We start from the raw sequence: 72,089 nt of genomic DNA on the forward strand, positions 1-72,089 counted from the left end.
TAAAACTTTGGTGTAAGTATCTATTAGCATAAAGTGTTTCACAGGGTCAACAGTGAACTCTAAATTTGGGGGGTGGACTAACGATAGGATGGCAAACGTAAAGTCCTCTTCCACGCTCAGTGCCTTTACTTCATCTATTCTATGAAGGCCAACGTTCAAATGGTTACTGGGGTCCGGTCAGGGTGATGAGAATGCTGAGGAACTTTGTCCCCCTGCTCTCAGTCCCCTACAGGAAAACAGTGCTCCAGGCCCAGGTGGTGTCTAGACTGGATTATGTTAATTCCCTCTCTGAGAACCTACTGGACCGTTTGCAGGTGATTCAGAATGTGGCGGTGAGGGCCAACTTTCTGACTGGTCCCAAGACTCATACAACTCAGCTTCTGTCCTCCCTATACTGGCTTCCAGTGTGGAAAACAATTCATTTTAAAGCCTTACAGCCTGATTCATCAATCTCCCGTTTTGTGAGGCCCTAATAGCGAATCATAGCGAATCGCTATTAAGGACTCGCAAAACGGGATTCATGTAGGATTAGCAAAATTTTTTGCGATTCCTACTGATTCCTTATTTGCGATTAGCAAATTGCTAATCGCAAATAAGGAAAAACTCCCCATTCATTCCTATGGGCCAAAAGGCCCATAGGAATGAATGGGGAGTATTCCTTATTTGCGATTAGCAATTTGCTAATCGCAAATAAGATTGCGATTTGAAGGGTGCCAGGGGTGTCCAAAGGACACCCTGTAGCACCCCTCAAATGACATTTGACACAGGTGTTGCACACACACATGTCCTAAGGACATGTGTGTGTGTAACATGCAACTCAGAAAAATGCATTTAAATGCATTTTTCTGAGTTTTCGCAATTTACAGCGAGGTTTGACCTCGCGGTAAATTGCGGCCAGAAATTGCGAATTCGCAAAAGAAATGTGGATGATGAATTACATTTAAGGAATCTCAAATAGAGATTCCTTAAATGTAATTCCTCGCAAAATTGCGAGATCGCAATCAGCGATTTTTGCATTTGGGATGATGAATCCCAAATGCAAAAATCGCACTCGCAAAGGGCCAGACTCTCAGAATCTGGCCCTTTGCGAGCCGATTTGGCCTTGATGAATAAGGCTGTTAGTCTTGGTTTTTAAAGCATTTCATAAGATTGGAGCCCCCTACCTCAGGGAAAGATTTCAACCTTATACACCACAGCGTACCTTGAAATCTTCTTCTCAGCGTTTGATCTCAACTCCGAAGGTCCTGCTCTACCGGGTAGGAAGTAGAACTTTCCAAGCAGTGGCTTCTTGGCCTACCCCTCTCTCTTAGACAGATTTCGGACATACTTACTTCCAGGAGGAGTCTGAAAACATGACTCTTTCAGCTTTGAGTTCTATTGTGGGGGAAAGTTCAGTATGATGTTATGTGGTCTCTGTTCCCCACACTGGGACTCTCCTGGGAGTAGCCACGCGCTCTATAAATATTTGATAACATAACATAACATATGACAGGAGAGATATGCCCCCCCATTGTCCTTGAGTTCAATAGACAGCTTTTGGCTAATATATAATCTGCATTTAAATATTGACTGAAAGGCTAAATGTTTGGTGAATTTTCACCTCATGTTACTTTTGCCACGAATGATTTTATGCTCAATGGGGTGCAGTTTTTCAACATCTTCGATTCTTACCTAACTTTCCTGCCATTACTTAAATTCATGGTTTCGAGTCTTGTTAACATCAAATCTGGTCCAGAACCTCAACATTTGAATGGTTAAAATAAGTGTATCAAGATTACTTGCATTTGAGAATCTGGAAGCTTACAAATAGATGCCAGAGGCTGCAATATAAAAATACATAAGATATGTGGCTATGCGTCATAGTAAGTATACACATAAATCAATGTCGAAAATTACATTATCTTAAATAATGTCCCACACTTGGTTAAACATTGTTTTATTATCTCTTTTGGATGAAGAGACACACACTGTGTCCAAATATTCCAGATATCTTTTCTCCCCAGGAAATTCAACCAAACGCTGTTGAAGTATCAACCTTAAATCACTTTCACTATCAGAGTCTATTATTGCTCACACTCCATCTGCAAATTAGTAGGCCTGGGTGGAATTTCAATTAAGCTGGAGTAATCAGAGTACATTTTGTAACTTCATGACACTCTTTGATGCAGAATTACCGATAGTTGTATTACTCTTTGACGTAGAATTACTAATATATATATATTTTTTCATATATATTTTTATTGGTATTTTCACGATACAGAAATATACAAGAAACATTGTGACACGTAACAAATAGACAGTTATACGGGCAGGCCAGTGACGATACAAGATTTATATTTGTGTCTGCCTCGCATTTCTACGAGTGGTCTAAAACAATTAACATTGAACATATAGGTGATTGCGTGCGTTCGTGCGTTGTGTCGTAAGGACAAAACATAGATGGGTGTGGCAGCTGTTTGGTGTTAGCTTACACTTCCTGCGATGGATTACTAGCAGTTGGTCATGCGTGGGTGGTTGCTCTACGGTGGCTTGTATGAGTCGAGGTATTTGTCAAGTGATGATCACATAGCTCGGGCGGGGTTTTTCCAGGGTGTTTGCCTTAATGCAGTGATGTCCGCCCCTCCTAGGAATGTGACCCAATTCAGCCAACCCTTGAAGGTGACTTTGGTGGTGTCTTTCCACTTGGGTACTACGTTTTTGACTGCTGTCGTCAGGAGGACGTCTAGTGGGTACCTGTCTTGTATGGCCAGATCTGTAGTGATGTGTGCGGTGGTGGTTGTGGCAAATGTATGCTGTAGGGTGCATTCTAGAGCTTCGCTGATGAATCTCAGCACTCTCTTCCAGAATTTGATGACTTTACTACAATGGCAGATGAGGTGAGCGAGGTCCCCCCCTACGGCACCGCAGTTCCAGCAGTTGTCGTTATCTTTGAGACCTAAGGATGCAAGGCAAGCAGGTGTCCAGAGTGCTTGGTGTAGAAGCCAGAATTTTGTTTGTGCTAGCACTGGGAAAATCATGTTTCTTGCTGGGGCCTCCCAGAATGTCTGTAGTTCTTGTTCTGTGAGATTGGAGCCGAGATGTGTTTCCCAGTAGGTATTGTTTTTGTGTTTAGTTTGGATGTACCCGGTCGGAGCAGCTTGTATAAGTGTGAGACCTGGTGTCCTATCTTGTTTATGTGCTCTATGTATCTGAAGATTGAGGGCTTGTGTTTGGAAAGCTTCGCTTTTGTTAGGGCTGTCTTGATGGCATGCACAAAACAGTCACAAAAAGCATTTTTGCACATCAAACCCAATTTGCTAAAAAAGAATAAATCAATGCAAACATTGATCTGATATGTACATTTATGGTATTTAAACAAGATTGTTTTGTCTCCATAATCACCACACTACTTGGAATGAGGCCCTCTAATTACTTAATTATCATTTTGTGAAGTAGTACCACAATAGTATTACACCTAATTTTGATGTGCATAAAGGCAAAGAAAATATTATTTTTTTGCAACCATTCTTGTGCACAGTATTATTGTAAAAGCACGGTTTGAATGTGCAATTTTCTGAAGTTATGATCTGGAGGAAACTGCAAGCACAACAATGACGAATTAATGTATTTAAACTGATCTAGTAATGGGCGGGCATTGGAAAGAAAAAGACTCTAAAAGTAGTGCCTGAAATGTTTCTCTTTGCCCTCACCTTAAAATAAAAGCATATGTCATGATACTTTTCATGCCTCAATACAGCATTGGTAGCACTCATGACATCATGCCACGAATGAAAAGTCATAAATAATAAGTCGTACAGAAACAGGGGGGTTGGGATTAGATCCCATCAGCCATTCGCCCTGATGTGTTTTAAATGGCTTGCTATTGCTTGGATGAAATGTTCAGCAAACCCAGGGCATTCTGTGGAGAGCTGCTGTCACTCTGTTTGGTGATAAAACATCAAGAAGTGGTCCTACCCACTTATGCTGATTACCCAATCATGGCTCTCATTTTCCATCATTCCTCACTAGCCTGTGTTGAGCTGTATTATAGATTCCTTTTTCTAGACTCTCCTGCTACTTATCACCACTTTCAAAATTAAATCTGTAAGAAATATTTAATTACATAAGTTCAGACTGGCACCCGCTTTCTACATGCAAGTCCTTGGTATTAGTTTATTATATCATATTAACCTCTTCCAGACCATACAGGAAAACACTTAAGGCCCCATTATGATGTCGGGCGGATAACCCCCGCCAGGCTGGCGGTAGCCACTAGCAGCCTGTCGGGGGCAATCCGCCCGACATCCACGCTTGTTTCCCCCCCCCACCATATTAGTATGGTGGGGAGGACCTCGGCGGACGGCAAGACCGTCTGCCGCTTTTCTGCCCCGGTCGCCTTGCGGCCGGGGCGGGAAAGGAATAATATGGTGGCGGTGTCTATTAGACACCGCCAGCCATATTACGATGGGCCTGGGCAGGTGCCTTTCCGTGGCGGCGACGCCACCACGGAAAGGCATGCAGTCTTTACTTTGGGGGCCCGCTGCAGGCCCCCAAAGTGAGGGAGGGGTGGGGGTGCACAGAGGGGGTACCTGTGGTACCCCCCTGCATTTGCATATACAATGTGGTAGGCACCGCGCGGTGCCTGCCGCATTGTGTATGCAAATGCATACATGCATTTATGGCATTGTGGCGGGCGGAGAGCACCGCCCGCCACAATGTTATAAATGCAGGATGCAGCCGCCACTGTGGTGGCCGCATCCTTATTCCACCCACGGAACACCCGCCATTATTTATTTATTTTATTTATCGATTTATTAAGCGCAGTTGCTGCCCCGGGGCGTCCAAGCGCTGAGTTTAGACAGAGACGTGACGGAACACAGGAGGAGCTAGAAGGGCTTCCTGAATAGTATGGTTTTCAGTTTTCTGCGGAATGGGAGTAGGTCGGGTGTGGATCGAAGATCAAGGGGGAGTGCATTCCACAGCCTGGCGGCGTTCAGTGAGAACATCCTGCCCCCGGACCTAGCTCTCTTTACTCTGGGTACCGCTGCCAGAAAAGCACCGGTAGACCGGAGGTTCCTATTAGGGTGGTAAGGGGTGACAAGGCTGGTGTTGATTGCTGATCCAGTCTTCCAAAAAGCCCGATGTGTGATGCACAGAGCCTTGAATGCCACTCTCTGTCTCACAGGCAGCCAATGTAGGCTTTTCAGTCCCTGTCTAACGGACTGAGACCGTGGAAGTTGGAGTATGGTACGTGCTGCGCAGTTTTGTACCACCTGCAGCTTTCGGAGAGTCATCTCAGGCCCCCCCAGGTATAGGGCGTTGTTTGAGTCTAAACGGGACTGGATGAGGCCTTGTACCGCCACCTTCTTGGCATCTAGAGGTAAAAGTGGAAGGACCTTCCTCAGCGTTCTTAATAGGCCAAAACAGGTGGCAGACAATTTGGTGGCCTGAGTGGAGAAGGAGAGTTTGTGGTCTAACCAAACTCCCAAGCTCTTAACACTGTCCTTGGTGGGCGGTCCCTAGTCCCGATAGGATGGCGGGCGGATTAAGTCCGCCCGTCATCCTAATGACCCCCTTAGAGCTTTGGTAATGTCTTATCATCACAAGCCAGTGTTAGCATATTCATTTAGGCTGCATGAAACAAACAAAAGCAAAAAATGTTATACGTGTGAAAGTGAATATTCAAATATATATTAAAACGACACTCACTCTGTGATCTGACTTGCTGAAAACAAAAACACCTGCAAATTTTATATATTGTTTATTTCCATTTTCAACAAAAGACATTCATTGGCATCTGCTCGAAAAATAATTCCCTGATATGCTGAGATTGAAGTAGCAGTGGTAGACCCAATTGGCTCTTCAGTAACTGAACAAAGCGCTGCAGCCTATCTTGAGCAAGGATATATGTCCATCTCAAGGGACCTCTAGTAGCAGCAAAAAAAGTACTTGTGGAACTTTGCCCTCCCTGCTGGGTCATTCTCAAACTTTTTGCCTTCACGCCCCTTTTCCTAGCCTGTTTTTGTTGACCTTTAGGACTGTCCACTTCACCACTCCAAACCAATGCTAAAGTGCTTGTGATCTCTCCTTTAAACATGGTAACATTGGACCTTTTAGAAGCATGCAATCATGGGGAAATTTACGCGGAGGACAGCAATCCAAAAATGGGTGTCCAGCAGAAAGCACTCAGAGAAAGACATAGGGGCACATTTATCAAGACTTAGCTAGAGGAATGTCAAGCAAAGCAGAACGACGTGTTGATATGTACTTTCTTATCTTTCGTTCTCACTGCTGAGCTCCAATAGATAGATCGAACTGCTTCTTGCTACTCCGTTAACTTTGATGACTTTTCTTCAGATCCAAGTGAACCTGAGCAAATGCCACCTCTTTCCAAAAAAGAGAAAATCGGACAATTATATCTCTGGCTGAAAAAGACGTACTTTGTGTCCCCTTGGTTACCTCTTTGGTTTGCATTAGGGATCCTGTTCCTGTTAATTTGTATTGGTATTGTAAATGTATTTTACCTACTACTGAATCAATCTGTGAACCTGGTCCTGAAACCACATACGTCATCACACTGTGAACAAAGAGACTTGTCCCTAGTGAACATTACAGCAGTTCCAGTTCTGGATGGTATAGTTTGGAATGGGGTTTTGTATGATGTATTTGGTCCTAATGAACATTTTAAAATTCCACATGTATTTAAAATTTCATTAAATGATTTCATCACAATGAGTACATTCTCTGATGATTGGGACATTGAGACTGTAAATAGTAAGCTCTCAGATTCACCACTATCTGCTGCATTTTCTTACAGGGAGTTGTATGAAGACACCTGACTTCGACAGTATGTATTATTACCAGCAATATGGTCATCACCTTTTTGCACAAATAATGCTTTCCACACACTTTTAACACTTACCTTCAATGGGAACATTGCCAAACGGTAAGTAGACATAATATCGAATTTTTTATATCGATGTGACAAAATATTGATGTTTTAATATCGATGGCAATATATATCGAATTATCTAATATCGACTACAAAAATATAGTTTCTTGTATGTGTAATTTTATATCGAAGTTAAAAATATCGAATGTGAAAATATTGTTGTGTAAAAATATCGATAAAGTGTATTTTTTAGTAATATTTGTTTATTTATGTGATTTTGTTGTTTGTATTGTAATTTTCTCATTTTAATGTGTTTATAAAATCTAAATTCTTATGTTTGTTTAAAATGTATATATAAGTTTTGGAGCGGGATGTTGGGTTTATAGGGGATAAGGGTGGGGAGTGTTTTAAAAATGTAGATATTATAGGTTACATTTTTAGAATGTTCAATTAAAAAATTGTATTTAAAAAAAATTAAAATTTTGAAAAAAAATATAGGATTGAGTTGAAGTGTTTATAGTGGATAAGGGTGGGGATTGTTTTTAAAAAGTAGATATTATAGGTAATTTTTTAATATTGTAAAATTAAATATATATATATATATATAATAAAACATTTTAAATTTGGAAACTGATTTTAAAATAATTTGGATTGATTTTTATTGTTTATAGGGGAGATGGGTGGGGAGTGTTTTAAAAATGCACATATTTTTTGCCAATTTTTAATTAAAATTTTTTATTACATTTTTATAAAAATGTAAATATAAAAATATATATATATAATTATTTAGGAGTGAGTTGTGGTAGTTATAGGGGATAATGGTGGGTAGTGTTTTGGAAAAAATTATTATTTATTTAAATTTATTTTTAAATTAAAATTAAAAATGCATAGGTGTTTTTATTTTAATCGTTTAAAACATTAAATGTATAAAATTTTGAATTTAAAAAATGTTTTATATATTATTTTAGTATTTTATTACATTTTATTGTAGAGATTGGATTGGGATTTATTATTATCCAGCACCTACCCCAAATTAATGTAGACTGGAGTGGGAATAGTAAATTACATTTAATTAGTGTCCCGCACCTACCCCAAATTAATGTAGATTGGAATGGGAATAGTAAATTAATTTTAATTAGTGTCCAGCACCTACCCCAAATTAATGTAGACTGGAGTGAGAATAGTAAATTATATTTAATTAGTGTCCTGCACCTACTCCAAATTAATGTAGACTGGAGTGGGAATAGTAAATTAATTTTAATTAGTGTCCAGCACCTACCCCGAAATAATGTAGACTGGAGTGGGAATAGTAAATTACTTTTAATTAGTGCCCAGCACCTACCCCAAATTAATAAAGACTGGAGTGGCAATAGTAAATTATATTTAATTAGTGTCCATCACCGACCCCAAATAAATGGAGACTGGAGTGGGGACAGTAAATTATATTTAATTAGTGTCCAGCACCTACCACAAATTAATGTAGACTGGAGTGGGAATAATAAATTATATTTAATTAGTGTCCAGCACCTACCCCAAATTAATGTAGACTGGAGTGGGAATAGTAAATTAATTTTAATTAGTGTCCAGCACCTACCCCAAATTAATGTAGACTGGAGTAGGAATAGTAAATTATATTTAATTAATGTCCAGCACCTACCCCAAATTAATGTAGACTGGAGTGGGAATAGTAAATTATATTTTATTAGTGTCCAGCACCTACCCCAAATAATGTAGACTGGAGTGGGAATAGTATTATATTTAATTAGTGTCCAGCACCTACCCCAAATTAATGTAGACTGAAGTGGGAATAGTAAATTAATTTTAATTACTGTCCAGCACCTACCCCAAATTAATGTAGACTGGAGTGGGAATAGTAAATTATAATTTAATTAGTGTCCATACCATTTTTGTAGTGTTGTAATATTTTATTTTTTAATTAACATGACAAAAATGAAACAAAAATATTAGTATTACATTTTTATTTCATACAAATATACTGAGTCATATATTTGGCAATATATTTTATGGTCATTTTAATTTTTTTTTCATTGAAATTGTACATTTCATTACAAAAATATATTTATTACAGTTGTAAGTATTGTTTGAAATTGTAAAAAAACAAGTACAATTTTTTCACATATTATATACAATTTTTATATTGTTATACATGTTGGTTGTACATAGTATTTTTAAACTAATAATATTAAAACTATTTATATTAATTTTTTAAACAATATATTTAAATGAAGAAAACATTTTAACACAGGTTTATTTATATAAATTTAGAAAAACATGTGTACAGATTTTTGTACATTTTTCCAGATTTTATGAATTATAATAATAAATATTATATATTTTATAATATTTATTTTTATAATTTTACAAAATATATAGATTTTGTTAAGTTTTTTTATAGCAGTAAAAAAAAAATTGACATAGTACTGATTTTTTCTTCTGTAAAGGAATATTTTAATAGATTAAATAATATGTTTGTAATGTTAATCTTTTTGTTTAGTTTTGGGTCATTTATTTTGTAACCGCTTTAGGTCGTTTTGTGTCATTTGGATGAAGACCAGCTCGTGGTTGGGAGACACTTCACGTCGCTGAAAGTGAGGTTTGTTTTATATGTTTTAAGTGTGTTTTATATTAATTTTGATAGTAGTTTGGTACTATTTAGTGTAGGTAGAAGTAAGTTAGTTGTATTAGGCGTTTTGATATGTTGTATTTACGTGTGGTGGATGTACGTATTTTTAGCGTTGTTTAGGCTTGTTTGTAGAGTTAGTGTTTCAATGTTTAAAGTATATTTAGGTGAAATCTAATGTTAGTATTACTGTTAGTAGGTGTTTATGTGTTGTTTTATGTGGGTGGGAATGTATGTTTTCTGTATTTTTATTTCAGGAGTTCGTGATAGCTGAAGGAGTCGTTTTCTTTTTTTTTAAAGAAGTGCTTGTTAGTTTTATTAACTAATGGATTTTTACCACTTCTTTAAATTTTTTCGGTTTTCCTGGAGTGTTTGTTCTATATGTTATAATTTTTCGGGTTTTTTATGGCTTTTCGAAGGACTTTGCTTAATGGATTATTCAGTTTTGGGACAGTTGTCTTTTTTCTTTTTTGGGGGGGAGCAAAACTTCTTTCTAAAATGGAATGTTTTGGTGAAAATTGATTCTACAGCCTTTGGGATATGCTTGGTAAGTTTTTTCAATTTTATTTATTGTGGGTGGGTAATATTAGTATTATTGTTATGTTTTATTTATTTCAAATATTATTAATGTCTGTATATATATTTGATAAAATATTACATATATTGCACACATTAAATATTTTTTAGATAAAATATATTATTGTTATTTACAATGTATTGTTTGTATTTTTTTAGTACTGCTTTGTTTTTTAGAGTAATTTAGAGTAGTGTTTTGGCTATTATGTTGAGGTATTGAATGCCTTTTGTGCTAGGGTACAACTTTACTTGTTGTTCTAGGTATTTGTGCATTTGTTTGGCTTGTTTAGATGTTTTAGGAGTTAGTTCAGTAATGGATTGTTCCATTCGGAATTCTTGATAACTTTGTTCCTTTTGTGGGCATTTAATACATTTTTCTAAACGTGGTTTAGTTCTGCCTGTTGATTGGAGGAAGGCATTGTGCCAGCCTTCGACAGCGTTGTTGGTTTTTGATTCTCCATTTAGGGTGCTTCGGTAAACGTTCCACCAGGGTATTAAGAATTTAGGATTTCTCCTTTGGCCAGATCTATGGAGTCTACCTTCCCATGTGTCCTCAAAGTAGTCTAAGAGTGGACTTAATTTAGCTTAATTTTGTTTGTAAAAGGTGCTATCAATTAAAATGCTGTAGTGTTCTGCCACGTCTGTTTCTAGGATGTAAGCTAGTGCTGTTAGTTTTTTTATTTGATATGCAAAAGATGAATTTGTTGCATATTCTATGCTTAGGGTTGTCTTTTGTAAATGTCTCCATAGGCACTGGTTAGAGTGATAATAGCAGCCTTGGATACAGGTATGGGGATGTATTTTTGAAATACTTGAAAGCATTGCTTGTTCAAAATCAAGTATTATTTTTTCAGGGGAATAGTCATTAGTTTTTTTGTTTGATTGTGTTTATTAATTCCATATATGTGGAATTAGTTTTATGTGGTAGCAGTGCATAAAGTAGAGGTATGTTGCAGTTTTTATATAGGCCATGTATCCTGTATAATTGGAAAAAAAGGTTTGGGACAGATGTTAAAAGTCCCATCCATCATCCAATATTGGCTTTGCTGGAGTTTTATGAGGTTAATAGCTGTGCCAAAAATGATCAGTCTTTTGTCATTGTTTTCGTTGTTGTAAATGACAAATGGTCGTTTGTTTAAAGTTATAATTTGGTCAGGATTTAAAATGATTTCGCTATATGTTCTAGGAGGTGGAGTGGTAGTGGTAGTTGTTCTTTTGGTACGTGATATTGTTCTTTTTAGGGAAACTATATTTGGCATTTGGGTGGTGGCTGTTTTAGGTATTTGGGGAATCTTTTCTTTTAAAATGAAGCTTGTTGGTTTTTGGGAACCTGTACTCGCTTCTTTTATGTTTTCTAATGCTGTTCTAACTTCGATTTCTGTTACGTTTGGTGGTTGGCTGTGTTCCCTAGTATAAAGTACTGTTGCTCCCCAGTTGTTGCCCTTCCGTAACATTTGTTGGAGTAATATTTACAACATTTCCAATTAACTTTCCTCCCAAATTGTTTTTCTTGCGTATAAGTGTAACCCATGTAGCAGAGTAATAGTTTTCCTTTCTGGCTGGTAACAAATTCAGCTCCTTCTGTCATTTTACTGTTTGTTATTCTATAAGAAATATATTTTATAGTTATTTAAAATGTAGATGTATGTATTTTAAGTTACATTTAAAAACATTTCTATAGTATATACTTACATTGTTGAAAATTCTGTATTTGATTTTGATGTCCTTTACTGTTCAGTTCTGGCCTGTATTTTCTGTGTTTTCTTTATCTGAAAAAAAAATGCATTTATTTGTGTTAATTGTTCTGATATATTTTTTAGGTTACAGTTACAGTTTTTGCCATAGGTTTGAGCCTAGACTTATTAAATGTTTTTATAAAATTCTTTGGAGATACTTTTTTTGTTAGTTGTATATTGGTTTTCTGAGTTCTGTTCTCTGTTTTTTTTCAGTAGAGTATTCTGTAGTGGTAGGAGAAGATAGAAAGTAGATATGCATTAGTAATTGAATCATGTTTGTTATTTTTTAGATTTTAGCAGTTAGTTTTATTTATTTCAGTTTAGTTACTTACTTTTAATCCACTGAATTTTAGGTTGAATCTTGATGTTCTTGTAGGTGTAGTTGAAGTTATCCACAGTATTTTCTCCTGTCCTTTTTCTTTCTTGTGGTTTGTGTTTAGTGTTTAATTGTTTATATAGTGGTTTAGAGTTAGTAATTAGTTTGCTATTGGTCAATTTTTATTTGCAGTGTTTTATTGGTTAGTTTGTATTTTCAAAAACATGCTTGGGTACTTACTTTCCATATAAGGCAAATGCTAATTAATATTTTGGCTAGTTAATTTTATATTATTTTTTTAAATAGTTTTAGTAACATTTCTATCGTTTTTAATGTTCTGCAATTGTGAAATGCAATTGTTTTTATTGTATGTTATGAGAGATGTGTTTTTTTGTTTTAATCTGATTTGTAAATGTTTAAAAGTATTATTATCCATTTCTAATATTTTCCGATATTTATAAATTAACTATGTTATTGTTGTCGATAATTTTACTCTCAATATTTTTTACTTTGTGTGTATATTTTTGAGTAGTCGATATTTAAACATTTCGATATGTATGTTGTCCATTTTAGTGAGATCTATGTTTATGTAGATCGATATTGTGTATCCGATATTTTTGTATGTTTTTAGATATGTATAGGATGTCGATATTATTGTTGTCGATATTTTTGTGTCGATATTTTTGTAGGACGATATTGTGTCCTTCGATATTATCTCAGTGATTCTTTCCAAACACCATCAAAAGGTAGTTCTGCCACATTCACACTGAAATGTGCATACTTTTCAGGGTTCAATACGTCAGACCCAACATCATACTATTATAAGCTAGTACAGGCGAAAGCAACTGCGAAGAAAACGATTCTGACAAATACCATGCTTATATATTTAGCACCCTTGATCTCCCAACTGTCTATACAAGGTTGGACTATTGGAGGGACACAATAGACACAAAAGTTTTCTGGGGAACGAAAGATTGGCAGGTTCAGGGATCTGAGGCTTTATTTACAGCTTGCTTCATACCATTACCAATAACGTTCCTGAACAGAACAGTGCAACATAATGCCTGCTACGGGTTTGCAAAAATAAAAGACGTGAAAACATCACGCATCCCCTTGCCAACACCAATTGAATATATTTCAAATGACACAAAGATAAGTGAGGAGATGCCAGGTGCAATGATCCAGAATGGTACAAACAATTCATCAGATCCAAACTGGAAGAAATGGTTGGTTTGGCTGATAGACACTAATAGGTGTCAATCGAGATTCAGGGGTGCCACCGAAGGGTTTAGTATCCATAGGCCTGACCCATGCAATGTACACACAGATGACACAGGGGTAGTGACTTCTTATAATGTTGGGAAGGTATACCTAGAATGGCTAAAAACCTCAACACTTTTACAGGTGAAACAACACTTGCCCTTCTATCAGACAGCATGGATCTTAGGTATTTCTTGCTAGGTCCCAGAAACCATGTAAAAAACGCTTCTTCTCTGCCATCTACAATGAACTACAGAAAGTCTCCCAACAGGATGCTGCTGAGAGATTATGTGAGATTGATACAATTAACCTAGAAAAATCTTAGCTGTGGTAGACAATGGAATGACTACACTTTCCTCACGTACCTATTAACTGAGCAATATTGTATCCTCAGCAATTGACATAATGGCACAAGAGTTGTTTATTTTACAACACAGGCAATCTCAATTGTGCTCCACTATGCTTTTGAGCTGGACGCAACAATCATTGCATTCTGGCCATGTGCCATGGTGGTACATTAACGGCACAAACCTGTTTTCAGCTTATAACCTGACCAACTGACAAATGACAAAGGCAATTAGAGATGAAAAGTACACTATGATGCTCATTGAAATATTAGAGCAGTTACATTTTACAGTAGCAGCATCACCATCTACGGAATGGTTAATTCATGGTTATATCACACTGCCTTTCACAACATTCCAGTTTCAATACTGTACAAAATACCTCCAAGTAGAAGCATTGGGTGAAGGGGAAATACAGGAAACCTGGGAGTTACCATACAGATATAGGTGTAGCAATTAGGACACTGATGTTTACTTAAGTGGTACATACTGTGAGAAGACTTTAAGTGGGTCTTTAGTGTTTAAGGAGGTCTCGCTTCACTGAGCATGTAATGCTTCAATATGGGAATTATTTAATGATGAATGATCATTGATCTTGCGGGATGGCATGAGGCATTGTATATCTTGTCACAGTAAACTCCAGGGTTATTTGTTGTAAGTAAGTATTGTTTACCCAGGTCGCCTAGTTAGGGAGGCACCCACTTTGGACTTCGTTGAATGTTTCCAGTTTAAGGTTTGATTCGCAGAGCAGACTGAAAGCCATGTTGTCTGAACAAAATGTGTCCTTAACTTAAGCCCAAGAGACTTTTGATCTCCAGGTTGCAAGGTCTTCAGCAGAGATACAGGCCTGCTCTGTACAAACTTCCCTATCTATTTCGGAGAAATAGTTCATCGTATCTTTAACATGTCTGATATGAGTGGGATCATACACTTATTTAACCGTCTTGGATTAGGTCTCTTAACCTCCTTTCAGACAATCTTCATAGTAATTTCAGCTTTCATACACTCCGCACTTGGAAGCTTTTTGGAGGGCTTCCTTTGGTCCTGCCATCAGCGGCTGGCCTCCTGATTTTAATCCTATTGATTCGCAATGAACGTCTCAAACCTCTAAACATGGAGGACATATTGCTGGAAAGACGTTGTCGTGAGCGTATATTGTTCTACCTGACTACGCCACGGCTTCGAGAGCTAAGTGAGCATTGGTTCCTGTCTTTTAGACTGGTCTGGCTAGACTATGTCCTGCCTGTGTTCCACTGCCACTTCAGTGAACTCGGATGCGTGCTGGACCTTTGACTTACACTTCCTTCGGTTGTGCCTCCAGACATAGGCGTGCTCCTGGAGCCCTTGCAGGCCCACGTGTACCGTTGTCCACAGCGTATTCCCATGTTGATGACGGAATGTCTAGAGCTTCCAAGGGATGATTCCCCTCCTCTTGGAAGGAAAATCCTCTCTGCTCCAGAGGTACAGGCATCGGTTCCAGGTATGCAGGCATCCAATTCTTCCTCAGCGGCTGCTGTGGGAAACGGAGATTACCATCTTTGCCTACTCATCATTATATTGGAAATACTGGAGGGATTCCTACCTGCGGACGCAATGTTCAGCTATGTTGAGTCTTCAGCAGAGGATTCATAAACAATCTGGCCTTTCCTGTGCTGGGAACTATTCAGCATTTTATAAATATTTACAAAATTGAAGGTTGTAACTGACTTTGTTTTTCTCGTTCTCTAACTGAGCGTACTGGCTTTTAAGGTGCTCAGTGTAATACTAACCACATATACAAGTTTAGAGGACCATTTGATCGCTTTTAGGAAATTTTTTTTTCTTTTATGGACATATTTTCAGGCTTTTAAAGTGCTTTTAGTATTTTTATTGCGAATGTTTTTTATGCTTTTTAATAGCCTTACCTTGATCATTATCTAGCTGACCCTGTTGACATTTTCATGAGGAGTGGGTGTCATGTCTTTTAGGAAAGTCCTGTCATGTATGCCCCATTTTTTCATACATTGTCCCATCCACATGACAATAACGGTTGTAAACAGGTGACCTTTTACCTAGTAGCTTGCTCCTGTCTCTTCGAAACCAGGATCTTATTATTCTATCATACTCCCCATACATGACATACATAAACATGTTCTCAGGCACTGCATACATCTTTAGTATAAGGGTCACCACTTTTTTCATCCTTGGCCAACAGCCTGCTGTGCAGGATTGCATATGTTTGGAAGAACATTTATGATTGTTTTCAAAACATTTAAAATTGTTTTCAAAACATATCAATTCTAGAAGAAACCTTGGAGTGATCACTTTATTATATAAGACCCTCATTCTCACTACAAATCAGAGGAGAATTCCTTTCAAGCTGTCCTGCATGCTGAATCTTCGACACAAAGTGGGCTGACATCCCTTGGGGGGTGTCATCCTCGAAGCAGAGATGGGCTCCTACGTTCTGTACCAACAGGTGAGAGGGTTGGAGCTTCTCTAGGGGTTTCTTGGCTATATACACATTTACATGCTACACCTACATATTTAGGCTAGGTACAATTAGGCAAGTTACTTAGGGCACTCAATTTAGGAATATGCACGTGCTCCTGTTTTGTATCTGAACTGCTATGTTCATCTTATTAGCAGTATGGTAGGAATGTATCTACTATTTACTATATCGGTACATGCAATCTCTTTTGTATGCTTCTGTCTCCTGATTGTCGCAGCAAATATGTTTTACACAAGACTGACGCTGGACCAATAAATAATTATTGAAATGTCCTAATCGCCATCCTGTGTATTTTCTGAGAATAAGGGAGCACGAGTGACTGAGCGAAAAGTACTGTACTTTTTTCCATGATCCCTGAGGAATCTGGGTTGTAATGTTCAGTCGTTGCTAGCTAGTCTAACTGCTGACATATCCTCTGGGGGTGTCCGGAAGCAGTCGGGACACCAAGCCCTCAGTTAAGTCCTCCAAAACATGCAGGTCCTGGGGATTCCTAGGAACTACATGACAAAGTGACGGCTCATAAACATTGGTAACTGTCTATTGAATTGACTGGAGTTCCAGCCCACTTGTTGTGAATAACAAAGAGAGGAGATCTGTGAAATAAACTTGCCAAACTAGTGTTCAATCACTGGAGTCTAACAGGAAAAGAGAGAGCTAATCAACTACCTAACTGGATTTGCCTTGACAATATTCTGCCTTGATTGTGAGGTTACTCTTGGGGCACAAATTCTAGAGGTCCAGGAACAGGGAGAATATTACTTTCCACCTTTTCCGTCCAGACTGTTCATGTAACATACCACTGAAATTCCATACATTCAGAAAAGGCTATAGCAATTAGTTGTGTTAGAGGCAGCTCTCTATAGGGAAGGTTCCTGCAAAAAGGTCTGAGTATAGGAGTTTGTTCTGAAGAAGATGGCCAACTTCTCTCTTGAAGTGACGATAGAGGACAATGAAGTTGAGGGACTACATGTTTATCACTTGTCCTTTAAGCTTATTGCTAACTAAGCAGAAGGACCAAGCAAACTAGAACTAAACAAAACCTTCCTGTGGTGGGGTGGGGTGGAAATAGAACTTTTTGATAACTGCTCCTCTGCTTCCTGATCATTGAATAAATCCTCTTTTGACGGTTATCAATGAGAAGATAGATGATGCAGATACAATGGGGGTTCTAAAAAGTCAATAACACAATCCTGGGTGGTTTGTAAAACCTACAGGTCTGTCATAGCACTTCTTCATTTGGGCAGGAAGGAATGACTGCATTTACACATTGGCAGCAAATTGATGGATGGCAGAGAGAAAGAAAAGGGAGTGCTTAAATGAAGGGGAACTGGTGGTTGTTCGAAAGGTATGGAAGGTACCTCTTCCATGGCAGCTGCTGTGAACTCACATTAATACTCCAACATAGAATTGGAGGCTTCGGCTGGCACAGTTGGGAAGGAAGAAGTGTCAAATATTCTGCCATCGTTGATTTATGTGGTGCCTGCACTTATCACTGGCCGGACGTAAAACAGTTTTGGAGAAGATTGTTTTAGTAGTACATTGGGCATGGCCCATAGAGCTCAAGGAATTACCAAACTTTGAGATGTCTTTTCAAGTCACTGAAGAAGATTCCTCCTTGTTTTAACCTTCTTGATTGGATTTTGTAATAGTATCATACAGTTGTATGTCAAATGTGAGGATCAGTGTCACAGATCAATCCTTACTAACACCACCATGGTCCCTTTGCGTACATTGTGTTACATTGGGTCTAACAGGAGTGATTAGTTCAATATATAACAACAAGAACATATCTAACAATAAGCCATGGCAGTTGCAATTTTGAGCAAAGGGAATTGAAGATGAGGTGGTAATAGCCCCCATCATATGTCTACCTTCCGTGTGTACCCATCCCAGTTCGAGAAAACATTTCCATACTTCGGCGATATGGCCCTGCAACTCAGAGCCTCTGTGCAGCTAATCTCTCATCATTTATGTGATCTAGCTCAAAGTAAGGGGGAGCGAGGTGACAGTCTATCAGAGCTGGGTATCTGTTATGAGCTGGGTAAGTGTCTCATTCTCACTCAGGGAGGACCTCCTTGAATGCCTATACCTCGCCCTATAGTTTGCCCCAGTCTGCTGCTATGGGGGTTTTGACAGTCCTTGGGTCTCCTCTTGGCTGGGCGATACAGATTTGGGGAATGCTCCACTTAAGTGTCACTGTGCAGCAAGAGTCTAAACCCCAGTAGTGTGGTGGCTTAACAGTGCACAGTGATTGACCTGCAAACTATGAGCAAAGCTAGGCCTAAGAAATGGTTTGTGTCACTCCCTGCTTTCTTATGCCTAAACAGTCCCAAGACTCCACCCACCATGGTGTAGAGGCCCTAGGGCCCTATGATGTCTGTCAGTGTTTCCGTGGCCTCAGGCTACAAATCAGCTACCACTGGGAAATTCCATTTTTTATGTCCTATGTTAGCACCTGGTTCTTGGCACCATGGCAAATTAAGGCGGATCCAAATATTTTGTGTAACCTTGATGGGGTAAGATTGGCCCTGTGCAGGATGGTATGTTGAAAGTATTAACACTTGGCTTTGTGGAAAATGTGTGCAGGTATTGCAGTACCCTATCCCATTCCTTCCAGGTCAAGTACTGGCCTTTATTCCGCTCCCAGAACTGGCGGTTCAACAGTAGTGGGTCCTGTATAGTGTTATGTTATGTTATGTTATATGGTTTTTGTATAGCGCACGGATGCCGCAGCAAAGTGGTGTCCCGGCGCTTTGGAGAATAATAACACAACACGACAGAAAAGAAGTGGGGAAGAACAGTGAAAAGAAATGGGCCTAAATTGTGGCAAAAAGGAAGGTTTTACGTGCCTTCCTAAATGGAAGCAGCTCAGGAATGGAGCGCAAGGAAGCAGGCAGGGAGTTCCAAAGGGATGCTGCCAACACTGAAAAGGAGCGACCGCCTATCCTAGAATTTTTAAAACGTGGCACAATAGCCAAATTAGATCCGGCAGAGCGAAGAGCTCTGGCAGGGACATAGTGCTGGATAGTATGTGCAAGGATAGGAGGGGAGGCTGCTTTAAGAATTTTAAAAGTTAAGCACAAAGCTTTAAATTTAATTCTCTGCCCCACTGGCAGCCAATGGAGATCCTGAATGGTCCGACGGGCCGAGACAAACTTTGGAAGGCCAACAAGCATCCTGGCCGCCGCATTCTGAACCCTTTGAAGGCAAGATAGCTCAGCCTGGTTTAGGCCCAAAAACAGGGAGCTAGCATAGTCCAGTCTGGTAAGAACCAGGGCTTGAACAATAATCTGTCTGGTCTCCGCATCGAAGAACTTAAAGATTGGTCGGAGACATTGCAGAGTGCCAAAACAAGTGCCAGTCACACGTTTTGTGTGGGAGGTGAAAGAAAGCTTATTGTCAAACCACACCCCGAGGTTTCTGACCTCCGTCACAGGGGAGGGGACAGGGCCAAGATCAGAGGGCCACCACTGATCTCCCCATAATTCACTTTCCCTACCGAAAATAATGACCTCGGTCTTAGAGGCATTAAGTTGGAGCCGATTGTTCGCCATCCAGCCTGCCACAGCTTTTAGAGCTGACTGAAAAGTGGGGGCATCCATATTGGAGTCGCCATTGAGTGCCACCGCCAACTGCGTGTCGTCGGCGTATGACACTAAGGAGAGACCAAAACTGTGGGCTACCTCCGCTAATGGCTGAACATATAAATTAAACAAGGTAGGGCTTAGGGCCGACCCTTGGGGGACACCCTGGAGTATGGGGCGAGAAGCAGAAACAAAAGGGGGCGTGGAAACCTTAAAGGCACGATCCTTAAGAAAGGAGCGAAACCACTCGAGTGCCACCTCTCCGACTCCCGCTTCCATCAAGCGGTGTAGCAGAATCTGGTGAGACACAGTATCGAATGCGGCACTAAGATCCAGAAGGATCAGTGCCGCCGTCTGACCCAGATCTAACAAATGCCTGATGTGTTCCACCACAGCCAGAAGGGCAGTTTCTGTGCTGTGGCCTGCACGAAACCCGTTTTGGGAGATATCCAATATATTTGCTTCCTGCAAATGAGAAGATAAAATAGCATTAGCATGAGCTTCTGCCAGTTTAGCTGGCCAAGGAAGAAGAGATATAGGTCGGTAGTGTTCAGGTTTGGTAGGGTCGAGGGCGGGTTTTTTGAGAATTGGAATGACCGTCGCCTGTTTCCAAGCTTTAGGAACACTGCCCGAGCTGAAGGACAGATTAATAAGGCCATGCAGAGCAGGATAGCAGCCTTCAGCGAATTCCCGAAATTGATTGGGTCTCATGGGGTCGTCTGGGGAACCGGATTTAACTTTAGTCGTCAGGGCAATAAATTCATCCAAGGTCGGACTGGGAATAGTCAATAATGGTTTATGGACCAGTGACGTAGGGCTAGTCTCCGCAATAGGAATCTGAGCGAATGACTTGTAGATAGCCTCCACCTTTTCGACAAAAAATGAGGCTAAGTCCTCACAGTGTGTCCTGGAAGGTTGAAGAGCAGCAGTATCAGTCCTTTTACTAGTAAGGTCCTTACACACCCTGAAGATGACCTTGGTGGGGTTGGTGCTGTTCTTTATCTCCAGAGAGTAAAACGCAGCCCTGGCCGTGCATATAGCCCGATGATACACTCTAGTGCAGGCCCTATAGGCTGCCTTGAGGTCAGTATCATAAGTTTTGCGCCACGCGCGTTCTGCCTTTTTACAGGAGATTTTGAGTGTTTTAAGAGAATCGTTGTACCAGGGGTTAGAAGGACTAGATCTAGTCTTGCTCCACTTAGCCGGAATAAGTAAGTCTAATGAGTGATTTAGCCACTCACAGAAACTGTCGTAGCCGCTGGAAACTTCAGTAGGGGGTGAGGGATGAAATTTCAACAGGAGCTGATGAAAATGCTCTAAATTTAAGTTTCTCCGGGGGCGTCTGAGACTAGCAGAAGAATTATTCTTAGGAAGGGAAAAAGAGGTTGTGATGCGAAATTCAATGAGATGGTGGTCAGTCCATGCCATAGGTCTGCATATAGCCAGGTTCTGAGCTGGGATGGGGCAGTGAGATAAATAACGGTGATGGATCAAGCCCTGATCTTTGGACTGGGTAAGAGTGGTCTGCTCAATTCAGACACTCTGTTCATCACCACCCCCTTTTTGTAAATCGATTTTGGCCACTATAGGTGTGGCAGGGTATACTCAGACATGAGTCCCTTTCTCACTGCTCCATCAGGATTCAAGCAAGCCGGGCCGAAGAGGCTGAAATGCCAGAAACCGGTCCCCGGTAGCTTGTCTCCTTTCTGGTAAAGAATTGGCTTGGTAGTTTAGTCTGCCCTGTTCCCATGATGCACTGGGCCAGGGACAGACTGATTTGCATATAGCCAGGTTCTGAGCTGGGATGGGGCAGTGAGATAAATAACGGTGATGGATCAAGCCCTGATCTTTGGACTGGGTAAGAGTGGTCTGCTCAATTCAGACACTCTGTTCATCACCACCCCCTTTTTGTAAATCGATTTTGGCCACTATAGGTGTGGCAGGGTATACTCAGACATGAGTCCCTTTCTCACTGCTCCATCAGGATTCAAGCAAGCCGGGCCGAAGAGGCTGAAATGCCAGAAACCGGTCCCCGGTAGCTTGTCTCCTTTCTGGTAAAGAATTGGCTTGGTAGTTTAGTCTGCCCTGTTCCCATGATGCACTGGGCCAGGGACAGACTGATTTGCATATAGCCAGGTTCTGAGCTGGGATGGGGCAGTGAGATAAATAACGGTGATGGATCAAGCCCTGATCTTTGGACTGGGTAAGAGTGGTCTGCTCAATTCAGACACTCTGTTCATCACCACCCCCTTTTTGTAAATAGGTCTGGGATGGAGCATTGAAATATTCGTAGAGAGATTCGTCAGAACGGGATCTAATAGATGGCCGCCTGTGTGAGTTGAAAATTGCACCATTTGGGTCAATTGAAACGCCTCTAAATCAGCTAGCAAACTATGGACCGAGTTGGAAAGAGGAGCGTCCATATGCAGGTTGAGGTCGCCGATAATCGTGAAGTTGGCAGTTTTTAAAGCCAAGGAGGAAATCACCTCCGGAAGGCTTTGACGAAAGGCGGCGTCAGGCCCAGGTGGTCTATAGATTAGAAGTCCAGTGAAGGTGAAATGGGGATTCACTGAGATGTTAAAAAGAGCACTCTCGCAACCAGCTGTGGTGACAGGTTTCCAGATGCAGGCAGATGTGTGGCAAGGCTTGTGTGAGCCAGTTTATAAGTTGTTGGCCCTCACCTATGGTGTTTGTGGACCAATGGGGCTGATCTGGTTCTGTCAACAATATGCCACAGTCGGCCCATCTCAGCCAGCAATCAACGGTAAGCCAAGAAGTGGCCCACAGAGAGTTCGTGGTCAGTCTGTATTTGCTCAAAAGGTCTGAGCACACGATTTTAAAACAAGACACTCAGGGTTTCCACTCTGGCTGCCTCCAATGTGGTCAGCCCTTCCTTCCCGACCAGGATACTGAATGGTCTTCTGGATCCCAGTAGCAGGCTTCTGTGGAAGCTGTCATTTTCTATGTATAGTAGGTTGTTGGCCTTCAGTGGGACCTCTGCACATTGTAGAAAGGGCTTGCACACTACCCGCTGTGCACGTTCCACAAAGAGCATCCCCAGTTCATCTGATAGTTTCCCCGCCAACCAATGAGCAGGTCATTTAAGTTGTGACGCTCGATAATAATGTTCAAAGTTAGGGGCCCCATGGCACCCCTCTCAGCTGGTCATTGCAACTTACGCAGAGCAACTCTGTGCTTGCCCTTATTCGAGAGGAAGCAAAAGACAAACAAAAGATGAATGAAATTCAGAGATAATCAGACATTCACCCCCAGTCAAGAGATCTGGGTTAAATTCATTGTTCTTTTGATCACCATGCCACCCCAGTTGAGACTCAGCAATACGTAAATCAGTTTTGACCCTGCTCCTCATGGGAACAGTCCAGCCCGAATTGCCAAGCCAGGTCCTCAATGGACCCTACCAAGGAACTCTTGGACTTAGGCTTGGCGTTCTACGAGGGGGATCATTGAGGGTTTGGTAATGGGCTGTGAACTCTGCATGTATGTACGCATGGCTGGTGACTAGGTGGGTAGGATCTTCCTTATCATGGGAATAGGGGCGGTTTGTAAGGCACTTCTCAGCAGCCATGTCAGTAACCAGCCGGATTTACCACTCTCAACAGGCATTTTTGCATGACCAGCCCTATAGTCTTGGCATCACATCTATTTAATCAGTTGGGCATGTTGCTCCTTTGCTGTCACTAATGCCAGTCTTTCAGTGGGAACAGTATGCATTGCCACTTCTAGGGCACCCAGGGATGTCTCTAGCTGAACCAGGTCCCATTGAAAGTCAGCCCTAACACTGTATATATGCAATGGCCTTATAGCACCACCGTCATTGCTTTCAATTCTGTTAGTTCAGAGGTTGTGTTTTTTCAGTTTTACACCAGGTAAGTGGATAGAGCCAAACGTGTCATGTCCCTGCAAACTTGGTCCTAAAACATGTTCATCTATAGTCATCATGTAGGGACCAATGAGTGAGTTGCTCCCCATTCAGAATGTAATTGGGGTGGGTTATGGTCTGAGAATGTATTCCCTAAATATTCAACATTTATTACTGGCAGCTGTATGGCAGGATGGCAAATTATGGGATCTAGGCGCACATAAAGGTGGTGTGGTGGTGAGTAGTAAGAATATCCACTGGTATCTGGGTTAAGGTTGCACCAGCTATCCAATAAGGAACATTGCATGAGCCATTGGAAAAGAAAAGCAGCTGTGGCAATCAGAGGGGAGGTTGCCAGAGGAGGATATGAATGATTTAGCTAGGTGTGTAAGACACAGTTGAAGTCTGATCCAATGATACAAGGGGTGTGTGTGTTCATCTAGTATGGATAACATAGAGATGTGCCAGGAAGGCCTCCTGTGCTACATTTGGCAAGCAAATGTTTACCAGCAAAAGGGGCCTACCATCAAGTTGTCAGTCAGTCAGAAATAACTTTATTTCGCAAACACAACATCGGTACACACATGTACATCAATAGATAAAAAGTATTATACAAATTTAGAGTAACATGGAATAAAACATAATTAATGATCATAAGCTAAAAGGAAAATATTTGTTCATAAATATACACACAAATATTACACACCCCAACAACTTACATTTCATATTAAATATCAAGATGACAATTTGATTTTCGTTTGCTCAAAGCAGAGAAAAAGAACGAGGCCAAAGAGAAACATGTAAAGGGATCAGACAGTAACTGCAGATAATATAAGGCTACACAACATTGTTTAAAATTCATTGTATGAATAAAGGAAACAATTTCTTTCATCACTATATAATTTACAAAAGAATAAAAAGTGAAGATCATTCTGAATAAATCGCTTGTTGCAAGGGCAAAATGGGAGTGCAGTTATTGCAAACGTTTTGGGCCGGAGGCCTAACATGAGGGGGATGTAATTTAAACAAAATCTCTTTAAATTGTATCTATGTTGAAGGTTCGTAACAAATGATAGATAAGTGGAGTTCATATTAGTAACACTTTTACTTTGGGCAGCGTAATATAACTTAACTGTAGGAAGTTTAAAATTAGCATTGTGTCTCTTCGGGCCCGATTCACAGAACTAACTTAAGACAAAATCCTAAAGGTACTACTTTTGATATTCACAGAATGCACTTAATACTTTTGGTATTCACAGAATGCACTTACTACTTTTGGTATTCACAGAATGTATTTACAAATACTAACTTTACTTCCGCGCTCGGGCCAGAGCTTCCGGCCCAGAGGTGGAGCTTCCGGCCCAGAGGTGGGACTTCCGGCCCGGAGATAGAGATTTCGGCCATGGCTAAATCTCTGCCACCAGCCGGAATCGCCACCTCTGGCCGGAAGCTCCTCCTCCGGGTCAGAAGGTCCGTCTCCGGGCCAGAAGCCCTGCCTCCGGGCCGGAATCTCCGGCCCGAGTGCGGACGTAAAGTTAGTAGTCATATATCCATTCTGTGAACACCAAAAGTAGTAAGTGCATTCTGTGAATACCAAAAATAGTAAGTTTAGGATTTTGTCTTAAGTTAATTCTGTGAATCTGGCCCTGAGTGTGTAGATGTGCCAATAAGTGAGTTTTCAACTCCTTCTTGGGCATTGATCGGCACATCTTCGGATCTTCATTGAGATAATGCAACCATGCCTCCTGAATATTAGATTCAACATAACTTAACCATCTTATTTTACTTGCACCATCTAATTTCAGGATGTCGTTTATAATATCTCTAGTCAAGGAGAGGGCTTCTTTACACCAGACTGAATGCCACATCCTAATTGGTGAAATACAACTTTTATCAATAATATAAGGAATTCTTAACTCTATGTGACAATTATAATTAGAGCACGACTGGGGAAGGGAGACCAGATTTTTCAAAAAGGCATCTTCTATGCGCTGCAGTTTAGAGGCATCAGTGATACCAGAAACAGCTGCGCCATAAGAGGTGATGGAGAGTGTTTTCGCCTCGTAAACCTTTTTTATCAGTTCAATTGGTTTGGTCCCAAGTTTTTTCACAAATTTGAAGAGGGCCCCAATATTTTTTCCCATCAATAATCCCCTATTAGAGACCATGTTTATCCAATTATTATCTCGATCAAACACAAATTTTTAATAGATAATGAGTCTACAACATCTATCTTTACCCCTTCAACATAGATTTGAGGCTGTTTCTCCTGCTTTGGGCCTGCCACAAGAACAAAGGACTTAAAATATTTAGTCTTCAGATCTAGGTTATTCAAAAATGTTGCGTATTCCTATATGAGACGACCCAGCGCGTTGTCTGTGCGTGCTAGAATCACTGCGTCATCAGCATAGAGGAGCATCAGGACTGAAACAGAATTGATAAGAGGAACGTCTGTGGTAGACCCTAGCAATGTAGATTGTACAGCGTTAGTATATAAAGCAAATAAAAAGGGGTGCAAGGATGCACCCCTGCCTCAGGCCCCTAGAGATTTTAAAATGTCTTGTGCACTCTCCTCCCTTGCAAATCTGAACACAAGCTGTGGCTCTGGCATACAGGTCATGGATTACAATTATAATCTGGATCTCATTTCCCATTGCCTCCATGATCTGCCACAGCTTGGATTGTGCCACACAATCAAAGGCTGCCAACAGATCCATGAAGGCAAGATATAATTGGCCTTTCTTGGCCACCGTATATTTGGCTATTATTACATTTAAATTCAGACACTGATCCACTGCCCCCCTTCCTTTTCTAATGCCGTATTGGCATGGGATTATTATTTTCTTTTCCTGGGCCCATTCCTCAAGCCTGTTTAAAAGTAACCTGCCCATTCATTTAGCAGTTGAATCTAATAGGGATATGGGCCTATAATTTTTTGGTACCACCTTGTCCCCCTTTTTGTAAATAGGTACAATTACAGTTGTCTTCCATGAAGACGGCGCACCTGTTAGTTACCTCATGCATGCTACCAAACAGTCCTTCAAAATGTGTAACCCACGCCTCCTGGTCCACATGAGTATCTGCCATCATTACCTTTTCGTCTCTCAGAAAAGGAGCATTGATCAATGACCAAAAGTCCTGTGAGCTAATAAATACAGCCGCCCTTTGTAATCTTTCCCACCACTCCTTTTTAAAAGCTTTAACCTTGTTAGCCTTGCTTTTTTATATAACTGGAGTAAGGACTTTACCAAGATTTTCTCTCTAGGTTTTAACTTCAAAGCCATATGAATCTCTTTGAGTGTTTTTACACATTCATCATCAAACCAGGTGGGACCCTTACGACGCCTATTGGATATAGAGCGTAGTTTATCAATTGTTGCTTCTAAGCAGATCATTATCTCTGACGCTTGTTTGGAGACTATATTCCCAACAAGCTTCAAAGTGTTGACTTTTCCCATTTGAAAACAATCCCATTTTCCCTTGCAATCACTGATTTAATAGGGAAATTAACACAGGGTTCCTTTTTTTATAAGGATGGAATAAGAAACGTGGTTGCGGCATGAGCACTGAAAGTGTAAAAGTTGATCAGGAATTGGGTACAAAGCTTCCTTATAGGATCTAAGACTAAAATATAGTCAAGGGTTGAGAAATGGGAATGAGTAGAGAATGTAGAGTTTAACTGTCCAGCTGCGGTATCAACAGTATTTAACATTACAAGGTTATTTACTATTAATAACCTATTAAGGGCATTGCCATAGTCATTATGGCTAAAATGAGGAAGGGGATCCCCATCTTCGTCTTTCAGTCTGCATGATGGTGAGTTAACCTTATTGCAAGGGTGAGCATTAAAATCACCTAACCAGATTATGTCACAAGGTTCATGAAATACTTTTTCCAAATTAGCAATGTCTATTTCCAATGGGTCCAGGATCACTGCTTGATTGCCAGCAAAATTATTATTATAAAAATGTATAGGAATCCGAGATCTATCTTTATGGGGCTCAAGAAGTATAATATGATAATATGGAGATGTATTTAGAAAGGTTTTAACCTTTAGGGAAAGAGTATTAGAGAGTAATGTTAATAGACCTCCCTTTCAAGTTGTCCTTCCACTAGTACATAGTGCCCTTCAGGGTCTATTTCTGTGGCTATGTATCTGAAGGGCACCACTGGCCTAACTCATATGAGGGCCCCCCTAGCACTGCCTGAGTTTGTAATGCAATAACAGTGACAGTGATATCATTTTTGCAGGCGTGTATCTTCCCCTTTAGATGTGTGGTATTCCTGGAGAAATGCAATTGGGGCATCTCGCCTTCTAATGTATTGCTGTACTGCATACTGTTTGTGCTCTTTCTCCATGTCTCGGATGTTCCGTGTTAAGACACGCAATCTAGCCATAGTGTTCTGCATGGAAAGGGAGGGAGGGGAATCAGGTGCCATATGGGTTACACCTCATATGGGTACTAGCATGGAGTGCATAGGATGTTTACGGGACTTGCTAAAGTCTCACTGCATGGCTGTGCAAGCAGAAAAAACAGAACTCCCAACCCAGGGTGGCAGAGCATCCTCCAACTGCCCTAACAAATGACAAACAGTCCCTTAGATGTGGCTTTCCAGGTTGTATATTAGTACACAGAACATCTTTCAAAGAGAGTGTCTGGGGATGGCTGGTGTGCCAGGGCTGAATGTAGCACAGTTATAAAGTATTGCTTCTATGCACTAGGAACTAGGAAGTAGGGCACAGCAAGATGGGCTGGCCTACAACCCATTCGTCTTCACTAAAGTCAGGAGCAAAGGACATCTGAAAGGGTCCCACTGAGCCCACCTGCTGGGTATAACTTATGCAGGCATCACTCAGGTGCAGGAAGGAGTGAGCACCAATTTTGTATTATCACTATAGAAAGATATTGATGCGTGTGCACCCACTTGAATTAAACTTTGGGTGCAGTTGGAGATTACGAGCGCTCTAGAAGTATTTCACCTTCTATTTTAATACTCGACCGCAAATGCAAACACTGGGTGCTTCAAAGTTCAGGGGAGGAAAACACCCAACTCCTCACTGTGTAATCTGACGATTAAACACATTCATATTTAACATAGATTGAAGCACTCCAACTTGTAATAGCCCAAATTTAGCTTAGTCCATACAAAAAGACATCCAAAAAGTTTCCATGAAGATTTTCTTCCTTTATTTCTTTTTTTGTTCAGATCCAATCCCAACCAACGCGTTTCGCCGAGGTTATTAAATACCTCTCGGCTTCGTCAGGGCTGGCAATAAAACAAAATAATATGCTTTTACCATTATGTACATTTCCATAGATTTGAAAAAGAGGATAGAGCCCCACATGGCCCATTAGAAAACCTGTGTCAATATTTACAACAGGAGTGAGTGCATGCAACTTCAAAATTCAATTTAACAACAAATTGATCAACACAAAAACAAATTCCAGTGTATAAAAACAACACCTGCCTTCACCCTTTTGGTGAACACTGTTCATGCACATTGCAAGTGACAAAGACATCGTGTGAACTTGCTCCCACAATTCCTTATAATTCATTAACTGTCAAATTTATGTACCAATGTTTTACCTTATCTTCAAATTGAACCTGCCTAAAAGGGGAGACAGATCCTTACTTTCAAGTTTTGGCAAGAGGACAAACTTAGATCTATTACAATCCTAATCAATGCATTGTTCATATAGATATATCATATTGCATACCTCCAGTTTTTCACGCGGGTGTTTTTATGTATTATCTGTTGCAATTTAGCTTGGCGGAGGGAATAATATCCTTATACTCGCAAGTCCTAAAAGAAAATACGTATCCATGTGTAAAAGCAACTCTTAACATCTCTACTGGCTTTTTTACCTCTAAGTCCTGACATCACTAAAAGTTTACAAAGTTTAAAGTCTCACCTGCACTTCTATCTAAAGTCTCCAAATTGATTTCACTTGTATATGTCGCCTTTTATCTCAATTACCGCAATCCACTCTTCCTAAAAGTAAAGAGCCATCATCAGATAACCAACTCTTACAACCTGATTACATTAGCTGCAAACCTATTTATGTCAGTTCATTAAAACTCATACCTGTCGTTTATCTGCTTAGCGCTGATATGAACACATTTCCACTCCGCTGCCATTCATAAATCTGCACCCATTCTCTGTTAATCAAAAGGCGCGTCATTAGTATTTCGAAATTATGACCGCTTACTACCATGGTCCAAATATTACAGCTTTAGCGCCCTTACCTCTCTTCTCGAACTGGCGTCCCGTGTACAGGCAGCGCCATCATCTCGTCTCACGCCCGTTAAGTGGCGTCCCTAGACAACAAAGAGGGACTACCCTGTAAATTCTATGCGCCATCTTAGAGTGGGAATAGATTAGCCTCGGCGTCTGTTTACTATTCGGTTACCAAATATTATAACCGTTAGCGCCCTTACCTCACTACTCGAACCGGCGTCCCATGTACCGGTAACGCCACCAGCTTGGCTCATGCTCGTTTGTGTGGTGTCCCTAGAAATCAAGAAAGGACTACCTCCGTAAAAGACCTGAGCGCCATTTTAGAGTGGGGATAAACTCGACTCAGCGTATCTTCCCTGTTATGTTAACAGATCTAAAACTTCATTCATGCTCTTTAGTGTCTATGAAGATGCAATCCATGAGTCAGTTTACAAATTTATCTGCCCCATATTTTCATATCCAGCCCAAACATTTAAAATGTGGTAGTAATTACTCCAATGCATCTGTCTATCTTCAATTATTATTACCATTCATACAATCCCACTCTAATTCGGAACCAAAATATCTTCCACATTAGAATACTTCAAATACATTCTATGTCAAGAATCTAATGTTAGCCACATAGCAATGGTGTTATTATCAGCTCTCATTTTTCATAGTGACCATAATATGATGAATTGATTACGATTGATATCAACCATCTAAGTTCCTAAAGTCTGCTAATCCCCTAAAAAGAATTCCAGCTCCCGATCATAATTCAAGCCGTCCTCCACGGCCCGCAATTTCATAATCCATCTTGCCTCTTGCCTCCTCAATATCAGTTCTCGGTTACCTCCTCTAGGGTCCACATTCACATGATCAATTCCATAAAACTTAAAGTTTTTACTCTGATCCTGCTTTTTACATGTGTGTACATGTTCTGCTATTGGATACCTCATGTCATTATTTTTCACCGCTCTCAAGTGTTCACTCACTCTATCTTTTAGCATGCGAATTGTGCTGCCCACATACATTTTTGAACATTTGCACTCTATAACATAAATCACAAATTTCGTGCTACAGGTTATGTTGGTTCTTATTTTATAGTCTTTACTATTCAGCACTTGAAAAGCTTTTGTCTTGTCCTTAGCATGCCTGCACATCCCACAATGTCCGCATTTATAGAAACCCTTTGAATGCTCATCCAACCAAGTAACTTGTTGCTTTTCTATCGGGTAACTGGGGCTTAATACTGTCCCTAGGGTCTTCCCTTTTCTGTAGGTGATCTGAGGTCTCCCTCCCACAAAATCACAGAGCATCCTATCCTTTCTTAGGACATTCCAATGTCTTATCATGCTCTCCAATAATACCTTACTCAATGGAGTATAACTGGTAATTAATCTTACTGGTTGGTCTTCCTTGTTCACTCTCAATTTGGGTTTCAATGTCTCACTTCTTTCTACGTTCTTCACTCTCCGTGTAGCTGCTATAACATTTCTCTTACCATAACCTCTTGTCAAAAATCTTTTTTCCATATCGCTTATACATTCAACAAAATTTTGATTTTCGCTACAGTTCCACCTAGCTCTTAACATTTCACCAAATGGAATTCCTTTTATTTGGTGAGGCGGGTGAGCACTCTTCGCATGCTGAATTGCATTGCATGAGGTTGGCTTGCGATACAGTCTACTCTATGCAATCATTCTTAACATACAGTTCCAGATCCAAAAATACAATACTAGTAGTACTATCATTAGTGGTGAATCTAATGTTCATGTCATTATTGTTCAAATATTCATAAAATTCAGTCAAGGACTGTTTTGATCCAGTCCATACCATTATACAATCGTCAATGAACCTACCCCAAAATAGGATAGATTCAATCCATTTACTTGCTCCAGGGCCCCAAACAACCTTTTCTTCTAACCAACCCATGAATATATTGGCATAGGCTGGAGAAAATTTGGAGCCCATAGCCACCCCTTGTTTCTGCTTGTACCACTCATTTTTAAACAGAAAGTAATTATTATCCAATAATAATTCCGTCATAGCCAAAATCATCTGTGTATGGTGCCAATGAGTGGCTGGTTTTTTAGAGAAAAATGGTCTAGGGCCTTGAGGCCTAACTCATTTCTAATACTCGTATATAACGAGATCACGTCTAGAGTTACCAATGTCATCCCTGGTTCCCATTTGATGTCTCCCAGGATATTCAAAATATGCTGTGTATCCTTAATAAAGGAGGGCAAGTTCATCAAGATCGGTTGAAGGAAGACATCCACAAACTGTGAGAGTCGTTCCGTTGGAACCTTTTAGGCAGGTTCAATTTGAAGATAAGGTAAAACATTGGTACATAAATTTGACATTTAATGAAATATAAGGAATTGTGGGAGCAAGTTCACACGATGTCTTTGTCACTTGCAATGTGCATGAACAGTGTTCACCAAAAGGGTGAAGGCAGGTGTTGTTTTTATACACTTGAATTTGTTTTTGTGTTGATCAATTTGTTGTTAAATTGAATTTTGAAGTTGCATGCACTCACTCCTGTCGTGTGCACCCACTTGTTCACAGAGGCTGGCCCGATGATCTCCAATGTACGTGACCCCACATGCCTGTGGATCCACCTGTCCCCCAGCCCCCTCTCCAAGACTTTATGCCCATGCAGCATGTGCAGTACAGAATATCAAGAGCCTCCTCTGCTGGCATTCTCGGAAAGGGGCCCTCCCCACTAATGGAAGTGAACATGGCTTGGTAGATGTCTGGCAAAACTGTATCCAACTGAACTTGGCTATACTTTATTTTCAGCGCCCGCAGCAAATTAGTCCATTTAGATATTGTTTTTCATCTCAGACCCTATTCTGGAAGGCACTAGCTGTGAGCTCCATCCTAGATTGATCTCAGACCATAACCCGTTAATAATCGAAATACCGTTTAATGGCCCTAGACAAGCTGCGGCACCCTGGACATTTGAGCGAAAATTACTGCTAGATCAAGAGTATTGTAGTTATATGACAAACTGGATAATTGACTTTTTCAGTAGGAATAAGGGCACAGCCCTCGATTTAATAGTCTGGGACACCTTTAAGGCAACCGTGAGGGGGAGACCCTCAGTTTCTCCTTTCATCGTCAGTAGGTGATTAAAGAAAGGGTTATCGGCTGGGTTGACCAGCTCCGAGTAGTAGAGGAAGAGCTCATTCAAGTAATCGCTAATCAGGGCAAAAGAGAGGAATGTCAACACCAGATAGCAATTGATAACAGTAGAATATACCAATATTACGGGGAGGAACTTGCTGCTAAGTTTATTCAATACAAAACGGACATCTATGAGTTCAGTGAAAATACAGGTAGATTGCTGGCCAAAAGACTACAATATACTGCTATTGCAAACTGGATACGCCAAATTAAAGACAAAAAGGGCCAGATTCAGGACCAACGGGCAATGAGTTGGAGGTATTTCAAGAGTTTTGTAAGTCACTTACTCTCCAGATGGGGATGAGGTAGTTACTTTGGGTGAGGAATTTCTGGGCGATTATACAACATCTAAGGTTAAACTGGAATAGAGGGCCATGCTCTCCGCCCCGATGACCAGGGAGGAGCTGGAACTAGCAATGACCTCACTGACAGCGGGTGAGGCCGTTGGCCCTGACTCATTGCCCCTCGAATTCTACCGATCATTCAGGCATATTCTTTTTGTAGAGCTTGATTCTCTGTTTTCACTCACGCAGAATGGCCAGACACCTGACTGATGGCATCAGACTACCATCGTAGTCTTTAAGAAAAAAGATAAACCAGAACTCAGCCCTTCTTCCTATGGCCCGATTTTCCTAATCTGTGCCAATAGCAAAATCTATGCTAAAATTATTGCACTCAGGTTAGGAAAGGTTATTGCTCCCCTGGTGTCCACCCATCAGCATGGGTTTATACCTGGTCGTGACACATCAGATCATATCAGGCAGGCAATAGCACTATTCGATTGGGCTCAGGTCTGTAAACAGTCTTTGGCAATGATCCTATTGGACGCCAAAAAGGCGTTCAACAGGGTCTCCTGGGGCTTTTTATGGCTATTGCTAAAAGCCAAGGGAGTCCCACAGGAGTTCATCACAGCTATACAAGCGCTATATCTTTCCCCAGTAGCCTCTGTTTGTATTGCTGGTCAAGAGTAGGCCTGGGCGGTAAATTCCGTTCAGCTCGCGGAATTTGGAAAATTTTGCATTCCGCGGAGAACGCAAAATTGCCCAAAATATTTTGCTAGTTTGCGTTCTCAAATGCGTGTTCACAAGATATTGCCCCCCGAGCACGCAAACAGTGATTGCGAACAGTAAAAAAGCATTGCGAACAAGCAATTCCGGGTGTTCGCGGAATTTCTGCATGTTCGCTGAGATTTTTTACCGTTTTGCAGAGATTTGCGTAATGGGATTAAGCAAAATCCACCCACCCCTAGTCAGCAGAGGAACCCGCCAAGGGTGCCCCTGCTCCCCGCTTCTATTTTCAATCTACATTGACCCTTTCCTGAGCAAATTGGATAACAATCCATGGATAAAGGCCGCTACTGTTAATGGCTGGCTTATAAAACTCTAGCCTACGCCGACGATGTGACCATCTTCATGAAGGATATCAGCTCTGCCCTCCCAGCAGTTTATGACCTATCGAAACAATTTGGAGCAGTCTCGGGCTATCGGCTGAATGTCGACAAAACCCAAGTCATACATTCAGATTTCTCAAATCCGGAAGGGTTCCCGATAGCCCCATTGGCAACCTACTTGGGGGTGAAGATTACACCATCTGTGGAGCAGATACCAGAAATCAATATGTTACCGATTATCAAAGATGTGAACCAGACTCTGGAAAGATTAGACCATCTGCACCTCTCACTTCATGGTCCCTCTAATGTCATAAAGATGTCCATATTTCCTTAATTTCTTTACCTATTTCGGACTATCCCCATAGAATTTCCAGCGCACTGTATTTCTAGTTCAGAAAGGGCCTGTACAAGATTCTTGTGGGGTTATCATAAAGCCAGAAGGGGGGCCAAATGGCTGATACTTCCTAGATCAAGGGGGGGTTGGGGTTTAGCTTCCCTAATGTTTTATCATGGGGCTGCACTATTACAGCAAATGGGAATACTATTGGCTGGGGATAAGGCAGTGGTGCCGGAATTCACTAGACCCACAATCTATGAGGTTCTAGTAGGGGAAGATGCTCGTGACTGCCTAGTCAAAAAAGTTGAACCAAGCTATTACAAGAAAGTCAAATTTAAAGTCATTCAATCTACCTACGCTGTCTGGAAAAAAATCTGACGACGCTTCGGAATATCAAACATCAATGCTCATACCCCTCTGCTGTCACATGGCCTGCTGACCCCAATCTTCCAGGACCTGATTACTATCAGTTGAGGCACCCTAGGAATCAATGTATTGGGAGATTTCTTTCATGAAGGCCGTTCTTTTTTTAAGCCCCGCCCCTTTGTCCGGGGCCACGCTGTCATTGGCTGCCGGCCCGGGACACCCCCGTGGCATCATTCCCCGGGCCGCGCTGTGATTGGCTGGCCGGACCGGGACCTGACTTGTTTTGCTCGTGATCAGTAGCTTGTGGACAAAGCCGTGTTTTGAAGGTTCCCATTTGAAATGTTATCATTTCTGTTTCATTTATTAAGGTGTTCCCCTGTAGTAGCTTCCTTACAGTAACTATTTTGCCTGCTCACACGGGTCTCGTCTTTCGGTGTCTTCTCTCTCCAACTGCCTGCAGTCTCCGGCTTTACATGGTAGTCCTTCTTCTTTGTCTACGGGTGTCTTTCTTCTCTGGCTATAGTCTCCCGCTCACACGCTTTTGACAGTCTCTGTTTTGTTTCCATAATGGCGCGGCCTACTGTACGGCAGTCGTTAGGTGCCTTTGTGTTTTCCTGCAGCCGCCGCTGCCTAGAGAACCGAAAGTGAGGAGGTGAGTGAGCGGGAACTGTGAGCGTTCTGAACGCTGTCCTACGGGGCGCAGGGACATAGAGAAAACATATATTCGTCCTGTGCGATACTCTAGCCCCCCTACTGAGCTGTCATGGTATCCTCCATCCTTACCTGCATGTCTCCTCTTTCTCAGTCGCTTCTGGTCTCTGTCTGCCGTGGTGGTCGGCAGGACTGACCTTCAGACTCCGAACCCCCCGCATCCCCGTAGCTTGTAGCTCATTTACATAGATTTGTACCCACAGTGCACTGGTGCAAAGGCACCTCTTGGCGGACCAAAACACCAAGTTCCCGATTTCTACTCTCCTGCTGCCAATCCCTCAAATCTCACTCCATTGATGTCAATTGTTGTGTGCGTCATACAGAACATTACATGTTAAATTTTGTAATCGCTTGCATGTACCGATAAATATGTTATACACTTTGTTATGATATGCCTCCTGGACACTAACTGCTGTCACTTCTTCATGCACACGATACTCACCTTTCACTGACTGTGCACTTGAGAATTGCGAGTCCTGTAATTGACCTTGCTCATATTGCATTTTTTTGTTTGGGGATCACTTTCATTGATTTTGTGAAGACCAACAAAAGAGAACAATTCCAGCTATTTGTACAATCATCAGTGCAAAGCAAAGACAAGAGTATTACACCAGCATACACGAACTGACAGAAGGAGAAGATAGTACCACACCCATCCCAGCCCTTGATCTTTTATTTTTAATGCTTTTCGTAGTATCTAGTTTTAATTGAACCTTTATAAAACTGACACCATATAATATATATATAAAGTAAACGATACATTGATTTATATCAATAATTGTTTCCTAGAATGTAACCTTTCAATGCTTCTCTCTCTCCCCCCCCCCAATTACAGAATAATGGAATTATCCTATGAGTGGTCTCATTGTTTCCTATATATCAACTTGGACATCCAGGAATGTACTTTGCGTTCTCATGCTCGTCTAGATTTACTTCCCAATATTTTTCCTCAGTTGAACTATTGTCAATTCAATAAATCTTTATTCGGATATAAAATATCAATAAAAGCACAATTAAAATACCAGCATTTAAAACAATAAATAAACAGGGACTTGTAATATATAGCATAGTCGGCAATAAAGATACACATGTTATGAAAGACATTAGATATGTAAAACAACCACTTCTTCAAATCTTAAGGCTAGATTATTCCTAACAAGTAGCAGCATAATATGATAAAGTACAATTTGGCAGACAACAATTAACAGGTAAAATCTATATGGGGGCAATCAAATAGCAGCATGGTATATCCGGGTGCAATCATATGTGGACGAACAGCAGCATAGTGTATTAAAGTGCAGTCAAATATAAACTATAATATAAAAAATCATAATATACAAGGCAACATTTTCTACGAAGCACCGCACAAAATATAGGCTGGAGATTCACAACAAATAGCAGCAAGATGTTATTAAGTGGGATCAAATGGGTTTATAAGGTACTCATAGAAGTGTGTAAGTATATGGGAGATTGCTGAGCTATAGTGTATTTACCAACAATCGGGCTGAGATTTATACATTGTTCAACCGTTCCCAATTTACTTCTAAATCTTAACTGCCACTTGTTTAAAATGTGTTCCTCCTCAGCCCATAATCTAATTTTATTAAACAGGATCATCTCAAGTATCTTAAGTTTATCAATCGGGGAGATCAGTGTGTAGCAGCTAGGGTTGGATCAGTCCACTTTTTTAAAAATCGGAACAATAATGCTGGTAGACCATGTGCTAGGTAAAAAAGTATTTGTAAGATTATTAAAAACATTGAGTAAAACAGGCACCCAAAAGTTCGGTTTATGCTTGATGAGGTCGATGGGAAGCCCTTCGGGGCCGGGGGCCTTGTTGACTAAACTTTGGTTAATTGCATCCTCGACTTCTGATACCGATATCTGAATCTGTGAAACAACGTGGGAATCAAAGGGATCCTCACTCTGAGTGGGGTCTGTATAGATTGTAGTAAAGTGGGATTCCCATGCTTCACTGCTTATGTTATAGCTTAAAGGAGTAAGTGTAAGGCTCATTGATCTCATGTCTTTAACTGCCGCCCACAAAACATTTCCATTGGTGGCACTGGTGGCACAAGCAAGCTTATGCCAGCGTTCTTTTAAAATCTCATCTTTACGCTGCCTCACTACTTGTTTACAATGTTGTCTTAGGGAGCTAACGAGGGTTGCATCTCTAGGTACCGCTACGAGTGCCGCACAGAGCTCTTTAGGTTTTGACTGGCGATGCGCACGTAGTACGCATGCGCCAAAAAACCTTATGTTTTGTGTGTGCAGTCGGGTATCCGCCCCAGTCTCCCATTGGCTAGCTCCATAAATGGAGGCTAGCATTGGGAGACGGCTCTGTCCGTCAATCCCGGACCAGATTCGGGGGTGTTCCCGAGAATTTTTGGCTTTTGGCTACGTCAGCCGAAAGCCTCTTCTCGTCAACGCCCCCGAATCTGGTCCGGGATTGAGGGCACCCGCCTTCCTGCTCCTGTGCGATGGCGCTTTAATTACTCACTCCTGCCTTCGCCTCACAGGCTCGCTTTTTTCAGTAAAATGCTTTGGTGCATTAGCAAGATGGATCTGTCTGGAAATCACCGGCGTTGGAGAGACAGATCAGCGACATTACATCAGGCACTAACAAGACAACAATTGTCCAGAGACTGAATGGCGCTGTCAGCACCTCATAAGTTAATCACTTTAGCTGGATTCACAAATCTCTGCTAAAGGAATCACGCATGGGGCGATCTTGTTCGCCGATACTCATATCGCGTTCCCCCATTGTCACAAGCACCGTTTTCAGTTTTAACAAAAGAGCACGCCTTTACTCTGTGGGCAAACACGAGGAATTGTTCCTTTCAGCCCATTTGCTTTCATCGCCCCCAGGCTATTGGGATTCTGCGGTGGTTTCAGCGTGCCGGAGCTTTTGTCAAAATGTTTCTGCTAAGTTGCTTTGTGCCGCAATTTCTTCGTATAATGATCCTGTTGAGTGGAAGAAATGATAGGTAATCTCGCGCTTAATTTTCTTTTCTACCCGAGTCCTGCGGGTGACTTGGCTTGCAGGGTTGCGGCGCGGCACCTCGCCTCTCGAGTTCAGCGGGGGCAATGGATGGCTTCTCCTTCTCGTCGGGGACTTTCTGCGTCTCGGTTTCCCACAATTTCAACTGTATGGCGAAATGCTGACGAGAGAGTAAATTGTAGTGGGCTGCCTGTGTTAATCGTCGGGGTAATTACATGCTATTAACAAAAACAATTCGCACACGCGGTGTGCATTTTAGTTGTTGTTGGAAAATATAATTTTCTGACGTTGATAAAAACATGGTTCCTTCATTTCTCGTAAACAATAATAAATTAGTTGATATAAAGTGTTTCTGCAGTTTCACAGATGGTAATATTGCTGATGGTCGGAAAGTGGGTTATTCATTTGGTACAGGAGGGACCCTTACCTAAATAGTGCTCTGTGAAAAGCTGCTCACCACTTCTGTGGCACAAGCAGCAGGCAGCTCCCAGAGAGATGTGTTTGAAGTTGCTCGGGGTTAATGATTTCAATAGTGTTAAAGTGCAGTTCGATTGTGATATTTACAGTTTTGTTAAGTAGTCATTAAATGTCACTCATAATTAAAGTACAATTCTGAAAATGTCACACAAAGCAATCTGAAACCTTGGCAGCTATGTGGGTGGAAGGATGAGTGGGTGGAAGGATGAGTGGGTGGAAGGATGAGTAGGTGGATGGATGAGTAGGTGGAAGGATGAGTGGGTGGATGGATGAATAGGTGAAAGGATGAGCGGATGGATGCGTGGGTGGAAGGATGAGCGGATGGATGAGTGAGAGGATGGATGAGCGGGTGGAAGGATGAGCAGATTGATGAGTGGGCGGATGGATGTGTGAGCGGATAGATGAGGTGGTGGAAGGATGAGCGGATGGATGAGTAGGTGGAAGGATGAGCGGATGGATGAGTGGGCGGATGGATGAGTGGGCGGATGGATGAGTGGGCGGATGGATGAGTGGGCGGATGGATGAGTGGGTGGATGGATGAGTGAGCGGATGGATGAGTAGGTGGAAGGATGAGCGGATGGATGAGTGGGTGGATGGATGGATGAGTAGGTGGAAGGATGAGTGGATGGATGAGTAGGTGGAAGGATGAGCGGGCGGATGGAAAGATGAGCAGATGGATGAGTGAGAGGATGGATGAGCGGGTGGAAGGATGAGCAGATTGATGAGTGGGCGGATGGATGTGTGAGCGGATGGATGAATAGGTGGAAGGATGAGTGGATTGATGAGTAGGTGGGCAGCTGAAGGGAGGGACGAGGGAGCGAATGTATGATGAGGTCGGCGGGCGCCTGCTTTGATAGATGAGTGGGTACCGGAATGGACAAGTGGGCAGCTGGGTGGGTGAATGAAGAGATTGGCAAGCGCATGCGTAGATAGATGAGCGGGTGGATCAGTGGCTGGGTGTTCAGATGGGTTAGATGAGTGGTTGAATTTGCTATTGTAAATGACAATGCCATTTATGTTAAAAAAAATAAATAAAAATAATGTCAAGAGCAATGCCAATAGCTCTAACTTTAACAAAGGCAAAACCATTGCATTGTAAATGCTTGTTTTAGGTTCTTACAAATCAGAAGCTACTTGCGTAAGCAATAAACATCAGGAGAAGACAAGTTTGTAAAAATTCCTCTGGTGGGGCTCATAGAAAAAAGATCTCGGATTGGGTTAAAATACCAAACACTTATCTCTGGTTTACCCGATGACTTAATTATTCAAAATGAGAGGTGGGACAGGAAATTTGGCCAAGAGGGTACAGATTTAGCAGCCTCCTTAGAGCTGGCCAACCAGACTTTAATAACTGGTAGTCTGGGGGCCCAGCACTATATGTCAGCTTTTGACTTATATTATAACCCTGGAAAAATCTTGAGATGGTCTAGTAGTTGTGGGAATCCATGCAGCATATGTGGCCTCTTGGCTGCTGACACGATCCATATGTTCTTCTCCTGCCCCAAATTGTCAAAATACATACAAGTCATTGAATTTTTTTTTAGTCCAGATTACCGGTAAAGAACTGCTGTTAACACCTACCTTAGTAATCTTGGGGGTCGATCAGACACAAAGTTCAGCTGGGAGGAACAAAGCCGAAGAAGGTTTCCTGTTCATTTCTATGTCTATTCCTAGAGCGGTTCTAACTTCCCAATGGATCAGTCCTGACTACCCTACATTTATAAATTGGAGGGCTAGACTACTGGCCATTTGTGAGCTCCATCCTAGATTAATCTCGAGCCATCACCCGTTAATAATCGAAATACCGTTTAATGGCCCTAGACAAGCTGCGGCACCCTGGACATTCGAGCGAAAATTACTGCTAGATCAAGAGTATTGTAGTTATATGACAAACTGGATAACTGACTTTTTCAGTAGGAATAAGGGCACAGCCCCCGATTTAATAGTCTGGGACACCTTTAAGCAGCCGTGAGGGGAACCATTAATTATGTTTTGTGTATTCACTTTTTTAAAGTTACATTTTAGGTGCATGTTTTGAGGTTTATAGGGGGAAGGGTGGGAAGTGAATTAATTTTAATTAATAATATTTAGTTTTGAATTATTATTTGTTTCATTGGTAATTATTTATGTTGAATTGCACAATTGCATTTTTTAATAATGTTAAATATGGGTTCCGGGTATTGTAGGAGTATGGGGTGGGAAGTAAATTAATTGTAAGTAATTAATAATAAAAAAGTAATTAATATTAATTATTAAATGTATTAATAATTATGTTAATTGTGTAAATAATTTTCTGTTACATTTTAATATTATGTTATATATTTTGGGGTGGCATATTGTGGGAAGCAAATCAAATATAAATCATTCTTAATAAATATTTAATTCATGATAATTAGGTTGTTGATAAATATGTACATTAATAGTGTAAACAATTTGCTTTTTCAAGTTAAGTTTTAGGTGCAATCTATGAGTTTTGTTGGGTTATGGGGAGGGAAGTAAATAAATTAAATCAATGTAAAAAATATTTTTTGTTAATGAATAATTTCTAAATAAAAATATTTATTTGTATGAAAATTATTTCAGTATTTTATTTATAATAATATTTGTAGGCATTTGTGATATACATCTAACATTGTAATATGTTTTTAATTTTCAATTTCTTATTTAATTACATATATTTGTATTTGTTTTGAGCATATTTATATTTTTCATGATTTACTTTGTTTTTAAAATAATTTTATTTTGTTCAAGATATTTTGTTTGTTTTTAATGTTATTCTGACTGGAGTGGGAACAGTAAATTATACCGCTCTGCAATCAAACACTTTCCCTACTGTTGCACTGACTAGAGTGGGAATAGTACATCTTACCCCTTTGCAACCCAACAATTTTCCTACTGTTGTACTGACTGGAATGGGAATAGTAAATTTTACCCCTCCGCATTCCAACACTTACCCTACTGTTGTATTGATTGGAGTGGCAGTAGTAAATTTTACCACCTCCACAATCCAACACTTTCTATATTGTTGTACTGACTGGAGTAGGAGTAGAAAATGTTACCCTTCTGCTATCTAATATTTTCCATACTGTTGTACTGACTGGAGTGGGTATAGAAAACGTTACCCCTCTGATATCCAACATTATCCATACTGTTGTACTGACTGGAGTGGGAATAGTACATTTTAACCCACCGCATTCCAACACTTTCCCTACTTTTGTACTGTTTAGAGTTGGAATAGTAAATTTTACCCCACCGCAATCCAACACTTTTCCTACTGTTGCACACTTTTAAGTGAGAATAGTAAATTTGACCCCTCCGCACTCCAACAGTTTCCCTAATGTTGTACTGGCTGAAGTAGAGATAGTAAATATTACCTATCCACAATGCAACACCTTCACTACTATTGCATTTACTAGAGGGAGATGTGTAAGTTTTAACCAGTTCTATTATTTTTGCATTGTGTGAAGTGGGAGTCAAACATTTTTTATATATTTACCATAATAGTTTGCGTAGTTTTATATAAATTATAGTGGGGATAGTATATGTATTACTTTTTAAATTTTATCATTTTTTTATATTGTTATAATTTATATTATCATCTTTTTGTCTATTTAAAATTATAATATTTATAATTATTAATGTTTTTAATGTGTAAATTATTTTCATGAAGGGCACGATTGCGATGCATTTAGGAAATATTCCTGATCGAATCGGTTTGGAAATGGTTTCCGACTGACTCTGATCGGGATAGCCTGACCGAACGAGTATGATGCATCCGGATGCTTCCAGATACGATTTGGTTGGATTCCCTTTGACTTCTATGGGAGACTATACTCCTAACCGCATCGGAATATGGCCCTCGTCGGGAAGACACGTTCCCAATCCGATTCGGAAGAAGAAAAAGCCGTTAGGAGGCCTTCCTAACCGCATCGTAATCAGGCCCTAGGTAGGAATGCTTTCCTAACTGCATCGTAATTGGGCCCTAAATTGTAATAATTTTATGTTGTTTACTTTTTTAATTTAATTTGAATTGTTTGGTTTTTAACCACATGGCTGCTGCGGGGATTTTTGCGCTGTGCTGGATATGCTCATTTTCCATTATTCATGACGAGCTCAGCTCGTCATCAGCACACGACACCCGTGGGTGATGACGAGCTGAGCTCGTCATCAGCATCGAAAGGGTTAAAGATTTTGGGCCTCATTAATATGTCGGTGGGAGCAGCTGCGGTACGTGCAGGTAACAGTGGTGGGGTGATTGGGCTGGGTAAGAGGGGATTTAGAGGTATGATGCCAAGGGAAAATGAAATAAATAATACATTTTCCATCTGCATTGTCCCTTGAAATTCCCCCTTACCCGGCCCCACCGCCCCACCGCTGGGTCGGAGGCATAAATCCATCAGCCATGAAATATATATACATAACTCACTTGGCCAGAAAAATGGGGCAGATGCCGTTAATGGATTTTTCCATTTTTGGTTAGGCTGAGACAGAACTTAGGAAAGAATAATGAAGTGAAGTACTAGTAGGAGGTGAATGAATTGGAACTGGAACACACCTTTTTTTTATTTGTAATTCAGTGAAAATTTTGTAATGCCACATTAACTGAAGCAGATGCAAATTGCACAGCCAACAGTGCAGTACCGAATTAAGCCATGCTGGAGTTAGGTCACGGGTGGCAAAATGCCATAAGCAGGGAGGGGATTATGATGATGGGTGGGATATCTGCCTTGCTTAACCAATGCAGTATATTTAATTTGTCAATAAGCAAGCAATGTGACTCATCACCACCTGTCCCTGTCACCGCTGGGACTCCTTCCCCTCCAACATCCTGGGACTCCTCTGTTGTACTGGTGATGCCAGCCCTGGCACTAGTGGCCAGTGCGGCTAGAAAATAAAAATACACATTTTAGATACCAGATTCACTTCCTAATTATTATTATTACAACAGCTCATTTCAGTTAGGTTAGCAGTATCTTCCATCAAAACTACCACTTTGGGAGGTTTGATGGTTGACATGTTAGAAAAGCCAGGTAGCCAAGCCAACCAAAAAAGTTTTGTAATGTAGGGACAGAGCTTGATGACTGTGAGTCATTGAAGTGTAATGAAGGGGTGGAATGGTCAAAGAAGGACATATGGGCTTGGCTGGCAAATGCGATTGGATCTCATACTTTCCTGCCATGCTGCACAGTCATTGAACCTGCTGGAATACAGTATACATGAATTATAATACTACATTGGGTGGAGTGTCCATGGCCACTCTCTTGTTTTGACTGAGCATGAGCAACTAAGCCTTCTCAACAAACATGTTTGGTGAATAATAGCCTCCTTTGGCCTGCAATCTTCACAGTACAAAAAATCTGCTCTCTTAATTTTACATTACTATAAGACATACAAAGGAAGAGGAAACACTTACTAAAAAGCTTAAAACGGTACAGACTGAAGGAAGACAGCTAGAGAAACAGGAAATATAGAAAAAAGGATACTGCAGGAATGACAAGAATTTAACCAACATTAGATAGGGGAGTTGAAAAAGAAAAGTAGACAGCATAAAGAAAATAAACAAGGCAACATTATTTTACTGGTGAGATGAAGTAAATGTTAGGGATATAATTATAACAGGACATACTGGGGCACGCAAAACCATCTGCCATGGCTGCAATGGAAGAGGTGTGGCACCGCGGCTAGGGCGTCTGACTCTGGAATCTGTGGATCACGGTTCGATCCCCGGCGGCAAATTAGCCCAGCACCATGTGACTCTGGGCAATAGCTTGCTTAATCTTCCCGACGGCCGCCAGCGCCTAGAGACCCTAACGGGTGATTGTGTGGTCTACAAATGTGGATTATTATTATAATGCTGGTGGTTCCACCCACCTCAGCACCGGTGATGACACCCCCTTTGCCCTGCTGTGATGCCCTTTAGCCCTTGGGTGCTGATGTAAGAAAGAATGAAGATTAAAAAACATAGATTAGTGGTATAGATAATCTCCAAAAATATATGTTGACAGGCAGACACAATCGCATTGTACTGTTTTTAAATCCGATAGCCTTTTGCCTATTCATAATTTCCTAAACCTAAGCCCTACTCCTGATTTCCTAACTCAACATTTTGAACTACTAATGCATTGCAACAAACAATCTTTCCTTCTCCACCTCCTTTGATGGATCAACTCAGTCTCCGTTTTCAATAGATACTAAACATCACTGTGAGATTAGGAACGTATGAGCTACATAAAAAAAGGCACAGAGAACGCTAACTCCCTGATATACTATTATCTTAGTGACAAGACAGAGGAGTCTGCATCATTTCTTAAATAATCAGCCCAAGCGAGCACCGACGAGTATGAGAAGGTAGCACCAAGGACCTGGCTAGCTCAAGCTGGATCAGGTATAATTAGTGAAGTAAATTTGACTTACCTCTGAGTGTGAGCCGCATGCTATTTGTTTTTTTAATTGGCATTGTTTTAAACAAAAAATAATTACTTACCAAGCCTGGCAACCTTGACACCCAGCAGGTCCAGCAGATCCTGTTCCCAATCAATTAGGTCTGCCTAGTGATTCGTCAGCTGCTTTGCGGTGGAAAAAAAAAGTAGGACAAAACAAAGCAGAAAGGAAGAACTGATGGAAATGGAACACAAGGAGGAAAAGGAAAACAAAAAAAGTACAGAGAGTCACAAAAAATGAAAAAGAAGATACAAATTGTAATTGCACACACAGAAAGACACACACTGATAAAAATATAAGTACATGAGGGTTGAATGATTGGGATAGGGGAAGGACTACATCAGATTAGAGTAAATTGTAAAGGGTCCAGCACCATGCACAGAACAGGAAGAGAAAGAAGGTAAATGGAAATGGCTGCACCCATGCGCTCTGTGTAGTGAAATGTTTGCTGATTTTCACTGCGCAATGCACTATTCAGGTGTAAAAACAGACAAGTATTTTTCCACTCGTTTGCAGAGTTCTGAGGAATCTTCGATGGGTTTTTAGATAATTCCATGAATTCTGCAAAGCAAAACTCTGCGAGTTCCACCCAGGCCTACTCATGACCACATTTACTTCAATAACAAACCCTTCAGCTAAGGCTTCTCACAACAAAAGAAGCAGTGTTGGTGTGAATGTACTTCAGGAATATCAAGGTGACCACTTGCCATTCTACGTTGATGGTCCACACTAGCAGCAAGGAACCAGGTAAGTTCTGTCCACTCAGCACTGTACTCAGGATACTGTCTCCTCCTTGGTGGATAATGTTAAGGTCCATGAGATGGAGAGATTCACCATGACCCTGTCCTTCAAATGCAGGGGGAAAACCTGCTATTGAAGGAGCTGCTGCAATTGACAGCTCTAAAGAGGCAGATCGAGGGTTAAAACATATGGTGTTCCACAGAGGCTTCCAGCTCTGGCTGCATAGATGGGAGCTGGCCCTCACCTGGCTGATAGGGGACAGCCAACTCACAAGGATGCTGGCTGATGTGATATACTGTAGCAGGGCAGGCAGGCAGCAGGTCATACAAAAAATGATGAGGAGCCCCTTGAAGACAGAGGAGCAGGGTAGCATAACCCACAGTTGGTTCCATTGTGTGGCCCTCTCCGTAAATGACGGAGAGGACTATGAGGAAGATCAAGCAACTCTGAACAGAGAGTGCAGAATTAAACAAGGTTTCATAATGCGCCTTCCAAGGTCTAACCTGTGAGCAGAGCTAAAAGGTGGAAAATGAAACAGGTTTGTCACAGCCAAGCCACAGTCTGAGAACACACTGAGGCCATAAGCAATCCCAGCTTGAATAACCAGAATATAGCCCCACACAACAGCAGGTACAGTTAACAAGGCAAGGAGTGGTAGTCCAGGATCCAGCACAATGCCTTGACCCTCCTGTTATCCACCTCTCCTTACACTGGAGACAGTGGAAAAACAGAGGTAACACACAGAGCCAAACCAGCCTCACTATCCTCAACCTAATCACAAAGAATGCACAGCTCAAGACATGCTTACGAGCGCGTGCGTCAAGCACGCAGGAGTAGGGCTTTGACAGTGTAATGAAGCCCTTCAGGGTGCTTGTGAAAGGTATGCAGCAGCAGAACTCACAGCTGAGGCATTACAGATCTTAAGAGACATGGGTCAGAGAGAGCCAAAGCACTTCAGGATTTCTGCCACTCATATCTGCACACAGGCGGCAGCCATTTTGGAATGATTTAAATAAACATTTTAACATGGCCGCCCATGATACAGTGGCAGGTGGAATTAAGAGCACATCAAAGGTGGGGGCAAGTAGCATGTGAGGACTCATTTTTAAATAATCAGAGCATGGGCAGGAATTAGCAGCAGGGGTTAGCAAAGAAAGTTGCAATGAAAACGAAAGTCCTACCAAGTACTATGCACTAGGGGTTAAGCTAATGCATTTTAGTGCTGGTATCCACAACACCACACTGAAATTTGTTAGTCACACATAATCGCTGGCTCCTATATGTGGGACAAGGCACTGCAGCTCTGAAGGGTAATTTAAACAGAAGCCAACGCGATTGCTCAACTGCCTCAGGCAGTTGTTATAAGCTGGGCAAGGTCAAGGAGAGGTGACTAGTTGCTTTAGAATTTGGTCTGGGCTCAACAGGGTAGTTTACTTTAAAAGTAGTTGTCAGTCTACCTCTGATGAAGGCTAGTTGTATTTTTTCCTGCTGCCAGTGAGGTGAGCTCAGGCTCCGTGGTTTGATTAACAGCTGTAGCTGTGTACTGAGTCACCTGTACCTGTCTAGGTAATTTAAGGCTATGTGCAGGTGTTCATGACAGAGCAGAATTGAGCCTTCTGGATCAGAGGATTAAGGCAGTGAAAACTTCTCAAAATGCCTCCCTGTGGCTCATAAAAGTGTTCTGAACACATGCTCATCCAGAAATGACTGGCCTCTCTTCAGTTTATGTACTGGTTTGTGTCTCATCCAGGTTGCAGAATAGACCTGTCTAGGTATGGGTCCTGGAGAGGACATGAAAACTTATAAGGCAGCAGACAGTAACCACATGATGTAAGGCTTGCTTCTGACAGAAAGAATCCTGAGTTTGGGCAGAAAATCTGCTTTTCATTAGTTATACAGTGCTGCCTCTGCTTTCTGCATTTAGCACTACAGTTAGGGCACAATTACGAATTTGGTGGTGCGGCGGTGGGTCCACCCCGCCGCCGCATCATCAAAGCTCTGGTCAGACCACCCACCAGATTAGGAGTTTCCTCCTGTCTGGCGGGCTGATTTTTGGCATTCCCATGGCGGTACCTTTAAAAGTGGGCACCGCAATGAGAATGTCAAAAACAGCTCCTGCATGACCTGTACTGAAAAGTCCATGCCATGCAGCAACTGGGGTGCAGGCACCCCCTGTGTGCATCCCCATGCGGAGAAGGCACATTTGTTCCCTCTACGCCAAGGTATTTATGGAGAAGGAACCTACATGGCACTGCCGTCGGAGAGAAAACTTGTAATATGCTTTGCTGGACCAACACCACCAGGTAACGGTGGTTCCCTGGTGGTTGAGGTGGGGCTTTGGCGGTTCTACCACCTGACTCTTAAAAGGTGGCTCGGGAGACCACCGCATCCCCGTGAGTCTGGCGGTCTGTGGACCGCCAGACTCCTAATCGTGACCTTAGTAGGGATACTGGGGAAGACAGTAGGAAAACAAGAGCATGATTTAGATCTTGATGGACGGGTTGCTCCATCACAATGGTGATGGATATCCCACCCGCCAAAATACACATCCCATTATATCCTATGGGTTTATATTTAAGTAGACGGGATATCCGTAACTTTTGTGAATGAGTAACCCTTCCACCAAGATCCAAATCAGGCCCCAATTCTGTCTCCTCAGCAGATAGCAGATATCCTAGTGGGTTTAGGCAGCTGTTATAGAGGTGCATAAACTGATGACCACTGGTTTGAATCCCTGCTCTATGGCATGCTGGGATACAGAAGAGAGAAATAAGTTGATCCTACATCATCTTAACAGAGCACCTAGTTGATTTAAGCACCCGCTGCTGAGGTGCATAATTTGCTGACCTTGTGTTTGAATCCCAGCACGGTACTGTGAGCCCTTAATAATCCATGTGTGTACCTACCCATCTACTGCTATAAAATAATTTTAATGACATTATAATTGTTATTTTGGTCTGTGTATTTTTAAGCAATGTGAAGGGAAATAACTACCTAGTAATGTTCAATTCATATACAAAATGTTCATTTCTAATTAATCACAACACCGTGATTATTACTCCTTGATGTGATACTGCCTAGAAAAATGTACTTGTTTTAGCATAAATTCATTGGTTGTGTGGTATATCTAGTTACTGCTTTGATTAACTCACAAGAAAGTGCCTATATAAGTGCCACATTTTTCACAGTAGAATGTCACTCATACACCAACTGAAACCATGGAAATGTCACATATTACGAATCTGAAAACTTAGCATCTATGCAGCAGTGGAAGGACACAATCATGCAATCACAATAATGTGTGATTGAAAGGACACTTGAGTTGGGAAAATACAAGCATAGGGAGTAAAGCCATCAAATCAAGAGAAGGAAGTGAGATGGACAAGAAACCATCTATTCATGAGTAAAGAATGAACACAGTCTATATTGGATACAATAATTATGTTTATACAACATGCAGCTGAAACTGTCTGTGTGCAAGACTTAAAAATAATCCATGTTTTTTGTTTCTCCTTCAGAACTTTCGAAGGTTTATTGTTTTTTAGTCTAAATTGTCAACAGAAAACAAGGTATGGGGTTAAGATAAACTTAGCACAATATGTCCTTTTTATATTCTGTGACTAGGGGGCATATTATAGAAGCCCATGACCACACCAGAACATGGGCTTCCACTGGAATTCACAAGGGCATATTATCAAGCCCATTATCGGCGCTTTAGCGGCAGTTTTCTGCCTCTAAAGCGACGATAATTTCAACCCCGTTTCTTGATAATATGCCCCCAGGTCTTTTTAATAGATGTACACAGAGCATCAAAAAGACACCACCTCCCCCTCTCCCTACACACGCAAAACATATTTGTTGCTGGGAACAAGTTAGGGGCAGCCATTTTGAATATAATTTAGAATACCATATTTGTTTGCTGGGCATTTCCCCCCAACCGACCCCCCTCCCCACGACAAATCATGCATTTCCTATCCGCAGGCAAAGACAACCAGTACAATTTCTGAACACTGTTTAAATCAAAGGATCCTTTTCTTTAGAAACAGCTATTGTTCATTTTAGATTGGCAGAAGAGAACTATTTCAACTATTCCTTTGTTTCCCTTCTGTGGCCACGGTTTTACCGTTGTTTCTATTAAACAGACCTAATCACAGAATCTAAAACGAGCACATTGAGCAAAGTTTATCTTAACCACATATCTTGCTTTTTGTTGGTAATTTGGACTTAAAAGCAATAAACCTTTCAATAACCTGAAGGAAACATGACCATTTAATTGAACAATGGGATTTAAGAATGGGTTTGTTTTTATTTTGAGGACATGACCTATTTTGAACAAATACCAGAACGAACTTCAATTACTCTTACAATGAAACCCTGAGCAGCAAGAATGTGACATCAGTGGAACCAGACAGTAACGTTCAATGAGAATTTGTGCCATATAAACAAACAGATGTAAAAGAATACTTCTTTTCATAGTGAAAAGCACTTCAAGGTACATTTGGCCACAAGACAATTCTGACTGGCTGTCGTGATAATAGGGCTACCTCCGGGGCAATGTCTATATTGGAATGCATGTATATGTTACCTCCTCGTCATTCTTCTCCTCCTAGGGATTACAGTATGATGCCTGGGCAACTACTATTACAAGCACCCAGTTGCATACACCACCCTAAAATAAATAAGGGGCATATTATCAAGGGGGTTTATCTCCGCTTTTTTGGCTTTAAAAGCCAAGAAAGCGGAGATAAAATTATCTCCCTATTACCTAGCTGTCGCTAACACCAGTTAGTGACAGCTAGTAGGAGATAGCGACCATCTTGGGCCCCACTTTGCATGTTAGTGATATTTATCACTAATGACATGCAAAGTGGGCATGCCAAGATGTTAGCGACTGAAAACAGTCGCTAACATCGCTATCTCCTATTACCAACTTTTGGAGATATTCGCGCTAAGCGCGAATATCTCCATAAGCTAACACCTGCCCTGAGCAGTTCTTAGCCATGTTATCCAATGGGAGGTGGATAACATGGCTAAGAGCATTAGCTCGGTAATGCATGAATATCGCTGACTTTTCAGCGATATTCATGCATTGCGGCGATTTTTATCGCATTCGCGATAAACCTTGTTAATACCAAGGCTTATTTGCGGTAAAATACCAAGGTTTATTTGCGGTAAAAATCGCCGCAGCTCAGCAGTAAATTTTTGTCTCTAACCAAGCAAAAGCGATAATTATCGCTATTGCTTGGTAATATGCCCCTTGGATCTCTTTTGTGACAACCTTCTGCCCTGCACGGGAAGGGGCCTTCTCTATCATATCTTTTTTTTTGTATCTGTCTCTTATGGACAGCAACCCCAAAAGAGCTCTTCACACGAGGTAATGAACATGGGCATTCTAGGTGTTACCATGGAGGGATGAGAACCTATTCCAAGGCTAAGGTGACTGTACTGTCTACTGGAACTGCTGTCATTCTGCACCTCTCAATGGAACTGTCCAGCCAACATTAGATTTAAAACATCAGAGAAAACATTACAGAGATCTTACAACTTTCATGTAAACGACACGAACAGCAGAGCTTTCTGTCACATCAGTAGTTGAAGTTTTATCTCTGTAGATACATATAGTTTTGAGGTTAGAATCTCAGATAGGTGAATTATCCCTCTGTAAATTATAGGGAAAATGTAACAATGTTATTTAACGCGAAAAATCATTTAAAATAATGTTATGTTAAATATAAGTTTTAACATAGTATGCTACGAATTGCCTTGATTGTGCCAGGTGTTGGCCTATCCTGTTAAATGTGTCCATAATATATCAGGAATCACTTCCTTTATGCCAAGGGAGTATTAAATCTGGGCAGGTGTCATGATGCTAAGGATGTTCATAATATTTCATGAGTAGGCACTATTGTGGCATATGTTAAACTCAGAGCTGCAAACATGCTAACAACATGACAAAAAAGCCATTATTATGCCACATTAAAAACATTTCCTAGAGGGTGCCCCACTATGTTAATGTGGTGAGAACATACCACGAATGGTAATTTCTATGCTGTCTGGAAGGGCCTGCGCAATAGCGAACTTACCAATACAATGCCAAAAAATACCATCAACATGGTAGCGGGCGGACACATTATAAGAAGAAGGACTCTGCATGTTGCAGGTGCTAGATGACATCAATGGGCCTTTAAGTCATGGTCAGGTGGCTAAAAGGCAGAAAAATATTTTGGCTGGGGATGGACACAATACTGGACAAAGGCTGCTCTACTCTAATGGTGCTCCCACACTGCCTACCCTCTGCCACACCTGCTTTCCTATGCTTGTCGTTCTGATCACTCAGAACTACATTCTCAGGGGCATATTTACAAGCCCCTTGCGCCTCATTTACGCCGCCGTTGCGTCACTTTTGTGATGCAACGGCTGCGCAAATCCTGCTCTATGGTGCGGGGGTACTTGCAACGTGACGCATTGGGAGATGCGTCACGTTGTAATGCCCTGCGACACATGTAGGCGTTCCTGGTCAGGGGGGGGGGGCACAGGAACGCCTCCTAAAAGTGGCTGAGTGAAATCTACAAGATTTCACTCAGTCACTTTTAGGCCCATGCTGCGTCAAAACCCTGCGCCTGCCTGAAGCAGGCGGAAGGATTGACGCAGCATTAAGTAGATAGGGCCCCCAGGGCATTGCTGGAGCTGCTTTGCGCTTGCGACGCAACTCGAGCAATTCGTCCCTTTTACGGCAGAGATGCGTCATGCATCTGTGCCATTTTGCACCATGGTGCGCCGCATTGTAAATGCGGTGTATCCATGATGGCGGAGTTGTGGCACACAATAACTGGCGCATTCCTGCTGATTTGCAGGGATGCGCCAGTTATTGTAAATATGCCCCTCAAAGTTACAGCTGATGATTGTGTTGAATTTATGAAAATAATCAAGCGAAAACCGCTTGCCCTCTATGCACTGTTGCGATTCCAACCTGAACTGGTTGGCTTATTTCACCCACATTTATTCGCATGAAAACTCATAAACCTTTTTGTTTTCAAGTGTTAAATTTTTACTAGCATTTCAGTTTTGAGAAACATGACATTCACTTAAATATCAGTAAATACCACAAATTCATAGAATTTTTAGAAAATGTATATACACATGAATGTTCATTTCACATCATGAACAATAAAGTTTTTTTCGCCACATTTTTAGCCCTGCCCAATGCATTTCGGGCCTTTTTGGCCCTTCCTCAGGGGCGTTACCTGAAATGACACAAAAATACAAAACTAGGTCACATAAATGACATCTGGTTCTCCGGATGCTAAGTTCATAGAATGTCACTATCATGATTATTATTCCTGAATTAGTCAAATATCTGATTATTCTAAAGAAATCATAGTGTAATCACGTACAACATTGTAAACAGAACAATACTAAGTTGCACACTCACTTGTGTTCGTGACAGGTGTATGTTGGAAAAAGTGGAGCCTCGTAGAACTAAGAAAATGATATAAATTTGATCAGTCGTACCTGGAAAAAACATGCATTCTCATTAGAGAGTTGAGGAGTCAGAGATGTGAAAGTGGCGAACAACACTAACCAGAAACAACACTTACTGCTAGAAGCCACGACGTGGTACGACTCTAAGAACTGGCTGAGTTGACGGTGTCCAAACGCATTCACGTATCTATCTTTGCCTTCAAAAATGCACCTGAGTAGATCCTAGTGAAAAGTAACAATCTAACCTCAATAAACGGTGATATATAAGTCTGGCAAGGCTTGAAATAACTAGCTTGTACACCTCATTATTTAACTTACACAGATACGTGGTATCCCGATTTATTGGCTCGCACCTCGTTTATATAGCAGAATGCGGAAATGGTCGCTGCTCCCTCTTACTACCCGTTCATGACGATAGTCCAAAAGAACTAAAACAAACACAAACATCGACAGTCAATCCCACTGTGTCTAATCATACAAACAAGAACTGCTCCACCATGTGAGACGCTAGTACCTGACGTAGTTCTGATCAATGGCTTCAATGCACGAAAAACCTCTCTTTCTCTCGAATGGCGAACTGAGTCCGGTGTCTGAATGAAAACGAGCGCCTGGCTAAAAGCGACGGCCTGTGTTTATGACGCGCTGATGTGTGAAAAGAGTAGTCATAGAAAAAGGACTAAAGAACTGACCAATTCATATAAGACGCGACTCGAGGGCGCCATGTTAGTGTGTTGTAATAACGTGAAATTCTACGTGAGCAAGGTGCAACATTATAAGTACAAATGACAGTATGTAATGGAAACATTGCTTCATGTGATATTAAAGAACAATAAAAATTGGATATTAGACAATGCAAAATAAACAATGAAAACAGTCCTCCAGCGTATTGGATTGCGCAAATATCATAGAAAACACGTTAGATCAACTCGATCATTGATCCCTTTGGGTATAGTACTTTTGTGTTCGGATATGCGAGTCTTGATTTTTCTCTCGGTTTTACCCCTATGCTTGTCGTTCTGATCACTCAGAACTACATTCTCAGGGGCATATTTACAAGCCCCTTGCGCCTCATTTACGCCGCCGTTGCGTCACTTTTGTGATGCAACGGCTGCGCAAATCCTGCTCTATGGTGCGGGGGTACTTGCAACGTGACGCATTGGGAGATGCGTCACGTTGTAATGCCCTGCGACACATGTAGGCGTTCCTGGTCAGGGGGGGGGCACAGGAACGCCTCCTAAAAGTGGCTGAGTGAAATCTACAAGATTTCACTCAGTCACTTTTAGGCCCATGCTGCGTCAAAACCCTGCGCCTGCCTGAAGCAGGCGGAAGGATTGACGCAGCATTAAGTAGATAGGGCCCCCAGGGCATTGCTGGAGCTGCTTTGCGCTTGCGACGCAACTCGAGCAATTCGTCCCTTTTACGGCAGAGATGCGTCATGCATCTGTGCCATTTTGCACCATGGTGCGCCGCATTGTAAATGCGGTGTATCCATGATGGCGGAGTTGTGGCACACAATAACTGGCGCATTCCTGCTGATTTGCAGGAATGCGCCAGTTATTGTAAATATGCCCCTCAAAGTTACAGCTGATGATTGTGTTGAATTTATGCCCAAGTTCTCTCATTTAATGAAGAGGAGAGGTAATATTTAGGACAAAAATAGACAGAAGGAAAATAGAAATATGAACATCACAATATTACATGAAGATATATCGAATGAGGGTTAAGGATGAAGGGCCGTAAGAGAAAATGAATTTCATAAGAAGGAAAAAGATTTTTGGATAGAGAGAAGATAAATATTGGCATGTAACCTGAGAATGAAAACAAGATAAAAAGGAGAGGGTCGATGCAGGAATAATTATACACAAACAAACTGTAGAGACATTATTAAAAAACTAAAGATATAAATGGCAGAAAAAGAAAACAACATAATATATGGACTGTGTAAGGGTAAGTCGTTGTCAGAAAATAGATGTATGATTGAGTAAATATAAATGGGCCAAAGTAAGGAGCTGGAGGAAAGACTGTAAACCTTAGACATAAAATTAGTGTCAGATTATCATATCAATCATTCAATCATGAGGTGTAAGTGGTCTCATTCAAAAAGCCAGGCCTTGAGTTCTCTTCTGAATTCAAACAGGGAGGGAGATGGTCATAGGTGGAATGGCAGGTAATTCCAGTCTTTTGTGGAAAGAAAGAAGAAGGTGCGACCTCCCATGCAGCAGATACGGGGGATGCATGTGAGGGCCGGGGAGGTGGAGCACAGGTGTCTGGTGGTTTGGTAGAAGTTCATGATGTATGGAGGTCCCTGGTTGCGCAGAGTTTGGTAGACGTGTGTTAGGAGCTTAAACTAGCATCTCTTCTTGACGGGGAGCAAGTGGAGGTTCCTGCGATGGGGGTGGAGTGGGTGCAATTGGGGAGGTTGAGGCTGACTCTAGCTGCTGCATTCTATGTGTTCTGGAGTCTCTTGAGGAGTTGAGTGGTGATTCAGGCATAGAGGGCGTTCCTGTAGTCGAGAATGCTGGTGATTAGACCTGCGGTGACAGTTTTGCAGGAGTTGACAGGGATCCATTTGAAGATTTTCCAGAGCATGCAAAGGGTGTGGAATAATGAGGAGGTAATTGAATTGATTTGGCGCTTCATGGTGAGTATGGTGTCAAGGATTATACTGAGGTTGCGGTGGGGTCTGTGGGTGTAGGTCCGAGCTCAGAGGACCACGAGCTACTGTCCCACAGGAAGTTGTTCTTCCCAAAGATCAACTCTTTCGCCTTGTCCGTGTTCAGCTTCAGACAGTTGGTCCTCATCCAGTCGGCAATGCTGGTCATGACTTTGCAGAACTTAGTTCTGCTGCTGGAGGCGTCGTCAGTGAGAGGGAGGATAAGCTGTGTTGGATATGATGATGAGCCCATGGGATCTGACAGTGTCAGTGAGAAGTGTCTTGTAGTTGTTGAACAGGGTGGGGCTGAGGGACAATCCTGGGGAATGCCGCAGATGATGGTCTCAGGTTCAGATGTGAAGGGAGGCAGGTAGATTCTCTAAGTTCATCCCATGAGGAAGGATGAGCTTAATTTGAGAGCGTTTCCTTGGATGCCGATATGGTTGAGTCTCTTGATGAGGGTGTGATGGGATACCATGTTGAATGCAGCTGAGAGATGGAGGAGGATCAGGGCTCCTGTTTCACAGCAGTTGAGGAGGAATCTGATGTCATCGGTGACAGCGATTATGGCTGTTTCAGTACTGTGGTTTGTGGGAAAGTTTGATTGGGAGACGTCATGCAGGTTGTTTTCTTCTAGATATCTGGTGAGCTGGTGATCGATGGCATTCTCAAGGACTTTGTTGGGGAATGGGGCAGAAGTTCTTGAGTTTGCCCTGGTCGTCTGAGGGCTTTTTTAGGAGCGGTTTTACCTATGAGTGTTTCCATCTGTTGGGAAAGGTTGCTGTGGTGATGGAGATATTGAGGATGTTGGTGAGTTCCTTGCTTATTTCTTGGGTTCCAACATTAAAGAAATTGTGAGAGCATGTGTCTGTGGGTACTCCTGCGTGTATTGGGGACATGGTGATGTGTGTGGGGATTGGACAGCATGTGGTGATCGAGGTGGTGTTTTCAGTAGGTGGGATGAGGTTGTTGAGATCGACATTGGTGGGTTTGGGGTAAAATATTGTAGAAAGAGATAGTTTAATAATAGGAAATAGTAGGAAAATATTAGGAAAAACAATTTACCAGGAATGTGTGACCCTCTTTTTGTGGAGAATAAAAGAGGAATTCCAAAGAAAACATAAAGAAAAATTGCATACATATATTTCCACAGTAAATGTTTTTGTAAAGTATATTGGCATTCATTATGTCAATAATAGTGCCTAAAACATATATGTTAAGCATAGTTTGGCATGGGGAAATTAAATGTTGATTGGTCGACCAGTGAAATAACTTTAGGTATAAGTCTGAAAAGTGTATTTTCTATTTCAAATCCAGATATGCATAGTGCAACAATTAACTCATTAATTGACACCAAACATGGTACGAAAAAAAGAGCGCTTTTGGTTTACAAAGCTTTAATGGTTTAATGAAAATCCATTCATGGATTGGAAAAATCTGAAATAATAGACAACAAAACATCCGAGCTGCATTTGCTGTTCCAGGACACCCCCACGCCGCACGGCCCACCACCTGAAGGCGCGGCTCTCCCCCGGCGCCACAGGTCCATCCCTGGCCTCAGGTGCCCCCTCGCTGCTGCTCGGGATTTTAGCCCGTATTTTGCCGCTTTTTGCCCTCTGTGCCTGTATTTCGACTGTACTTCCTGTTTAGTGCTTATATTTCTGTAAGTAGAATTGTTGCACCTTGTTATTCTGTCACGGTTTCCCCTTGTGTGATCCCCCCCTCCGCTCCCCGCTTCCCGCCGCTGCTCCTTCGCGGCCCCGCCCCTTTGCATGTCTGTCAAACCCCATTGGCCCCCCGCTCCCGCCTCCCAGCTGCTCCTCCCTCCCACTTCGCCTTAAATGGGACCCGCGCGTACGCGCAGCGTTCACGTGCAGTGGGCGCGCCGATTGTGCGCCGAAAGCGCACCAAAGGCAAGCCCGTCTGCGCCCATCCGCGCCTGGACCACGCCGAGGGCCAGGACCCCTGGCCACCCTCCATGCACTCAACGCCGGCCAAAACCCCGCCTGCTACTGAGCCACCCCGAAACGCACCCACAGACCCTTCACCTGCCAAGCCTGCAAATTCATCTGCCTCTGGACCTGCACCGCAGCCGACAAGCCGAGCACCAACAACAACCACCTCAAGTGCATCCTGCTCAACACCCGCTCCCTCCACAGATACGCCATCGAAATCTGGAAACTGCTCGACACAACATCACCTGACGTCGCCTTCCTCACAGAAACCTGGACGAACGCCTCCTCAGCGCCTGACATCGCCATTGCCATCCCAGGCAGATACAAGATCACCGGGAAGGACCGCGTCAACCAGACTGGAGGAGGCATCGCCATCGTACACAAGAACACCATCCGCATCACGACCAACCCCGACGACACCTTCACCGCCGCCGAACACCTCCACTTCCAGATACACACTGACCCCAAGACCACCTTCAGAGGCACCCTCATCTACAGACCCCCGGGTCCACGCACTCAATTCAGCGAAGACATCGCCAACTTCATCAGCCCGCACGCCCTCCCCTCCGCCGACTACATCCTCCTAGGGGACCTCAACTTCCACCTGGAGAACAACAAAGACCACAACACCGCCACCCTGCTGGATAACCTCGCTAACCTCGGACTCAAGCAACTGGTGAACACCCCCACCCACTACGCCGGCCACACGCTTGACCCCGTCTTCTCCTCCAGCAAGCATATCTCCTTCAGCCACTCCACTGGACTCCATTGGACTGACCACAGCTGCATCCACTTCAGCTTCAGAAAAACCACGACCGACCACCACCCGCAACAGGGACCTCGCAGGAGCTGGAACAAGACTCCCAGCAGTGGCCAACACAATAGGGGTGGGTGTATATGACTCCCAGCAGTGGCCAGCACAATGGGGGTGGGTGGATATGACTCCCAGCAGTGGCCAGCACTATGGGGGTGGGTGCAGAGGACTCCCAGCAGTGGCCAGCCATATGAGGGGTGGGTGTATATGACTCCCAGCAGTGGCCAACACAATAGGGGTGGCTGGATATAACTACCAGCAGTGGCTAACACTATAGGGGTGGGTGGATATGACTACCAGCAGTGGCCAACAGTATGGGGGTGGGTGGATATGACTCCCAGCAGTGGCCAGCCATATGAGGTGTGGGTGGATATGACTCCCAGCAGTGCTCAGATATAGGGGGGTACATCATCATCAGCATACCAAAACGACATGGGGTATGTGCACATCCCTAACGTGTGACTATAATGATAGTGCCATAGCAACACATCACTTACAGCAGTGTCCCACTCCGTGTAGGATGGATTACTTTCACACACTGTGTGACATACCACATGTGGGTGTGATGTCAAATTCCACATGCATACCCACCCATGGCGGCTGCATGCTAAATACACACCCTACAATCATGACAGTATAGTCTATAGTGATGTAACTGCCTACCAAACAAAGAGAGCAAAAGGAAAGACACACTGTCACGCACATCCCAGGACTTATATGAATGTCCAGGTGGTGTTCAGACCACCAAGATGAAGTCTCTCATGGAAGGAATAGGGTTGAATACCCTTAGATACAAGGCACAAACTTGAGAGTCATGTGCCCAAATACCCTACATAACAATTCCCATCATAGGGGTAGGCTGTGATTACACGCATGCGTAGTGGTGAAAAGGGTGAATGCGTCCCAGAAAGGCATTTGTACAAACTCAAAACACAAGTACAGTGAGTAGCAAGGATGGCACAGATGAATGAGCAGCTGACATCTGTGAGCAGGCATGGCCATTTTTGAAGGGAACCGTTACCAAAAAAGGAAATGTGCACACATGTCAGCACAACAATTGTGCCACAGAGGAAGAAACACATTGTGATGGCACACAGATACCATGGTCCACCTCATGACCATCAACAAAAAACATCTTTCAGAACCCCAAAACATTACCAGGACACCAACTCCAAGACCCTCATCACCAACATCAAGTACCAGAAATGCAATAGTGGTGAACGTAAAATATAAGGCATTATTCAGCTGGAAAAAATAAGATGTTCAAAAAGGAGTCCGTGCTCAAATAAGACCAATGGCCAGTTCACATAAATGTCCTTGAAGAGGGACGTTGGGTAGCCCGTCTACCCCTAACTTGCCTGCACATGGAGTACCTCATGGGATGTTGATCCTTGGGGGGCACCATTGGGGGCAGAACCAGGCACTGCAGGAACAGGAGTGGGAAGGGCAGGTGTGGTGGGTGCAGGGGTGGATGTATCAACCTCAATGGGTGGTGCAGCGCCAAAGGTTGACAAATACCCTGCGCTGCACACTGCAGCCAGTTCTTCCAGCCCAACCCCTGCACCTGAGGACACTATTGGAGTAGAGGGAGAGGGCTGTGAGGAGTGCGGACTGTGACTCTGGCTGTGTGTATGCGGTCTACCCCCAGCCCCTGTGGGTGTGCCTGCAGCCCCCTGAGTGTGCGTGCCAGGAGGTGTGCGCTTCACCATATGTGAGGGTGTGCTGCCTGTGTCTGTTGGGGTGCGTGATCGTGTATTCCTGCGTGTGCGTGGGACATTTATGGGAGAGGGGAGTGTGGATGGGTCCGAAGGAGGAGGGGGGACAGACTGCTGCAGGAGGGAAACTGCTGCCATAAGTGATGAGCCCATGGACTGCATAATCCGACGTTGGTCACACATCGTTGATGACATGCCCTCAATGAAAGACAACAACTTTGTCAGGATTTGAGTGTGGACATGGAGGACATTCAGCATCGATGTCTGAACATCCTGTAACTGGAGGAGTAAGTCCACAGACTCCACACTGAGGGCAGCAGGGGTGACAGGGGCAGGGGCTGCGGTGCCGGGACTGAAGGAGACATGGGGGGCTGCACGGACAGAAGGGACGGTAGCAACTGGGAGGATGGAGATGTTGCTGGAGGAGCCGGGGACAGACTTGGTGCTGCTGCCAGGTGTTGCTGCAAATTCACCATCCTCATGGGAGACAGAATCAGATCCATCAGCGTGGGAAGATATGTCGCCTCCCAACAGGTCCACAGACTGACTGCCCTCACCCTCCGTGCCATTGGCTCCCTCATACTCCTCCACTCTAGTGGCACTGTGGCTGAGTCCCTTCTAGTGGTCCGTGCAGCTGTCTCCTCCAGTTTCGGGTGATGATGCTGTGGGCAAGGAAAAGAAACAGAAATGCGTCAGTCACCTGTACACATCTGACACATGAGCACAAAATCAATAGGTCACACTGCAAATTATGCCTTGCATCATGAGTAACAGCCAGATAACTCTGCACATATTTGAGCCGTGTACTGCCCAGTTGGTATAGACACAATGCTACTTGGACCCAAGGATCGAAAGAACACACCAGGCCACAACTTGAAACACAGAGAAGCTAGTGTTTGTTTACAGGAGAGCATATCAATACAATGAAGTGATGCCACCTCTTGTTCACCAAGAAAGAAACAGTAGTGGTGCCCCTCAGGGCAAACTAACCCATCTCACTCCCCAAGGTGTCACCACACTCAGAGCCCTGTAAGTGCATTTGGCAAAAAATTAATTTAAGAAAATGTTGGTACCTTGGGACTCACGATACTTTACTCAATCGACATGTATTAATTGTGATAAATCGCCATTTTCCGAAAAGAACACATGTGCCTCATTCAAGATCAAGCCACACCATTTCGCGCTAACACTGGCCTCTTTGAAAAGGTCTATGGTGCAAATCCTAATAGGAGTTGTCCCCCTGCGCACCGCGTATACAATACCCAAGCGTGGGTATAATGAAGTTGATACAAACAAAACGTTGTTTTCACAAAGAGTTTTTTACTAAATGAATTTCTTCTTATTGTCAAATGTTCTTATTCATTTGTACAAAGAGGTTAATTCCATAATCCCATCAGTATATACATCCAAAATTCTTTAACATCCATCCCTATGCATTTCGGGCCTTTCATAAGCCCTTATTCAGGGCAAATTTCTGAAAATAAAAAGATAAACGGGCTGATTATAGGAAGTAGCCCTCCATATCCTAAAAGATCTAAATATGGTCATTGTCGCAAGTAGTTAGTCATCAACCGTGTCTGAGTGGTTAGAAAGCAAGGTGAAAAATGAGTGAGGAGTATTTGAAAAAAATTGTGAATCATCTGTAAAAACAATGAACCGCAAAATAAAAGACAAAGTGAGCCTACCCCCACCAGTGTGTACAATGTGGCGTCGCGCCTCATGATCATCGTAAACACTACGGTGTCTCAAATGTTGAAGTGATGTTTAGTAACCCCTAAACAACCCAGTGTTGAAAACAATGGCTATCAAACATCGAGGTCCGGTGCGCATTAAATATGCTGGTGCCAGCGTCTTCAATGAAAGTGGAAATGTGTTTTGTGTGCACTACCTTGTGAGACATATTTCATGCAGGCACATAAGTGTTATTTACACAATGCGTCATATTAACACATTCTAAACATGAAGAACTCCTAACAAGTGTTGTGAATGCCAAGGTACAATCATTTATGTGACAAAACTTGAAATATGTCAGTCCTCACATGGGCATCCATTCCCTGATGACACAGTTGCCTGCACATAAAACCTACTGGCTGTCATGTGGAGTGGCACACATGTCCCAACTCAGGACAATGCTTAAGCTAATCGGCCTGCACTTGTGATGAAAAAAATCATTGCTGCATTGTGGACACTCCGTTATCCCCAGGTAAAATGTCGACACAGATGTCTGCACACAAAGACAAAACAGCGTTGCATCTGAACAACATACATGTGGCAAAAATGTATGAGCCTGAATCATGTATGGAATAAAATGACATAGGCTGCAAAGCCCAAACTGAAATCACTGGCCACCATCACAGGGGCAGTGCATGGTGAATCATTGTTCAGCCAATTCTCACCCACAGGTCAGACTTGGCAAGGCTAAATCAGGCGTGTCCATGTAGACCTCTCCCGCACAACACCCCCATACCTCAGTCAATGTGATTGATACAGCTCAAGAAGTGAGACCTCTGATTCGGGATAACAAAAACAGCAACAATTCCAAAAGTAACCCAATCTCTCCTCGTTGGGCAGGCAATACATATGTGTGACAAACAACCATGAACAGATTGTTGTGAATAGGCACACAGGCACTGCCCAGTGTGAGTACGCACAAGCCAAATGTTGTATCCCTGCCCAGTGGACACATGTAGCAGACACAGGAAAAATACAAACTATGCCAGAGACCAATGCCACAGAGGCAGACCTATGCTGAACCCACATAGAATGGGCATAGTGTTGGATGACACACATGAGTAGGAGGCCAGGGTGTCTCAGGGGACTGTAGTGGGCACACTGCTCCGTGGGTCTTAAATGAGCTGACTGTCCCATGAGCAACCGTCATGGCACTATGCATATCTCCCACTCATGTACATCATGTCTGGTCATGCATGCTGCAAGGGTGTCAGTTGAAACCTCACACTCCTATGTTGAGACTCATCATCAGTGCCAACAAATATGGAGCCCCAATACAGTGCACAGGTCATGGCACAGGCAAGGTCCAAACACATGTCACAGACCACCCTCCCACATGATGCAGAAATCAATGTGCAGTCTGATTTTCTAGCACCCTATATGAACATGTGCAAATGTGATTACACACAGAGCAGGGGACACATGTTCAGGAGGGGAAGGGATGAAAATGAGCACCAGGTGACTATGGGGAACCAAAAAGGCACTGCACATATAACCTGTCTGAGCAGACACCCCAACTGTGGGAGTGTAGCCAGGCGTCAGAGCACTTCAAAACAGCAGGTGATACACAACACAACAAACAGCCATGTACCTACCCCCACCTTGCTGCTGTCTCTCCTGCAACTGCCCATCGAGGTCTGGGAACACCATCGCCAGGACACAGAGCATGTCGGGGGTCAGGCAACAGCGTCCACCATGCCGGCGTGGAGGTGACAGCTTCGGCTGGACCCGGGCGATAAGCTGAGTCCAGCACCGGATGTCCTGCCACCTCTTTTACACATTCCGTAGGTGCCAGTGAGGGCCCCCCACAGACCTGACGGCCTTGACAATGTCCCACCAGATTGCCCCCTTCTTGTAGGGTGTTACCTGTCAGGAAGACACAGTGAGACAACATCACTACACCTGCTCCATGTCCCAGAGACAGACGCTTGCACATCTTTGATAATGTGAATAGGGCATAGGATGCTGACAGGAATTGCATCATTGTCCATGTGTTTTTGGCCTGTGTGCAAGCCCCAATGCACTACATGGCTTTGAAAGCCAGCAGATGGTGTAATGGGTGCAACACACTCACTGATCATGGCACACACTGGGCAGCACATGCAACTGCAGGGTGTCGGACAGCACGTGCCAAGCAGTCACATATCCCACTCCACTGACGAACCCTCAGCAGACCAGGCAGACACACACTGGCACAGATCACTTGCCTGTCACTGACAACAGCGGATACAACCCTCACTCTGCACATGTGCTACTTGCCAGTGGGGAGTCACAGGTGTTGTGCTAGCTTAGCAAGTCAGGCAACAGCACTGCTTACTTGTCACATCATATGGAGAGTGCTGCTGCATATGCCATGCAGCTGTATTGCCACACATCACATAGACACTCACACACAAGACAAGGCACATTCACACACATCAATGTCCATGAGGTTGTACACATCATTTGGACCTTCTCACCACAGGTCCCCTCAAGTCATAAACATCTGTGAGTACAGTCACCTGTCACTCCGGGGGGACCACTGTTCCATCTCAGGTCATTTGGAAATAAAGCCACCAAGGTTTGCCACGGCTCAATGTGTCATTCACTATGCAGTGAATTTCACAGTAAGCACAATGCAAGTGAGGAGTGAACACACATGAACTACATCATAGTCTGTAAATGTAAATTGATAAATTGATACTTGTATAGTGCACTACTCACCCGCAAGGGTCTCAAGGCGCTTGTACGGATACCACTGTGGAACCCATCCTGGCTTTCCCTGTGAGGCGTCCACTCCTGGGCCCCCCCAAGGTGGAGGCCAGGCATCCTTAGCGTTGTAGGGGCCGTTGTGGAGATTAAGAAAGCTATTGCCCAGAGTTGCAGAGTGGGACTCCATTTTTGGAATAGGCACTGAGGCGAGAATTATCAGGTCAGTGGAATTTTGAGCCCAAGACCCGCCGAGGCGGGGAATTGAACCCTGGTCCCGGGCTAGACCTCTGCATCCGGGTCTGCCGCTCTAACCACTGAGCCACACTTCTCCACTAGTCTGCATGAGAGACATCAGCATGTACACCCCCTGGGACTCACTCCAAACCACATTCCATGTCTGTGCCACCTGGACACAATGCCTGTTATGACACTCACCCAAAAGGTGCACAGTCAAAGGTAGTGGAGTCAGCACTCACCTGATCCTCTGGTCTCCCATACAACTTTGGGTACTGTGGGAAGAGGCTGTCCAGCAGGGCCTGGTTCTCATCCTCTGAGAATGCCTGGGCCCTCTCCACAGTACGTGCCATGGTAGCCAGAGGATGCAGAGACAGCAGCAGTGTGGTCCACCCCAATGTTGTGCAGGCAAGTGACCTCTCAGGGGTTCATGCTGCCTTAAAACAGTGCTGCTGAGGGGCATTCAGCTCGAGGAGTACAGAATGATAGGTCAGATTTGTTCGCATCGTACGTTTCCTCCAATCCCTTTAAACATACAGCTCTGACACGCATTCGCATTGTTTAAAATTTGAGCTTCAGCTCAATAATCATTTTGCAACATTGCATTTTTGGGGCCAACTGACTTTTGCAGGACACCTGTTGTACACATTGCTACTCAAAACTCAGTATCCATGACACCCAGGATGCATTCAGGGCCTACTACTCGTCCCCTATGTGTCCCCTAAGTAATTTTGGAGATCCACACACATGTACAGTGCGTTTCACGCGTTCGCATATGGCACCATTACAATAGTGATACGATGCGCACACACGGCAGGAATGTAGGGGTACGGTGCGCTCGTGTATGGCACCATTACAATAACGATACAATGCGCACACACACCCAGAAAGTAGGGGTACGTTGCGTTTCACACGTTGATGCAAATGCAGGGGTATGGTCCGTTTCACACACTGATGCGAATACAGGGGTACGGTGCATTTCACACACTGGTGCAAATGCAGGGGTATGGTGCATTTCACATGCTGATGCGAATGCAGGGGTACGGTGCGTTTCACACACTGATGCAAATGTAGGGGTAGGGTGCATTTCACAGGCTGATGCTAATGCGGGGTACGGTGCATTTCACACACTGATGCGAATGTAGGGGTACGGTGCATTTCACACGCTGATGCGAATGCAGGGGTAGGGTGCATTTCACATGCTGATGTGAATGCAGGGGTACGGTGTGTTTCACATGCTGATGCGAATGCAGGGGTAGGGTGTGTTTCACACGCTGATGCGAATGTGCGGTACAGTGCCTTTCACACGCTGATGCAAATGCAGGGGTACGGTGTGTTTCACACCCTAATGTGAATGCAGGGGTAGGGTGCGTTTCACACGCTGCTGCGAATGCAGGCGTGCAGTGCATTTCACACGCTGATGCGAATGCAGGGGGTATGGTGATTTTCAAAGGCTGATGCGATTGCAGGGGTAGGTGCATTTCACACACTCGTGTATGGCACCATTACAATAGTGATACGATGCGCACACAGGCCCCGAAAGTAGGGGTAAGGTGCGATTCACATGCTGATGCGAATGCAGGGGTATGGTGTGTTTCACATGCTGATACGAATACAGGGGTACGGTGCGTTTCAAACGCTGATGCGAATGCATGGGTACTGTGTGTTTCACATGCTGATGTGAATGCAGGGGTACAGTGCGTTTCACATGCTGATGCGAACGCAGGGGTACGGTGTGTTTCACACGCTGATGCGAATGCAGGGGTTGGGTGCGTTTCACACGCTGATGCGAATGCAGGGGTACTGTGCATTTCACACGCTGATGCGAATGCTGGGGTAGGGTGTGTTTCACACACTCGCGTAGAGCACAGTTACACTAGTGATACGATGCACACACACGACCGGAAAGTAGGGGTACGGTGCTTTTCACACGCTGATGCAAATGCAGGGGTACGGAGCGTTTCACACGCTGATGCAAATGCAGGGGTACGGTGCATTTCACACGCTGATGTGAATGCAGGGGTATGGTGCGTTTCACACACTGATGCGAATGCAAGGGTAGGGTGCGTTTCACACGCTGATGTGATGCAGGGGTGCGGTGCATTTCACATGCTGATGCGAATGCAGGGGTACGGTGCTTTTCACATGCTGATGCGAATGCAGGGGTACGGTGCATTTCACTCGCTGATGCAGGGGTAGGGTACTTTTCACACACTCGCGTATGGCACCATTACAATAGTGATAAGATACACACACACGCCCAGAAAGTAGGGGTACGGTGTGTTTCACACTCTGATGCGAATACAGGGGTACGGTGTGTTTCACATGTTGATGCGAATGCAGGGGTAAGGTGCGTTTCACATGCTGATGCTAATGCAGGGGTACAGTGCATTTCACACGCTGGTGAGAATGCGGGGTACGTTGCGATTCACATGCTGATACGAATGCAGGGGTACGGTGCATTTCACACGCTGATGCGAATGCAGGGGTAGGGTACGTTTCAGACGCTGATGCGAATGCAGGGGTACGGTGCGTTTCACACGCTGGTGCGAAAGCAGGGGTAGGGTGCGTTTCACACACTCGCGTATGGCACCATTACAATAGTGATAAGATGCGCACACACTCCCGGAAAGTAGGAGTACGATGCGTTTCACACGCTGATGCGAATGCAGGGGTACGGTGCATTTTACATGCTGATGCGCATGCAGGGGTATGGTGCGTTTCACAGGCTGATGCGAATGCAGGGGTAGGGTGCGTTTCACACACTCGCATATGGCACCATTACAATAGTGATATGAGGCGCACACACACCAGGGATGTAGGGGTACAGTCTGCACAAGGATGTCTATCAAGTACTTGTCATTGCATACTTTCATGTACAGGCCCTAGGTGTGGCAGCCAGTGATATAGCACAGGGCTTCCAATCTTGTTGCACAATCAATGTGTGATGACCTCCGGACACATCTCATGTGGGATGGGGCACTATGTGGCACACATCACCTTCACACTTGTCACATGTGTATCATTAGTCAGATTATGTCATGCACAGCAACACTGGGATGGCACAGCCATCACTACCGGCACCTGTCTCCTGATGCCAGGGACTGGGGTACTTTGTAAACTGACATGTCACGTTCAGCATGACCCTATGTGACTATGTCAGGTGTGTGTAATATGTTATATTGAGCTTGCTGTTTGAGTTCCATAAACTGCTTCTGCTGTTGGTGCATCTAACATGTGTCTGTGTTGAGATGGGAATGGTTTCACATCTACGCACACCATGGCACATGTGGATTCCCACGGCTGTTGGGTCTGTGTGCATCAGACATCATATTTCCCCAGGTATACATGTCTGCATTGTGTCAATGGCTGTGTTGTTTTGTTGTCATGTGTACACATTCATCACAATGCATTTCATATGTACATTTCACATTCCATGTGACCTGTGCGTGTGCCTTGCAGTCAGCTGTCTGGATGGAATGACATCCTTTCACTGATGGTATGATGACGTGTGTCCCTCTGGTGATATCTCGGGCTGTTCACTCAGACCGACCCAGCAGCTCATTTCAGGGCATGTCATGTTGATTTGCCAATCAGCAGGTGTTACTGGCTTTTCCAAGGAGTGCCATCAAGCTGGCATATGTGTCCTGGGTGTATTCCACACGCCAGACTCCATAGTGACCTGATGTCTAGTAGCAGTTTTGCATGTGCTATCTACATTGCCATTGATGTTGGCTGACTGTCAGTCTTTTTTAACTATTCCCAAATATGTCCTGCAGGGCACCACCTGTACCAAGGCCATTCCCAAACTTGGCTACCATGAGGGAACGTGCCTTTATCCAATGTTACAGATTCTCTCAACAGTTGATTGAGGAGTTGACGAACAAGCTGGCACCACATCTCCAACCGCAACACAGGTATCCTACTGCGCTGACCCCCAAGATAAAGGGGATGGCAGCCCTACATTGTTTTGCTACAGGTACGTTTCAATTAGTTATAGCTGATGTTGGTGGGATGTCAAATACGATGTTCAGCCGTGTTCTACGTGATGTTTTGGCAGCCATGTTGGAGCACATTGATGAATTCATCAAATTTCCTACTCCTGATGGGTTGACAGATGTCAAGGGTGATTTCTATGCCCTGGGAGGGATGGCACATGTCAATAGGTCCATTGATCGGACACATGTGGCTTTGATGCCACCACAGGCACAGGAGCAGGCTTACCGCAATCGTAAACATTACCATTAAATGAATGCCCTTGTTGTGTGTCTTGCTAACATGCTGATTTCCCACGTTTGTGCACGTTTTCCAGGATTGGCACACGATGCATTCATCATAAGGCATAGCAGGGTGCCAAAAATGATGCTGCGGCTGCGCAACGAGTGGTTATGTCTTGTTGGTGGGTAAACTCTGTTTGTCCTGTGTGTTTCAGTATCTTTTGCTCTTACGCCATCTCCTGACCCACTTATTTACATGATGTATCTATGTAGGGTACTCAGGATATCCCAACATGCCATGGCTAATGACACCTCTCCGCAACCCAAGAATAGCTGCAGATCAGTGGTACAAAAATACACACGGGCAGACCAGGCAAGTGATTGAGAGGACATTTGGCCTCCTGAAGAGCCGATTCCGGTGCCTCGATAAGACCGGCGGATCCCTCCCATATGCACTGGACAAGGTCTGTAAGATCTTCATCGTGTGCTGCATGCTGCACAACATGGCAGTTGATAAGCCAGTGCTGGATCCTGAGGAGCAGGACCATCCACCCGTTGAGGATCAAGGGCTTGGTCACGATGCATGTGATGAGGAGGAGGATGATACCCAGAGTCAGCTCATACGCAACTTCTACTCATAATTGTGAGTCACTGGGTCTGAGTGAGCAAACTTGTAGCTTTGAGTGACATGTGTTGCAATGTTTGTGTCCAGCTGTCTGTATGCAAAGTGACTTTGATGTGTGTTCTGATGTGTCACTCGAGTGCTGATGTCATGCAACACAGTAATGCGCAATGACTTTGTTTGAAATTTGGATGTGTCCTACATTGTTCATGTTTCGTAACTGCCCATGTCTGCTGCAAAAAAAAATTAACTGTGAGCTCTTGTGTGTCTGTCATTTCCAGGTTGCTGTGCCTGTTGTCTGCTCGTGTCATCTTTGTCCTCATGCTATTCCTCATGATGATTGCAATATGGGCTGAATCAGCATTCCATGCACGGACATGTGTAAATGTCAGTTCGGTTAAGAGATCCAAACAGGCTTTGTGGTGTTGGTACAGTTTGGGAATGTGTGGGAACTGTTTCTGTGCATGTTGTAGTACCATGCATACATGTCTCATCACCATGGATCAAATAACATGTAGCACCACTTCCATGACATATTAGTCACCCTTCTTGACAGTCATCTGTAGTGGAGTGTGGACTCTGGTGAAGGCATCAATGTGTGTAAACCCTGCCCCTGATACATTGCGGATGCCACGGGTTGAGATTGTGTGGGATATCACAACAACAGGCTCTATGTGGAATTGCAGCCTCTCCGTGTGCAGCAGGATGTGTTTGGCTCATACACGTAATCTTGTGTGCCAGTACATTTGGATTTCCAACATCCATGTTGTGAAGGTAGGGGCCACCTTATGTCCCACATGTTCTGTCAACTGTCCTGTGAGTCCATTCGTATGGATACATTGCCCTTTGTGCCAGTATGTCATGTCACTGTGACGTCACTTCCTCAGGGCCGGTGGAGAACACTGCGGTGCAAGCCTTCTCGGTAAGTGGATGAGAAATTACATTTCCCATGAAGCCAAGAACGTGGAGCTGATGACGTCACGACGTTGCGCGGAAGCGAATGTAAACGCTTACGTGGTACCAGTCGGGTGCCGTTAATTCCAGGATTCTCTTGTGGCGTGCTGCATATCCTGGTCACGGTAGGGGTTCTTTTTCACCATTGCTCCTCGATACTCTCTGTTGAGCTCCAGCCCAGCAACTTGTTCTGTTTGGCATTTCAAAGCCCAGTTGGACGACCAATGACTGGCTCTTGTGGGGCTTCCTTGTGGTTACCTAGTTCCCTCCCTCGTTGGACGAGCTTCTTAAGGCTCTTGCGGGGGCAGTGTAATTTCCCTTCTTGACCCTCACTGATTCCCTGGGGGAACTACGGATTGTTGGCTTTGGGTGAGACGCGCAGCAGCGCATTTGAATTTTTGTTTATTGGACAGACACTGTGAATTTCTGGATTACCGCAAGGCTTT

The sequence above is a fragment of the Lissotriton vulgaris genome, chromosome 8 (genome assembly GCF_964263255.1).
Source record: "Lissotriton vulgaris chromosome 8, aLisVul1.2, whole genome shotgun sequence".
NCBI classification, from domain to species: Eukaryota; Metazoa; Chordata; class Amphibia; order Caudata; family Salamandridae; genus Lissotriton; species Lissotriton vulgaris.